This window comes from Pinus tabuliformis, chromosome 8, assembly GCF_031772625.1.
Source record: "Pinus tabuliformis cultivar Carrire ecotype Pingquan chromosome 8, CPIR1, whole genome shotgun sequence".
In the NCBI taxonomy this organism is placed as follows: Eukaryota; Viridiplantae; Streptophyta; class Pinopsida; order Pinales; family Pinaceae; genus Pinus; species Pinus tabuliformis.
The window spans coordinates 493,678,030-493,750,118 of NC_142294.1; the positions used below are offsets into that span (position 1 = coordinate 493,678,030).

General features: G+C 38.9%; 2 protein-coding genes across 6 annotated transcripts; one reads left to right on the plus strand and one right to left on the minus strand.

The window, feature by feature from the left end:
- Positions 1-6,217: 6,217 nt before the first annotated feature.
- Positions 6,218-50,445, plus strand: LOC149236234 (uncharacterized). 5 transcript variants are annotated; one of them, XM_089372340.1, is made up of 5 exons: positions 6,218-8,591; positions 44,042-44,220; positions 48,502-49,157; positions 49,674-49,735; positions 49,883-50,445. In XM_089372340.1, the coding sequence occupies exon 1, from the start codon at positions 6,405-6,407 to the stop codon at positions 8,307-8,309; it is 1,905 nt and encodes a 634-aa protein (XP_089228466.1). In that variant the 5' UTR covers positions 6,218-6,404; the 3' UTR covers positions 8,310-8,591; positions 44,042-44,220; positions 48,502-49,157; positions 49,674-49,735; positions 49,883-50,445. The 5 variants fall into 5 exon arrangements, with proteins under 5 accessions (XP_089228466.1, XP_089228467.1, XP_089228465.1 ...); XM_089372341.1 differs by lacking the exon at positions 44,042-44,220 and having other exon boundaries at positions 49,671-49,735; XM_089372339.1 differs by lacking the exon at positions 44,042-44,220.
- Positions 50,446-71,218: 20,773 nt separating this feature from the next.
- On the minus strand, positions 71,219-72,052 carry LOC149236235 (potassium transporter 9-like). Its single transcript, XM_089368817.1, has one exon. It carries the CDS (start codon positions 72,050-72,052, stop codon positions 71,219-71,221), a length of 834 nt encoding a protein of 277 aa, XP_089224943.1.
- Between the last annotated feature and the right edge of the window lie 37 nt (positions 72,053-72,089).

Here is a 72,089-nt window from a genome sequence, read left to right on the forward strand (position 1 = left end):
GTATGCCAATGTTACCACCGGGAAGTTGATGTGCCAATTGACCTCGACATGGCCCATAATTTTAGCGCTTCATCTCTTAAGGTTAAGTTTTTGGATGTTCAGGGTTTTCCATTGTTTCTCAATAATAAATAGGCATTTGAGCCTCATTGTAAGATAGTTCAGAGGCATGTAGCGGCTACATCTCTTCTCAAAGATAAGCTACCATCACCCGAGCTAGTTTATTTCCATTCTATATGTAAGCATATTTCAATTCTTTGATATTAATGAAATGAGGTTTTATTTCTGTTGCATCAACGTGTTTATGTTTATAATTGTATTCTGTTGCATTCCTGCATAAGTCTGAATCATAAAGAGCTTTACAACGATGCAAGAATTACCTCAGTCAAAGTTCATATTCAAAAGTTATGCCACTCGAAAGTTGACCTTCCTATTTTCACCACCATAATTTGAGAGGATGTCACGTTAGCCCCCACTACTTGTGGAAAAGGGGCTAGCCATGTGATCATGATGGAGAAGACTCGATAAGAGTCCATATTGTAACTCTGGTTAAGACTTGAGGGAGTCAAACCTAACCACTAGTAGGCTATCAGGTTGTGTTATAACCAAGCCACTATGGGGAAAGAGGGTTCCATTCTAGTTTAGTACATTTTGTTCCATAGATGAATAGAGTAAACAAGATGGATAGAGAGAGAGCACACATAGAGGATTTGTGCATTGTAGTAGCCCCCATGCCTTACTTCTTTGTACTCATAACCATTTTTTGTTCAGAGAAAGAGAGTAGAGCGACCTCACGTTCAAACCAAGTTTTCTCCCAAAAAGGTTTCCTAGGATATATCTTGTGTCACATGTGGTTTTTGAGTTTTTATTTCGATACTCTCTATTTTCTACATAAATTTTAATTTTCATGCATATGTAATAAACAATAATATACAAATCCACAAATCCATAAATCTAAAGAGAAATAAATCTTCATAGAGTAGATTTTGGATTTTTAAGCATAATTTATCAAACTTGTTGTGTCCAATGGAACATAAATATAAAAGAAATAAACCCTCATAGTGTAGATTTTGGATTTTTAAGCATAATTTATCAAATCTATTGTGACAAAATGTCCAATGGAATATTCATGACAATTTACGAATCAAACACAAGAATCATTTGAATAAGAGGTTGCGTACTAGCAAGCTTGAATCTTATTAGCATCTTTCCTCCAGTGATAGATGTGAATTTTTAAAGTCCCCATAGTTAGAAGTTATGGGTAATGAGGCCCAAGTTGATTAGTCAATCCGAGATCAAGTGTCTCCAAAGATTATTACTTCATCCATTGAGGAAAAGTCTTCATCGAAAGATATTGCCAAAATCCCTCTTATAAAAAAGAAAGAAGAAGAAGCTAGAATGGAGGATGAGGAGGAGATTAAACCCCCCTTTTCTTCTCCTTCTTATTTATATGTGCTAAACAATAATTCACGTCCTTCCCCTACTTTAACAAGAAGTAGGAAAGATCAAAGTAAGAAAAACTCGAAATCTGGTGCCAAGAAATCTCTTGCCTCCCTTGGGTCTAGTGGTGGGTCAATTTATCTCAAATCTTAGAAATGTTTTGTTTTTGCATCATCTTGTGCAAGCAATTTGTAAGAATATACTCATATTCTCAAGATGTAGTAGGTGCAAGCTTTAGAAGGTATAGTATTGGATCCCTACCCCCCTTCCTTTTTTGGACGGAGGATGGTTTTTAGCTCCTTTCCTTTTAGATTCATGGAATATTTTTTATTTGTAATAGTCACTTGTTGTGTGTTTCGGGCACTAATTTTTATTAATATAAATTCTCATTATCATTGAAAAAATAACCCAAAAAAATCATAGAAGACAACAATAGAAATTAACCCTACAACTTCTCATCATTTAATTTCACAAAGAAATTATGGGCTCCCTAACCATGGAAAATGGCCCTCAAAATTTACAAGGAAATTACAACAAAAACTGAAATAAATTCTTCTAGCAAAATCAACAACTCACTCGGCCTCCTCAAGCCCTTGCACATTAAAAAAAAATCGCTAGATATCTCACTCATGTGAGTCCATGCTAATGTATTTAGCTACATAAAATTCTCCTGTTGTCTTTTTCCTTCTTCCTTAGCCCCTGTGAATCTCTCAAAAAAAATATGCAATATAACTCTTGCATATTATTCAAAAAATTTGTTTTTGAATTTCTCTCGTGCTTGTGTTGTCTTTCCATTCTCTCCCTTAGGCTGATTTTATAATTCTCCATAGGCGAAATCCCTAATCTCCAAAGTGATTGAGGGCTAGGATTAAATTCTAGCTTCCTTTGATCAACAATGGAGATTAGATCTAAGTCACTTAAATAATTAATTATTTAAAAAAAACATTAGCTCAAAGTCTACATTAATCAAATAACCAATCAATGCACTTTTCCTAAGCTAACACTTAAGAAGGAGAACATATTAGTTGCTTCTCTAGAACAACCACTCAAATTGGACTTCTTCTCCTACATGCAAGACACTAGCCTATGCATAAGAGCTTCTGATGCTACAAGGTTCAATAGATTTTGAGGTAGAGCAAGGCTTTTTGTTATCCCTTTGATTCCAAATTTTGATCCTTCCACGTTGTCTACAATAAAGGTGTCAATTTGGGTTTCACTCCCAAATTTACCCCTTCCTTTTTGGCATATAAAAGTTCTTCAAGATATGGAAAAATATTTTGACACTTATATTAAAACATATCTAAATAAGATTTAACTAGATCTTTTAACATATACCAAAATCTATGTTTAGATTGACATCAGTGAGGGACAATCATATAAGATTATATTACAACAAGGTGATTTTCATTGGGTTGTAACTCTCCATTATGAGAATACAACATTTGGATTTCAATTTTGTCAACCACTAAAACATCTCTAGGTTGTGCCATTACACATGTTCCTCTTTAGCACAGATTAAAATACATAAACCTATACTGAAAAGGTGGCAAGAATGTGAACCGCCAAATCTAGAGAATGTGGAAGATTAAAATGACATAACTTCAAACTCTACGATTCCAAAGATGAAGAATGTTATTGGTTGAAATGTGATGTACAAGGGCAAAGAACATGAGACAAATCCCTGACAAGTACTAGTTACAAATGAAGGCCGTTATGGGGGATGAAGATAATATATGAATTTGGAAATTCTGATTTTTATAAAGTTTTAGCACAACTTTCGAATGCCGGACATTCAATCTTTAAATCCAAACATTCAAATTTCTAATTTATCTTTAGTCATTGTATAACCTTCTTCAATAAAAGAATGAAAAAAAGTTAAAAAATGAAAAAGCAAAATAAATAGGATCACAAAATCACAATAACAATAAAATGTTCATTAATTTGTAATATTATCATATCTATATTTGAAATATAAAAAGGTTTTTTTTTTTTTTAATAATAATTTTATTTGGAAAAAAAATATTTGATATCATTTAAAATATTATTATATTTAATTTTTAAAGAAATAAAAAATAAAAAATAATTAAAATATATTATATATATTATTAATTTACATTAAATTTCAATTTCAAAATATTTATAATTATAATAATATAAGTTTTTTTTAATATATTAATTTATTAAAATTTAAAATTGATATTTTTTATTATTTTTCATTTTACTTTAAAAAAATATTATTATATTTACTAAAAAATATTAAATAATTTAATAAAAAATATATGATTGATTTCACTTAATAAAAAATTAAATAATTTAATTAAAATTATATAATTTTTGGAAATATATAACATCATATTTAAAATTTTAAAATTGATAATACTAATATTTAAAAAAAATTAATATAAATTTATTTTGAATACATAATCTAACTATTAATTTTTTTTTATAAATTTATAATTTTAATGATTTAAAATATGTTTATATATGGAGTGATGAGAATATTGTATTAATAAGGTTTTCTGGAAAATCACATGAAGAATTATTGGTCGACGTGTTTCGCCACATTGATCTTGCTCCTTAGCCTGGTCCTGATGATGAACTTAAATTGAGGTTCGAAACGCGTCAACCTATAATTCTTCATGTGATTTTCTGTAAGATCTTAATCATTATATCATGAATCACAGAAGCATCCAATCTGAAATATTGTATTAAATCAAAATCCATACCTAGATTGCGGCCTTTAGAGTTGGTGAGTACAATGAAAATCCTTCGAATTATATCTGTAACCCCACTAAGGTCTTTATTCACAACATTTATTAGTTGTTTTACTATCTTAAATGACTAGGGTCTTTGGAGGTGTAGATTCTCCGAAAGACATGTAGATACATACACAATTTACATTGCATATCAAACCCACTATTAATGAATAATTGTGAGGGAATGAATACCATTTCTCATTAGGACTCCTACATCCAAGTTTACACCTTTATTGGTGAAATCATCTGCAACAAAACTGTTCATTCTCAACATATAAAAGAAGCTAACATTAGAAAACGCTAGTTTTAGATACCTGATTTGATCAATAATGCTTCACAACTTGTAATCCTTAGGCAAAGACCCATGAACAAGGTGATAGGTAACGACTTGCAAATCTCCCAATGCCACCAAAACCTCTATATTTACTTCTTTGACAAAAGAAAAACCCTTGCAATAACCCTTATGCCTCTACAACAATATTTGTACCATTACATAATTCCCAACCATACTTAATTTCAAATTTTCTATCCAAATTGAAAATAACCAAAATATACTTTTAATACTTAAATAAATTTAATGGTCTAAATAAATTTTAAATATTTAAACTACACATAATCCAAAAAAATAAATAAATCTAACAATTAAACTATGAATTTTTTTTTAATGGTCAAAGTAAATTTTAAATATTTAAACTACACATAATCCAACAATAAATAAATCTAATAGTTAAAGTAGGATTATTGGGTGTCAAGTATGCCTTAAAATTAAAATGACCTAAAATTGCTTATATTTGGCTAAAAGCTTCTTAAGAAAACAAGTTAACAATCAGAGTGAAAGCCTACTCTTAGAGACTACCAATAAGTAATTCTAAATGACTAGTTTTCCAAGCATACTCTTAGAGACCACCAACAAGTAATTCCACATGACTAGTTTTCCTTATGATGAGCGACCCTGCATTTAGCGACCATAATTGATGTACTTACCACTGGTACACTACATTTAGCGGCCAGAATTGATATACTTACCACTGGTTTGACACATAAGTTATCCCACCATAAAACATTATGGCTTATGGTTTTATGTTAGACTATGCTAAGATTATGTGGAAATGGCAGTGTGAGCAAACATTTGTCCCAAGCTTCAATGTAATTATACGTAAATATAATATCAACTTGAAAAAAAGGGTTACATGAAAATGACTTATGGTATGGATATGATAAATTGACGGAGGCATGCAAAAAATGAAATGAAATGAAATTTTAATGTCCACGAGACTAGTTATGGTCTATGGGACCACTAGCTTCCCTACTTTTTGCCTTTTGCAATTCAATCTTCTTATTATTCAAATTAATGATGAGGTGACCCAACCTTCTAACAATTCCCTCACTCAAAAGACAATGCCAAGGAACCAATGTTAACATATTGTTGTCAATGTCTTTGATGTCTGAAAGCATCACATTCCAAAACGAAATGTTTTTCTGATTCCACTGCCCCAAAAGTGCAAAACGTACACACCCGCTCTTCCCAAGCTTCTTTAGGTCTTTTTCACTGACTTGTGTCACATGAGCTTCTTTAGGTCTTTTTCACTGACTTGTGTCACATCGTAATTGACATGAGTTGCTTCTTAATTGAGCAATAAGAATCTTTGCTCTCCAATTGAATGTTATCTCCAATGTACTCTTTTTGTCAGAGATCACACACGATGTTAAATTCTTGAACATAATACTTCTTCTTTAGACCCAACACTTTTCCCCATATATACTTACAAAACTTCTCCATAACATAACTCTTCAAATCTTTACTACTTATGAAACATGCATTGATGTAAATAATCCATTTTTGTATCCATTTATTGTTTTATTTCATCCACTATTTCTTTCTTTCCCTCCTCCTTATTAAATATAACTTTGACTATCTACCTTTTCTCATTTACTCATACTCAATTCTCAAAAATACGATAACAATTGCTCCCTAATAAACCGAACTTTCGATTTTAAACTTGCTCGTGCTCACGAGCTTTTTAAATTTCCTCAATTTACTTCCATTTTACGGGATGCTGCTATAGCCAAACCTAAAACCCTAGGAAAGCCCATGCATTCCAATGGGTTTTCTCATGCAAGGCACTCGTGTTTGTTCTCCCACGTTGGCGCAGGCAGTCTCGGCAGTACTCAGAAACAGGGGGTGGGATTCATATTCCATCGGGTTTTCTCATGCAAGGCACTGGTGTTTGTTCTCCCACGTTGGCGCAGGCAGTCTCAGCGGTACTCAGAAACAGGGGGTGGGATTCATCTTCCATCCAGGGATACGCCCAAGAGCTGACGCCCCCAGTCGTCGTTACAATTCTCAACCACATTTTTGACGACACCTCCGACGCCAAGCTTGCCCTTCATTTCTTTGAATGGGCGAGCAGGCGCCGCAGTTCCCATGGCTTCTGCCACAGTATTCACTCGATGTGCACGATGATCCACATCCTTGTTCAGTCCCGGAGATTCGGAACTGCCCACACGTTCATTCGTCGTCTCATTCTTGATTACCCCAGGCCGTCAAGCAAAGTAATTTTTGACGCTTTCACGCAAACCCGCCGGGGTGATAGGAGCACTTCTGTCGAAGTGTGTAACATGCTTGTTGACGCCTACGCCAAGGCCAGAATAGTAAACGACGCCCTCGATGTCTTCTTGCGCATGAAGTTGCAGGGCTTCGAGCCCTCCACACGTGTATGTAATATACTGCTTGACACACTCTTCAAGTTGGGCTCCAGGGACTTGGCATGGAGGGTTTATGGGCAAATGCTTGGGAGTAAAATAAGGCCTGATGTATACACGTTTAGTATGTTGATTCATGCTTGTTGTAAAAAAGGGAAAATAGACAAGGCCCATAGATTGTTGTCTGATATGCAAGGGTTTGGATGTGAACCCAATGTTGCCACGTATACTATTATTATTGATGCTCTGTTGAAGAGGGGGAGATTAGAGGAAGCGAATTCGCTTCTGCTTAAGATGATGCAAATTGGTTTGATGCCTGATGATGTTTCTTATACTGCTTTGATCGATGGGTATTGCAAGGGAGGCAATTTGAGGGAAGCAATCAGACTCTGTGATGAGATGGTAGGCAGGGGCTATAGTCCGACTATCGAGACTTACAGCGCTTTTATGAGTAGGCTATGCAGAGAATGTAGGTTGGATGAGGCGAAGAGATTGTTTGCGCAGATATGTGAGTTGGGCTTGTTGCCTGATTGTGTCATGTATACGATGCTGATGGATGGGTACTGTAAGGCGGGGTCTATGGTTGAGGCCCTCCGGCTTTTTGATGAAATGTTGGAAAAAGGGATAGTGCCGACGGTAGTCACATACAGTGTGCTTATTAATGGATTCTGCAAGGCTCGAGATATGATGGAGGCTGATAAGGTTTTTAATCAGATGCTGGAAAGAGGCCTGGTGCCTGATGTTGTTACTTGCAATACACTGATTGATGGGTACTGCAGGAATGGAGACTGTGAAAAGGCGTTCAAGTATTTTAGTGCGATGAAGGATAGGAATATTAGGCCTGATATTGTTACCTACAACACACTTATTCATGCTTTCTGTAGGAGGGGCCTTATGCGGGTGTCTATACAACTGTGGAATGAATTGTTGAGTTCTGGGTGCTCACCTGATGATTTTACTTTTGGTTCGATGAAGGATTGGAATATTAGGCCGGATATTGTTACCTACAATACACTTATTCATGCTTTCTGTAGGAGGGGCCATATGCGGGAGTCTTTAAAGCTGTGGAATGAATTGTTGAGTTGTGGGTGCTTGCCTAATGATTTTACATTTGCAACGATGGTTGATGGCTATTGCAGGCAAGGAAGGTTGGAACAGGCCCTTGAGTTGTGCAGTAAAATGTGGAAAGAAGGGTTGAGGCCTGATGTTGTGACCTGCAGTGCACTTCTAAATGGTCTTTGCAAATCAGGCAGGATACAGGAGACAAAAGATCTTTTGAGCAAAATGTCAGGAAGTGGATTGACAAATGATGCAATCACCTATATACTTATTAAAGTCTATTGCAGGGAAGTAAATAGTCAGGAGGTATCTCAGTTACTGGATTTAATGGTAGGGGAAAGGTTTTCTGCCTAATGCAAATACTTACAATGCCGTTATTATCGGACTTCGCACAGGAGGAAACTATCAGGCCGGGGACATGATACAATCTGAATTGCTGGAAACGGGCTTCCGATTATCCAGCGGACTGCATCTAGATTGATTAAAACCCTGGAGAGAGAGGAATAATGAAAGCTTCAAAACAAAGACCCTGTTTTATTGTTCGGTCGGACTGCTGGCAATGAAAGGAGTTTAAGATGCAGAAAGCAAAAGGATTTTATAAAGGGCAACTTTTAAAGCATTTACCAGATGCAAGAGGTAAATACTCGTGTCATAAAAGCTGTCGGTTGGAGTCTGATATTGGCAAAATCTTCTTTGACATTTTCTGATTCCAATGCAAGACATTTCCTTTCCAGATTAGCTTTATCCATTAGTAATTCAATGCTAAAATTGATATGTGTCAGGAAAACTATATTGAGCACCATTATGATAATTTTTGGTTTATTTGCATGTTGGGGGCGGTTATGCATTGCAACCCTTTTTTATTTTTATTTTTAAATTAATTTTATTATTTTAATATGTCCGAAAATGGCACTCCAACTCCCACTCCGCATCGTGCTCTGGCAACACTGGTTAAAAGTTAAAACCGAGTTTTGTTTGGGCTTCTTTTATCTCCCATTTTTGTTGATTTAAAGTTTCTATTAATACATCACAAAGTAAGGAAAACAGAAAGGTGCTTTCATGCTTTGATCTGCTGTTTACATCCTGACAGGTGGCATTTGCAGCTTTGGTAGAGATTGTGGATCTCCTTTATTTCATTGCTCGACAAGATGTAGATGTTGCCAAATGAACTTTTTAATAAAAATTGGAGGTTCTATTTATACTGATTATAATGTTGATACACAACTTGCATGGATACAAATATTTATATTGAATTGTGTGTGCAATATCTGATAACATGATGGCGAGGAATGTATTAGTAGCGGAGAACAATGTGGGTGTACTAGATTGAACAGTTTATTAGACTTCTAACAAGTTATGTTGTGACACTAAGACTTAAATTTGCTTCAATATAAAGCATGCATAGCAGGTTGTACTTTCATGAATGCCAGGTGAAAAGCAAAACTAGTTGTTAGAGACTAAGTAGGATCTACCTTATGCAATAAGGTAATGACAATAGAATCCTTTAGTGCTTTTGACTGACATGCCCTTGGGCCTTAACCATCTACGATAACTAAGAAAAGACTCTTTGGGCTGAGTGTATAATTTTCTATATTAGACTTGAGAAAAAAATTCAAGTGTAGGGAACAATTTAATTGTGAAAATCAGAAATGGTGAGGAATTTACATTAAATCCTTTTATCTTAAATATATGGGCATTTGCAATGGTGTATTAGGACCGCAGTGAACCTAATATAGCTTAGAAAATCCCAGACAAAGTATTCCTCTCTGATCTGGGCTGATTTTGTGAGATTAAACTTTAGACACAGTCGACTGACAGTATAGGTTTAGCAACATTGAAAATCTGGTGTGGGATGGATCTGGGGAGAGATGGCATGTCACACACTGTGGGGATCTCATATGTGCTGGTCTTACTGCAATTTATGACACGAGGACACCATTTGTATTGGCATCTGTAGTGCAGGTCTTAACTGTGAGTTTTTTGTTTTCCATGCTTTCTTACATGATATCTATTAGATCAATTTGCTTTTATTTTAGAAACCTCTTTGTTCTAAACATGTCAAAGGAGGTTTGGAATTTTCCATGTTTTCCTGTTGACATTTTGCATCTTATTTTTAAGATACAAAGGATATATCCATGGACCAGGTGAACAAGTTAAGCCTCTTGCATTTGCATTCCATGAGAAGCTCAAGCAAGGAACCCTATTATATGTAGCAATTATTAAAATGTTATTTTTCTGATAGAGTATTATAGTTTTATTCTTTCAATGGCTTTTTTTCTATTCCTTTTAATGATTCAAGATGGTTGTTTAGTGGGACCTGATGTGTTTTTACTGCTCTATTTTTTAGAGCGCTGAAGTGGTGGTCTGTGCTGTACATAACCTTTTATATTTTGAGCACATTTGTTGCCTATTGAAACCCTTCTAAAGTGGACCAGTAATGTATCAATTGTTATGGAATAACTAGCTAGCTTTTTGGGTGTTTGTGCACATTCTAGAATTCCTTTTTGTTTTTTTTTCTCGAGAAGAAAATGTGAGTTGCTCATACAAACAGTCTTTTTTCAAAAAGAGTAGCCCACCTAGGATTATGAATTCTATTGCTTTTATGAAGTAAAACACAATGCCATTATAGAGTGTTCGGCTGTTTCCTATCCATATAGAGTGTATGTTGGCCCCTCGCATTTGTAGCATTGGTGAATATCTTATCAGTGCCTGCCTGTGACAGGGCAACTATAGTCCCCATCTTGCTGGATTATTTTGCTTTGATCTCTGTGCCAACAAAAGTCTTTCTCATGTTTTGAGAAAAAGCTTTATGAAATCAAATATTGCATTTGGGGATTGGCTGGAGGAGATTGGAAGAAAAAATTCCTGTGAGCTCTTGCACTTAGTCGTTAGAAAAAATACTAATTAAAAAACAAAATAAAATAAAAAATTGAGAAGTTGCCAGCTCATGAGAGGCTAGAGCCATAATTGCACAGGCAAATACTGGCGCAGACACAGTAGTCATTTTGCTCTCTTAGCTACACTCTCCATCTGATGTGCGGGATCTCTTCACATTCAGATTGGACATGTCTTTGAGCACAGTGGAATGGGCAATGACAGAGCTGAAATGCTACCTGGAGATGACTAGTAGATGCAAGGAAACAGTTTTGATAGTGAGAAGGGATTGGCAGAGGCTGAAGGAGTCGAGCCTTCAAAACGTCCAGAGCAATGGCCATGAAGAGCTCAAGGTAGCAGTAGAAAGGGCACTCAAGCAATAAGGATTTAGAATTTAGATTCTTCTTTGTTAGTCCCTGCTGTTTGGCAGGAGACTATTGCATTCGTTTTTTATGATAATTTTGTTCGTAAAAAAATGAAAATGAAAATGTTGAACTCTGCTATTTCAAAACTCTGAAATGAATGTATATTTATTTATTTAATTTATAATTTTTTTTGTTAAATAGATTTTTATGAAAACTCGTTGACAAAGAATAAAAATAAAAATTAAATAATACCTCAGTTTATGTCAGCATTGAGGTCTGTGAAAATTTGGAGACCCATATTTCTATTACAACAACTGATTAAGTTTCTTCTATTTGTTGAATGCCTGAACAAATTATTTACTGCACCCTACAACAAATACCGAAACTAATACACTGCTGTCTTCACCAATTAAAATTAAATGTGGAAACAAGAAACTGAGCAAGAAAGAAATACACAATATATTACACTGTTGTTTCTGGACAAATGTCCCCGGAAAAACCCAGTGTGGGAAAACCGGTACAGCTGCTGAGGGTTTTATTATTAAGCAGTGGTAATTCTGAGTACAATTCGGTGGATGCCCAACTAACTATCCGATACAGAGAGAAATTGGGCAAACAAATAGTGAGATGATCTCACCCTGTCACTGGAAGAACTGGTTCTGATCTCGCTGGAAATGAGCCTCTGTGTCCCTTCTGCGTCAGCCTCTATGCAAAACTGGGTCAAACCCACGCAGTCTCGTCACCTCTACTGGGACTGTGCTGCCCCTCCTTCTGATCCTCTACTGGCTGAAAACTTCAACTCTCAGCTTCCCGATCTCACACCCTGCCTCCTGGCGTCTGAAACTCAATTTCTTAAGCAAGAATTCGATCTCCCTCTCAGGGTCTGCGCTGCCACAACGTAGCTCTGCGTGGCCCAGTGTTAGCCTATCTGGACATCGTTCTGCCCTCTCTCCCTTGTACTCTCCGGCCCAGGAAAACTTCCCTTCAGATACTATCCATGCCCCTCACTGCAAAAGATCACTTTGAATTCCTCTTCTGGCAATTGTTGTGCTTCAGAAATTATCTTCTGATCTACACTTTATGTGTCTTCCAAATGCCCATCAAACCTCTTATAATCATTTTGTTGAAATCCAACGACTCAGATTAGATCCTAATCAATGGCTCAGATCATTTTGGCTTGATCCTCGTCTTCTTCTAGAGTTTCACCCATAGTTATATTAATACCCTTTAATTATTTTAATTTTCTAAGTTTAGACTTAGGCATCCATTAAAAATAATTAGTTTTTTTAATAAAATTGTCTCTCGGTGGAATTTCCCAAAACGATTTCTGGGTATTGTGGGATACATGTGTCCTAGTCTCCTTGCAAATTTTGAGGCTAAGAGCACATGTGATGCTACCAGAAATCAACACTCCCTCTTAGCGAGGAATGTGCTCTTAGTAATGCATCCTGTTGAAGCATCACCTGGACTCTGTAAGATCTCCCTCTGCACTATTGATGTCTGACATCTCTACCCATCAACTGTTGCGCAAATGTTGCATCTATACTGCTGTTGACACTGCCATTGCCACTGCATCTGTATTGCAATCCTCATAATTTATGCGTTTGTGCTGCTGCTGGTACTGCCATTGCCAACATTGCATCTGCATTGCAATCTTCTCCAACTATTGCTGCTACTGCATCAACAACGGAAAAGCATCCAAAATTATTGAATAGGTGTTCAACATGATGTATCTGTTGCCGGAGTTCTGACTGCTGCTAGTCTCTGCGCTGACCCTTTGAAGCCTTTGTGCTGCTGCTGACTTTGCTCTGTGCCAACTAAATTGCTGCCAACTCTAGCTCTGCGCTGCTTAGTCTCTGGGGCTCTTAGCTATTGCAACTGTCACTCCGACACTCCTCTATATCAACTGACACTGGTCCATCTTGCTACTTCTGATCTGGGCTCCCGTAGCAAGGTATTGATCCAAGAGGTGGATTCCTCAAGGATCCTGCCCATCTGCAGTTCTTTCGAACTATAGTTCTATATCACCCCACCTCTGGGCGATCATGGCAAACTCCTCCTCCTTGATCTGTGCGGATGCAGCCTTCGGATCATGCTTCTCGTCCTTGTCCTTCTTCTTGAGAGGACACTGTGTAGTGTAGTGACAAAGTTTGCTACACCGGAGCACTTGATCTTCGAAACATCTTTCTTCTTCTTCCACTGCTCCTACTGCCCCTTAGATGCGAGGGCTGCATTTTCATCCTCCTCCTTCGGCTTCGTCCCACTGCTGTTGTTGCTACTGTCAAGTTTGCACTTGATTCAGTCTGTCCTTATCTTTTCCTGCTGAAGAGCGGCCCACATCCCTTCCCAATTTGACAATCTTTCTTTGCCCAGGATGCTCTAGAAAAGCACTTGCCATTCTTCTGAGACTGAATTTAAAGCCAGCCTCACCATCTCGGTAGGCTGAGGTGTTGACCCCACAACTGCCAACTTGTCTCGGGTTTCCTGAAGCTTTGCAAGGAACAGATCAATGCGCTCCCCCTTTTGCATTTGCGTGGATCTCATCTTTTGCTCCAAGTACATCTTCCGCTATTCGGAAGATCCTTGATATAACATGGGCAAGGCATCCCACATCTCCTTGGCAGTCCCTTTGCCTAAGATGTGACATACTACATGATCCTTCACTCTTTCGAGGATCATTCGCTTGGCCTTCACCATCTCTGCTTTGTACTTTTTGAGCGGATCTGGATCCGCGGGTACAACTACCACACTGTCGACGTAGGTCTTGAGAAAATGTTCATCCAGAAGGCATGACATCCTTGCCTTCCAGATCACATAGTTGGATGCACCATCGAACCGATCCTGATCTCGTAACCCACTAGTTGCCAGCTTTGCCAACGACAGTGTCGAACTGCTTCCTCTCTCCTCTGCGCAGCACTGGGCTGGCCTACGCTCTCCTTGTTGGAGCTAGTAGATCTACTCCGTTCTGCTGTTGCTCAGCAATAGAGAAATCAAATTCCCTGGCTAGGAATTCTCTGAGGGAGAAATTCCCTCAACCATGTCTCCCTTCTTCCTTTTGACAATTTTCTGCCCCAATAGCTGCTACAGAAAACTCGTCACACCAAAAAAATGCCTCTTTTCTGAAGTTGTTGTGTTGCTCCCATTGACATTGGCAAACTTCGGTCTGGAAGTCTTACCTCTCTGTCGACTCACTCAGAGAGAGACTTTCTTCGAAAATCTTTGCCTTCTTGGCCTGGACTGCGCAATCCCTTTGGGGATTCAATTTGCTACCTACGCAACACTTCGACCCTCTTTAGCGCTGTGCTTTCCAGCTCTGCTCTCTTGTTTCACCTGCAGCTCTGATTCCATGTGAAAATTTGGAGACCCAAATTTCTACTACAACAACTGATTAAGTTTCTTTTATTTGTTGAATTACTGAACAAATTATTTACTGCATCCTACAACAAATACCGAAACTAATACACTGCAACCTTCACCAATTAAAATTAAATGCGGAAACAAGAAACTGAGCAAGAAAGAAATACACAACACATTACAACATTGTTTTTGGACAAATGTCCCCTGGAAACTGGTGCATCAACTAAGGGTTTTATTATTAAGCATTAGTAATTCTAAGTATAATTCGGTGGATTTCCAACTGGCTATTCGATATAGAGAGAAACTGGGCAAAACAAATAGTGAGATGATCTCACCCTGTCATTGGAAGAACCGGTTTTGATCTCGCTGGAAATGAGCCTCTGCGTCCCTTTTGCGTCAGCCTCTGTGCAGAAATGCGTCAACTCCATGTAGTCTCTGTGTCACCTTTGCTGGGACTGCGCTGCCCCTCCTTTTGATCCTCTGCTGGCTGAAAACTTCAGCTCTTAGCCTCCCGGTCTCACACCTCGACTCCGAGCTTCTGAAACTCGATTTCCTCAGCAGGAATTCGATCTCCCTCTTAGGATCTGCGCTGCCACAACATAGCTCTGCGTGACCCAACATCAGTCCCTTTGGACGTCGTTCTGCCCTCTCTGCCTTGTACTCTCCAACCTAGGAAGACTTCCCTCCGAATATTATCCCTGCTTCTCACTGCAAAAGATCACTTCGAATTCCTCTTTCGGCAACTGCTGTGCTTCAGAAATTAGATTTTCCAAATGCCCATCAAGCCTCCTCTTATAATCCTTTTGTTGAGAACCAACGGCCCAGATTAGATCCTAGTCAATGGCTCAAATCATTTTGTCTTGATCCTCGTTTTCTTCTAGAAGTTTCACCCGCAGTTAGATTAATACCCTTTATTATTCTAATTTCATAAGTTTAGACTTAGGCACCCATTAAAAATAATTAATTGTTTTAATAAAACTCTCTCCCGTTGGAATTTCCCAAAACGGTCTCTGGGTATTGTGGGATATATGTGTCCTAGCTTCCTTGCAATTTTTGAGGCTAAGAGCACATTCGATGCTACCAAAAATCAATAAGGTCAATGTATGTCAACATTAGGGTCTTGTGGGGTCTTGCATGAGTAGGGTTTGGAAATGGGAGGTCATTTCATTTTTGCTGTTTCAGGTGAGGGAGAGTGCATTGTTTCAACCTTTGGCTCATACTTTATTCTCTGTGCCTTGACCCATGTCAACCAAAACGACTAGCTTGCTTCTGCCGCTGAGAAAATGTATTGCAGACAAACTTGGTGGATAGTTCTAGGGTTTGTGTAATACACTAGGGCAATTTTGCCCTAGGGTTTTCCTATAACAACAAATTTTTCTTTCCTATTACAGTAGTAATATTTATGACAATATTAATGGATCCTTTCTTTCCTTGCAAGGGACAACACCATATTTTGGCAGCACAGAATATTGTTCAATAGTATATCAATCAACAACACAATCCAATAACAATCAACCAATAATGTAAAAACAATAAACCAAGAACGTAATCTATTACACAACTATAACAATCCACAATGATAGAACTACAGTTTCACACAAATAGTGTATAGATCTCGAGTCTCGAATTTGCTATCCTAGGTGCTAGACTTAAGTAAACAAAGAGTTTATGGATCTATTCAGAAATATGGTACCCTGACTCGAGCTCGGTCTCTATTTCAGGCAAACTCTTAATCTTCGTCCTCTGATCAAACTTGCATCTACCAGTATAAAAGCCGAACTGTGAAGTAAACATAAAAATTACAGAGAAAAGTCTTAGCTTGTTCAAATCCATCCATGCTACAGATCGTTTGGATAGTCTCAAAATCTTCCTTGAGCCACGGTCCCACACCACTGAATAGTGACTATTGTCAAGCAAAAGACCATAATATTTAACACCAAAACCCTTGGAACAAACTCCAACCCACTGCAGACTTGATCCTTCCTTTGTTGGTCACCTTGGATAGATTTTGTTGTAGGGAGCTAGGGTTCAGATTGCTTAAACATCCTCCAGACTTCCACTATGATATGCCTTCAAGACCTAGGTACTGCGAGAGGAACCTTGCTTTGCCCTAGTTCTTTCGCAACCCTGTTCAGGTAAGCACCAAAACCCTCGCTAATCACAAATGACGTCCTTGTGCGGCGTGCCTAACCCAAAAGATATTGCCTTCCTTGCTACAAACAATAATCGAATCCCACGGACTTGATGCTATACAAGTATAGGGAACTTGCTACCCAAACATAGATTATCACCACATTACTTGTTACCAAAACAAAGATTATTGCCCTTATTGAATTTAGGCTTTTGTGATATCGACAAATGAATTTTGATGTGATTAGGCTTCTATAATTATTGCCCTTCTAGAGAGTTTTTCTTTCTTGTGACAGGACAAAAGAGAGAAATAGAAAATGAGTCAACTAGGGTGGAATCTATCATCACCGAAATTGACAAGGAGAAAGGGGTCTTAAAACCCCTAGAGCTAATGCTCAAGAAACAAATGAAATAATCCACACTTGATGAATAAAAATGAATTCATCCCTTTCATATGTATAGATTTCCTAAAGGGGTCTCTTCTTCTAAAATGATTGAGTAAACTTTACTCCAAGCCCCAACTTTGGGTTTCTTCGCCTAATTGCCCCAAAACTTGCCCAGTAGTGGCAATTTTGGGGTTTTTCCCCTTATAGAGGACTATAGCCTTCGGGGATGAATAAGCTATTTCGTCCCATTTGTCCCTAATTCGTAGAGCACATTATAGACCCCCATGCCCAAAATTGCTTGTCCTCAAGCAATTGCAAATTTGGGTGCTGCAGAATATTTTCTCCTTCCTATGTCACATTCTCCTTTGGCAAATTCTTCCACCTGATAAGGTATTCTGGAATTACTCTCCCTCTTAACTTCTTTCTCTGCACGACCTTGGTCGTCTCTGGAATTAATTCCAGTTGTCCTTCCTCATCTAATGGTGGAAATTCAATAGAGGTGGTGACTTCTTGTCCCACAACCATCTTGAGGCACGACACATGGAATACATTATTTGTGTGAAAAATTGGAAACCCGATACCTATTGCAACCACTCAAAATAATCCTCCTAATTGTTAAATTAATTTTTAACAATTTATTTATTATTTGCTACAACAGATAATGAATCAATCACACTGCAACCTACACAAAAAAACTGCAGAAGAAATAAACATTGGAAGAAATACTAGTACACACATAAAATAACATAGTTATTTTTGGACCAATGTCCTCGGAAAAACCCAACTTGGGAAAATCGGTGCAGCAGTTGAGGGTTTTATTATTATGCAGTAGTGAAATAAACTGAGTAGAACTGGATGCTGAAATTGGCAATCCTATAGAGAAATACTGGCAAGAAAATCTAGTGAGGAGAAATTCCTCACCCCACAGGGAAATCTCGACACTGACCTCAACTCAACTTGAGCCATCCAAACTGCCTCTACGCAGTCATTGTGTCACCCTAGCGCAGTTGCTGGCATGCTGCTGCTCTTAGCTTGGAACAACTTCTCCTCAAGCCGTTTGACCAGTAGTTGTCTGGAAAAACGTCTCTTCTGGCCTCTAAAACTTTTGCCCAGCTTTTGGCACTGGGATTCTACTTCTCCCCAGCAATTCGACTTGCCTTTAGAGGCTAATGCGCTCCACAAAGTTTCAAGGCTAGAACACATTCGATGCTACAAAAACTAACACTCCCTCTTAGCAAGGAATGTGTTCTAGTGCTGCTACCTGTTGGCATTATGACACAGGTTTGGCGCTGTGACACAAGTGTTGTCCTTGATGGCAACTCACTCAGTTCAGGATCACAGAATGAAAGAAAAAGAGGTATACGCAGGTTCTCCTTTGACCAAACCGCATATACACGCGGGTTCGCAGACCAAAAGGCGCGTATACGTATACACGCACTTTCACGCAAGGAAAAGCGCGTACATGCTGGAAAACTTGGTTTTGGTTCGTGGTATTTGGTCCTTGGTATTTTGACACATGGTATTGGTAAAAGGTATCTTGTTCGAAGTGTTGACCCCTGGTATTTGGTCCAAGGTATTGATTCTAAGTGGTTTTGGACCATGGTATTGAGTAAGGCCTAAGACTATAAAAGTAGGAGGAGATCATTAGGCAAAGGCACTCAAGTATTGAATATTTATTGAAGAGCAAGATTTGGAATACTGGTCATTGGGCTATGGTGCATAGTTGGATTTGAATCAAGGAAGAACCTGAGCGCTTGAAGAAGGATAAGTTCTATTGATGGGTCAAGATTTTAAGGCTTGAAGAGAAGTACCTTTATGTGTTTTTGATCTTTTATCTGAATAATTGGCGCATGTCGTAATCTGTAAATCTGATGATTTGGGTAGAACTGATGTCTGAATAGTTGTTAAGGTCAAATCATCTTTTACAGATCTATACGCAGGTTCATTACAGCAAGGGCGTGTATACACGCAGGTTCGGCATTTTCAGAACAACGTATATGCAAGTTTGTCTTGAGGAAAGTGCGTATGCACGCAGGTTCGACACATTGAAGTAGTGTACACCTCATAAAATATGTTTTAGCTACTTTTGTTTGTTGTTGCAGCGTTCTGGGTTCTGGCTTGGGTTCTGGTTACTGTTATTGTGTTCTGGTTACAACATTCAGAAAAGTGATTGTTTGATTCAATTTTGCAAAGGAGATTGGTTGATGCAGATATATTTGATGTTTGATTGATGTTATTGATGGATCCAGTCTGAAAATTTATGAAACGTGGTCCCTGGAAGAAAAGAGAAGGTTGTAGCTTTCTGTAGGTCAGCACCTATGTACTGGTAAACACATCAGCTAGTACAAGAGCTAGGGGGTTGTAGCTCCTTTCCAGGAGAAGCTAGAGAACGAGAGAAGGTTGTAGCCTTCTGCAGGTTGAAGCCTGCATACTGGTATAAGACTGCACTAGTACAAAATTTGTAAAAAGAAGTTTTTGATTAAAGAAAGATAAAGACGATTGCAGCAGGTGGTTTTCACCCACATTGGGTTTCCACCTTATATCTTGTGTTCATGTGTGTGATTTCTTGTTCTTTTTACTACACCTGGTTACTGTTTATATGGTTCTGATACACAGATTAAGGATCAACTAACTAAATTATATGTTTGCAAGATATACGCTGGTTGCTCTAAACACAGTTGCGTATACACGCAAGTTGCATTAACAAAAGTAGCGTATATAAATTTGTTTATGGAAATGAAATATTGTTAAGTTGCTAACACTGATTCACCCCCCCTCTTAGTATTATTTCCAACAATTGGTATCAGAGCAGGTCCTTCAGAAGAAGCTTGATTGCTTGAAGGAAGATCTATCATCATGAGTACCTACGAAAGAGAGGGATCCATTAGACCACCAATCTTTGATGGAAGCAACTTCATCTATTGGAAGGTAAGAACTACAACCTATCTTCAATCTCTTGGAACAGATGTTTGGGAAATCGTGGAAGGAGGATACACATTTCCATCAGCAATTCCTACAGATACGACAGGTAAAAAGCAGTGTGAAACAAATGCCAAAGCTGTCAATACATTATTGGGGAGTTTGTCACTATCAGAATTTGTTAAGGTTATGCAGCTCAAAACCGCCAAAGAAATATGGGACAAGATCGTTCTAAGCTATCAAGGAGACGATCAGGTAAAACGTGCAAAAGTACAATCTCTCATAATTCAATATGAAACTCTCAAAATGCACAATGATGAAAGTATAGCTAATTACTTCTTACGTATAGATGAGATTGTTAATCGCATGAAAAACTTGGGTGAAGAGATAAAATAAGCTACTGTAGTTGAAAAGGTTTTGAGATCCCTGTCTTTTAAGTTTGAATCGAAAGTTTCTGCCATAGAAGAAAAGCAGAATCTTCAGAGTATTACTATGACACAGCGGCACGAAATCCTAATAGCTTTCGAAATGAGAAAAGGGGGTCCATAAGATATGAGAGAAGCCGCATTCAAGGCTTCAGGAAGAGAAGAGCTCAATGAATCGGGACACATTTCAGAAGGAGAGGAAGAAGCAAACTTTGTCAAGAACCTTCAACGGGGTTCTGGAAGATTCAGAGGTAAACTACCTTTCAAATGCTTTGCTTGTGGAAGAGTCGGTCATTATGCAGCCAAATGTCCTCACAAAGATAAGCTGGATAAAGGTAAGGAACCGACAAAATGGAATAGAAAACAGAATGTAAGAAGAGCTCCTATACGTATGAAGATAGCGATGGTTTATCAAATAGTGATGAAGATGAACATGGTAATGATTATAGACTTTTGATGGCTTTTGAAGATGATGATTTCTTGGATGCTTTAGATGAAGATGGCGTTTATGAAGAAATTTCTAAACTTAAAATCTGTTTAGAAGAAAAGAGTATGATTATAGATACTCTGACATTCCAACTTTTTGAAAGGGAAAAACACAATGAAAAGTTAGAATGTGAAATTGTGGGTCTAAGAAAAGATATTGAGAAAACAAAAGCTCTCAATCTTAGATTTGCTAAAGGATCAGAAACTTTAGATGAAATTATCAAAGTGCAACGTTCTCCTCTGATAAAGACAGGTCTTGGATATACAGAAGAAGCATCTCAAGCACAAAAGCCATCAACCTCCAAAAGCTATCTTGATGCAACAAGGAGAAGTGAACAGGTTGACAATCGTCAGCAAAGGCATAAAGCAGATCACCAGGTAAATCGGGTCCAATCTACTTCAAGGATGAACAAAAGCTACAACCTACCTCATGTAAATCGTTCTCAATTTGCTACAAGAATGAATGTCAATGGAAACTATAATCATCAGGTCAGTAGATTCGATAATCGCAGAAATTTCTTTAATGGCCAATGTTTTTCTTGTCATAACTTTGGACACAAAGCTGCTCAATGTGTTGCCTACAAGACCATCATGACTAGAGAAGCACGAAATCAAAGGAATGTGACTGGGATCATGAAAAGGACCTACAATAATTTTTCTGCTTTTGAAAATGAAATAGAATGCTCTATTTGTAACAACTTCGGTCATGAAGATTCTGAATGCAAGAGTAAATTTCGGCAAACATCTCAGAAGGAGCAAGCTTCATTGGGTCCTAAAACATAGAGAAAGAAAGAATCGCAAATAGAAAGACGTGGTATAGCCTTGTATGCAGAAGGACAAGAAAATCAGTGGTACATCGACAGTGGATGCTCGAAACACATGACAAGTGATAAAGAAAAACTTCAGTCATATAATGCCTTAGAAAAAGAAAAGAAGGTCTCATTTAGTAATGACATTCCTGCAGTCATAAAAGGTAAAGGCTCCGTTCTCTTAAAAGAAAAAGTTAAAGCTGGAAATGTTATGTATGTAGATGGTCTAAAGCATAATCTATTGAGTGTCAGTGAAATGTGTGATCAAGGAAATAAGGTAGTATTTTGATCAAATGGATGTGTGGTTCGTGAGCTTGATACAGGAGAAACAGTGATCAAAGGTGTAAGAACTCCAAACAACTTGTACATACTCAAGGGGGGACAACAACAGTGCTACCTAAGCAAAAATGATGAACACTGGCTGTGGCACAGAAGATTGGGGCATCTAAGCTTCCCTCAAATAAGAAAAGCATGCAGATACAACGCTGTTCGTGATCTTCCAAATATCAGCATTCCAGAAAATACAATATGCAAATCATGTCAATTTGGTAAGCAAACCAGAGCGCATTTCCCTCAGAAGGAAGGATCAACTAGTAAGCCTCTTGAACTTGTTCACACTGATTTATGTGGTCCATCTAGGAAAAAGTCACCTCGTGGAGAAGGACACTTTATATTGTTTATTGACGACTTTTCCATAATGTGTTGGATAGGACTTCTAAAGCATAAAGAAGAAGCTTTTGAAAAGTTCAAAGCCTTCAAAGCTTTGATTGAAAATGAATCTGTTAAGTTATGGTATGTTCTATGCTTATAACAGTTTACTTCTTTTCTTATTATATTCCACCGATTAGCAATCACATGTACATAAAGTAAAGTGCAGATAGAACATTAAATGATCAACAGAAAACAAGCCAAGACAAGAGACACAAGATGTGGCGGCTAGCCAGGGACAAACCCCACAATGTGTGGGGAAACCCTTTGATCAAATCTTCTTTTATCTTCAATAATTCAGCAGAGAGAAATAATACAATAAATCTGATTCATATCAGCAGTAGCAAACCCTAGATCAGTAGCATCGACATTGCGACTTCATTATCAAACTAGGGCAGACCATATCTCACAAACCGACTGTCGGATTGACTTCATTCCACCACCAAAAGTTTCAGCTTCCAGAGGAGGTTCAGATGAACCTACAACGCAGTTTAGATGAGGAGATCTTCTAGGCCACGCAAGTCAATTTTTACTTCTGCAGTTGCAGCTTCAGTTTCAGCAGTTTCCGGCTTCAAACTAGGGCAGTCGATATCTTGCAAACCGTTCGTTGGATTGACTTCATTCCACCACCAAAAGTTGCGGCTTTCAAAGGAGGTTCAGATGAACCTACAACGCAGTTCCAAAGAGGAGATCTTCTAGGCCACGCAAGTCAATCTTTACTTCTGCAGTTGCAGCTTCAAACTCAACAGCGTCCGGCTTCACATGTGTGAGAGAGAGAGACCCATTTCAACGCAGTAGAGAAGAGACTCATATCTGCGCAGTAGAGAGAGAGAGATGTGATGAGATGAGTGAGTCCAAATGAGGAAAAGTCCTCTTATATTTATGCACAATGTTGGTGGGTGAATAGATGCGACTATTGGGCTTCTGAGCCTACATGAGTTGTAGGTCGGCTTGATAATAATTCCATAATCAAAATAAATTCATATCTCCATGAATACTTATCAGAATCGGATGATCTTTATATCAATCCTACACCTCTCAACGAGAGGAATCTAATAAAAATATTATCAGCCATGAATAAGATGACCCACATGAAGTTTTGCCCTGGTTGCCAATTTTAACAGAATCAGATTGTAAAATCAAATGCCTCAAGTCTGATCGAGGAGGGGAATTTACCTCGGATGAATTCTTCGACTTCTGTGAAGAACATGGAATAAGAAGGGAATTCTCTACCGCAAGAACTCCTCAGCAAAATGGAGTGGTAGAAAGGATGAACAGAATTGTTCAACAAATGGCTCGTGCTATGCTAGATGAGTCTGGAACTCCTGCAACGTTCTGGGGTGAAGCTGCATTTGCTGCAATGACTATTCTCAATGAAACAAACGTCCGGGTAAACAACACTCAAACTCCTCATGAACTGTGGTATGGTAAGACTCCTACTGTAAAATACTTCAAAGTTTTTGGAAGCAAATGTTATATCAAAAGGACGGATGAAAAACTTGGCAAGTTTGAACCTAGAGCAGATGAAGGCATTCTCCTCGGTTACTCTTCCCGAAGTAAAGGATGTAAGTGTTATAATAAAAGATTTGGCAAAATTGTTGAAAGTATTGATGTTGTGGTTGATGAAGCAGGCAAAAATCCAAAGTAGGTAAAAACCGAAGATTATGAAGAAGATGAGGACTATCCTTCCACATCAAATCAGACTAATTCTGAAGAAGAAACCAATGAGGCACCAGAAGAATAGATAAGGGTAGAAGAAAAGACGTCATCTAGGTATGTTCAGAAGAATCATCCAGAGACTCAAATGTTGGGGCAGAAAGAGGTAGGTGTGCAGACAAGAAGAACTATTACAAAAGCTTCTAGCTATTTAGCATTGCTTTCCTTTGTCGAACCGCAAAATATAAATGAAGCATGCAAAGATGAATGTTGGGTCAAGGCCATGAATGAAGAACTTGAGCAGATTGAAAAGAATAATACTTGGGAATTGGTTCCCAGACCTAATGATAAGAATGTCATAGGAACCAAACGGATTTTCAAAAACAAGCTGAATGAAAATGGAGAAGTTATTAGAAACAAGGCTAGACTTGTTTGTAAAGTGTATGTTCAACAAGAAGGTATAGATTTTGAAGAAACTTTTGCACCTGTTGCTAGACTTGAAGCCATAAGAATGTTCCTTGCTCTTTCTAACTTTCAGAAGTTCAAAGTATATCAAATGGATGTAAAATCTGCCTTTCTTAATGGAGACCTAGAAGAAGAAGTATATATTGAGCAACCAGACAGATTCATCCTTGGAAATGATCCAAAACTTGTATGTAGACCAGTGTTGCAGGAAGCGCCCCCCCCGGATCCTAGGCCGGAATTGCGTCCCGTACGAAAGCGCCCTAGGAAGCGCGATTCCATTTTTTCCGAAGCGCGATTCCAAAATTTTAATGCGCTTCCTGGGATTCGGGTAAGGATTTTAGAGAGCAGTTTCGGTGATATGACTGAGATTACTATCTCGGATCTCATAGAAGATTGCGTTGAAGATTGGGTTCAATTTTGTTATGTATCACAATGAATGCGGATTGCAATGGAGACAGTTCTGTTATGTATTACAGTGACTCAATGTTATTCCTATCACAGTTTCGATGCTACCTTGATTTCGATGCTATTACAGTGATCACACTTCGGTGATATTACAGTGATCACACTTCAGTGCAGTGATGCAGTCACAGAAACTCGAATTATCTCTGAAATAAAATTTGGGTACCACAGTAAGGTAATGCAGATTAAAGGTTTTGTGCTACCACAGTCTTGGTGCCTCAACAGTAAGAACAGTCATCAATAGATTTTGGTATAACTACAGTGATACAAATTTGGTATCACAACAGTGAGAAAGTTTTCATCACAATAAGAAGATCTTGGTACCTAACACAGTCTCAATGATAAGGGTTCGGTGAGAAGGTTTCACTGTCAAAATCTTGACGCATAACAATGATATTACAAGGATAAGGACTTTGCATCACATACATAGAAATTCGATCAAGGCACTTCAGAGTTTCGATGATATTATGTAATGCTTAAATCAAAATTTTCCCATTTAATTTTACAATTGAATTGCTAAATTCATGTAATGCTTAAAAATTTGATGTATGTTTGTAATAGCTAGAATATAGATGATTGTTGTACATACTAGTAACTACAATGGAATCATGGATGCCATATCTATCTTGATTTATGCAAAAATATGCATGTTTTCATGTCTTCTACAATTAATTTGGTATTTGGGATGTTTGTTTTGAGTATAAATGCAAAAAAATATAAAAAATATATATATATATATATAGCAGACGCTTCCGCAGACGCTTCGCTTCCTAGATTTTTGGAAAATGACGCTTTCGCGCTCCGCGCTTCCGCTTCGCGCTTCCGCTTCGCTCCCGCTTCGCTCCCGCTTCGTGCAACATTGATGTAGACTCAGAAAGGCTCTCTATGGTCTAAAACAAGCTCCAAGGGCCTGGTATTATCGTCTTGAAAAATATCTTCATCAACAAGGTTTTTCAAAAGGATCGGGTGATAGCAATATGTATATAAAAATTGACGATGATAAATTGCTAATACTTGTTGTGTATGTTGATGATATCATTTTTGGTAGCAATGAAGAATCCATGAGTCAAAACTTTGCACTAGTAATGCAGAAAGAGTTTGAAATGTCCCTGCTTGGTGAGCTCACATACTTTCTTGGTTTACAAGTTCAACAAAATAAAGATGGTATTTTTCTATCACAAACCAAGTACCTCAAGCAGATCTTGAAGAAATATGGCATGGAAGACTCTAAACCAGTATGTACCCCTATGGTAACAGGATGCAGCCTCAACACAAATGATGAATCAACAACAGTACATCAACCAACCTACAGATCCATTATTGGTAGTCTGCTCTATCTAACTTGTACTCGACCAGACATCATGCGTGCAGTGGGAATAGTTGGAAGATTCCAAGCAAATCCAAAGGAAGTCAAAAGGATTTTCAAATATCTTCAAGGAACACAAAACTTTGGTTTATGGTATCCTAGAGATACAGATTTTACACTTTATGCATATACAGATGCAAATTGGGCCGGAAGCGTGGATGACAGAAAAAGCATTAGTGGTGGTGCATTCTTTATGGGTTCCAGATTAGTGTCTTGGTTCAGCAAGAAACAAAGTTCAATTGCATTATCTACAGCTGAAGCAGAATATCTCGATGCTGCATCTTGCTGCACACAACTCCTTTGGATGATGCAAACATTGCAAGACATTCAGATCACATGTACACCCATCTCCATTTTATGTGATAATACAAGTGCAATCAGTATGTAAAAGAATCCAGTCATGCATTCCAAGACCAAGCACATACCTATCAAATATCATTTTTTTCGTGAACAAGTGCTTGAACAAAAGGTCAAATTGGAGTATGTTCCCTCCAAAGAACAGGTTGCTGATATATTCACCAAACCGCTGCCCAGAGAGACATTTGAATATCTCATACAGAAGCTGGGACTAGTTGATGCATCATCTTACTGTTGAAACCTATTTGGTTCAGAGGAAAATGGTTGTACGAGAGTTTCATGAAGCATATCTGCGTACATACGCAGGTTGCTGTGGATACAGTCGTGTATATATTGGTTTGAATAAAAACAGTGGGCCAGACTCAGGATGAAAAGAGTTTGATATGGGTCTGACAGGGATCATCTGGCACAGGTTCAGGGGGAGCATATACTTCTAATAATGCATTGTTGGCATTATCTTAGAAGATCTTGGTACAATTTCACAGTTGTTATTGTTTCAGGTGGAACAGGTGCAGAGGGAGATCATGGTTGCTGGTCTGGATGGTGATTCACAGATGTTGCTGATGACTATCATAGTCTTGTTTTAGATATTTTGTCTCTATGTCATGTATATCTTTTATTATCAAGGTCATGTAACGACCTATTTTGTTTCCCCACTATGCCTGGGATGGATGATGTAATGTTCTTGTTTTATCATGTATAAACTTTTGGTATATCCCCACTTGGTTGGGAGATGGATGTATGTATGAATCTTTGGTGATAGGAAGGTCATTTATGATGTATAGAGTCATGTTCTTCTTGTAGAACATCTTTTTGCAGACCTTGCTTACAGTTAGGGGGAGCATGAACAACACACTTCAGCATATCAGAGAATTCAGCATGTACTCAGGGGGAGCATAACCCTTTGCCCTTGATGACAAAGGGGGAAAATGACTTGGGGTTGCCATCAAGTCCAAAGGGAGAGATTGTTGGCACTATGACACAGGCTTGGCACTATGACACAGGTGTTGTCCTTGATGGCAACTCACTCAGATGACACATCACAGTTCAGAATCACAGAATGAAAGAAAAAGAGGTATATGTAGGTTCTCCTTTGACCAAACCGCGTATACATGCGGGTTTGCAGACCCAAAGGCGCGTATACGTATACATGCACTTTCACGCAAGGAAAAGCGCGTACATGTTGGAAAAATTGGTTTTGGTTCGTGGTATTTGGTCCTTGATATTTTGACCCATGGTATTGGTCCAAGGTATCTTGTCCGAAGTGTTGACCCCAGGTATTTGGTCCAAGGTATTGATTCTAAGTGGTTTTTGACCATGGTATTGAGTAAGGCCTAAGACTATAAAATGAGGAGGAGATCATTAGGCAAAGGCACTCAAGTATTGAATATCTAATGAAGAGAAAGATCTGGAATATTGGTCATTGGGTTATGGTGCATAGCTAGATCTGAATCAAGGAAGAACCTGAGCGCTTGAAGAAGGATAAGTTCTATTGATGGGTCAAGATCTTAAGGCTTGAAGAGAAGTATCTTTATGTGGTTTTGATCTTTTATTTGAATAATTGGCGCATGTCGTAATCTGTAAATTTGATGATTTGGGTAGAACTGATGTCTGAATAGTTGTAAAGGTCAAATCATCTTTTACAGATTTGTACGCAAGTTCATTACAGCAAGGGCACGTATACACGTAGGTTCATCATTTTCAGAACAACGTATAAGTAGGTTTGTCTTGAGAAAAGTGTGTATGCACGCAGGTTCGACACATTGAAGTACTGTACACCTCATAAAATATGTTTTAGCTACTTTTGTTTGTTGTTGCAATGTTCTGTGTTCTGGCTTGGGTTTTGGTTACTGTTATTGTGTTCTGGTTACAACATTCAGAAAAGTGATTGTTTGATTCAATTTTGCAAAGGAGATTGGTTGATGCAGATATATTTGATGTTTGATTGATGTTATTGATGGATCCAGTCTGAAAATTTATGAAACATGGTCCTTGGAAGAAAAGAAAAGGTTGTAGCCTTCTGTAGGTCAGCACCTACGTACTAGTAAACACATCAGCTAGTACAAGAGCTAGGGGGTTGTAGCTCCCTTCCAGGAGAAGATAGAGAACGAGAGGAGGTTGTAGCCTTTTGCAAGTTGAAGCCTGCGTACTGGTATAAGACTGCACTAGTACAAAATTTGTAAAAAGAAGTTTCTTATTAAAGAAAGATAGAGACGATTGCAGCAGGTTGTTTTCACCCACATTGGGTTTCCACCTTATATCTTGTGTTCATGTGTGTGATTGCTTGTTCTTTTTACTACACCTGGTTACTTTTTATATGGTTCTGATACATAGATTAAGGGTCAACTATGTAATAACCATAATAAAACTGAAATGTGGAAACAGTAAATATTAAAAGCAGGTACCTACCTGGACTGCTATCTGATCTGGTGTAGTTGATGATGCTGCCACTGCTTTGCTCCAATTATTGGGAGACCAATTCCACCTAGCCAGACTGAGCAGAGCCTGGCTGCTCAATCTAGTAAGCTTCTCACAGGAGCTCACTGTCCCCCGTGCCCAGAACCTCAGAATGCCTAAAGCTCTTCCAATGTCAATTGTCTTCCTCTGGTTTGCCCTCCGTTCTCTCCTGATTTTCTCCTCCTTTTCCTGCGTTCTTTTTCCTCCTCGTTTCCGGCTTAGATCAGCGGTTTTATAATTGCGGGCTTGGCGGTGGCCGCCCTCCCGCCTGTGGCCACCGCTCTTCCTCCTCCCGACACGGCTTCGCATGCATTTCAGACCCGCAAATATTATCAATCTGATCCTTTTTGATTATACATGAATTTTGTTATATAGCCAAGTTGGTTTATGCGTCCCCTTTTATATAAGATCTTAGTTTTATTTTTATTATAAAGTTTAATTCTATTTTTATTATAAAGTTTAATTCTATATCTATTATAATGTTTAATTTATATTTATTATAAAGTTTAATTTATATTTAATTTAATATGAAGTTTATCATATCTGTTTTAATATAAAGTTTAGAACTTTAGTTAAATATTTATAGATGGGTTGTTACATACATTCCCCCTTCAGAAACTTCGTCCCGAAGTTAGAGTTTTTATCTTATCTGATTACTTATGATAGTAATTAGTACCCTTAGATTTTAAAATTTTTATTTTAATATCAAGAGACTATAAAATTTAGAGTTTTAGGTTTACGATTTTAATGGATAAGTCTTACCCTACCCAGGTTCCCAAGCGATTCTAAAATCATCCCATCCTTCCTAATCTATTCCGATCCCATCCTATCCGTCCTCTACTGGAGTATGCCATGGCGTCAGTTTTACTAACCTAACCATTCATAAACTCTAAGGTGACAACGTCGGTTATACCGACTTGATTCCCAGTAGGCATCCGACAGTCATCATCACACGTCTAGGGGAGCGTGATTCACACAGTCCTCCCATGACTCCAGGGTTCGGAGGATAAACGGTGGGCAACACCTCCACCCCTCCCAGTAGAACTTAGGGCTAACACACTATCATAGAATCACTTGGAGCTTTAATTGTTTTAAGGTTCTGCCATCACATGGTCATCCCGATAACTGTTTATTATCTGCAATCATACACTTATCCATGCATTCGTAAAATGTGCATCAGGATATTCAAAATAACTCATGTATTATTCACCTAGGAGACTATAGTACAACATATTTTGCGATATTCCATGCATGTCTTTTGACTTTTATCTAGAATGTATTCACTCCCTGATTTCTATCCCATTGATCATATTGACATGTATAAATAAATCAGATTTACAATATCTTAATTTCTATCAGAAGTAAATCATTCAACTGTCTTAACTTTACTTTGACAACTATAATTTAGTAAAACGAACCACATATATCGTTTTGGTATCCACGTACCAGCAAAAGTTAAACATATATTGTGTCACAAAATTTCACGTTTATTTATAATCATTCAAAATGTTTCTGAGTCTCTGATTGCAACGAAGTAAATATATACTAAACATAGTTTAAAGTTCTTCAAAATTGACATAGATTAGGGTATCTTTGACATATGTCCTCTATATTTTCACAAGTTGCTAATCCAGGCGGTTCCTCGGCTGTCGAACCCTACGTTCCAGTATACGTAACGGTTCGACCGTTACGACTCCCTCGTCCGATACCTGCAATTCCTTCCATTGAAGGTTATGAGATAGATCAACTATATAATGCCTTAATACAGAAACATGAAATACATTATGAATTCTATGCAAGTGAGGTGGCAGGGCAAGACGATAGGCAATAGGTCTAACTCTTTCCACGACTTTAAATGGTCCAATAAATCAGGGTGACAACTTTGTCCCTTTTCCGAATCGAATAGTACTTTTATTCGATTTGATGCGGATGAAAACCTGATCCCCTACTTCATACCTCCTATTAGTTCTGTGGGCATCAGCATAACTCTTTTGCCTATCTTGTGCTTCCTTTAATCGTTGTCTAATTTGTCTTACCTGCACTTCCATTTCATGGATTAATTCTGATCCTATCATCACTCGATCTTCTAACCTGTCCCAACTTAACGGTGTTCTGCAAGGTCTGCCATATAAAACTTCAAACAGAGGCATCCCAATCAAACTGTGGTAGCTGTTGTTGTATGCGAATTCGACTAAGGGTAAATACTTTTCCCAGTGTGATTGTTGATCCATAACATACATTCGCAACATGTCTTCAAGTACTTGATTTACTCTTTCAGTTTGCCCATCAGTCTCAGGATGGTAAGCAATGCTTAAATTTAGCTGAGTACCTAAGGCTGTCTGCATGCAAGTCCAGAATCTGGAAGTGAATCGCGAATCTCTATCGGATATAATTTTCTTAGGTACTCCATGAAATCTGATAAGTTCATTGATGAATACTTGAGCGACATCAACAACATCGTAAGTATCTCTTACGGGAATGAAATGGGCGCTTTTTGTTAATTTATCCACCACTACCAAAATGGCATTGTGTCTTTGAGAAGTAAGAGGTAGTTCAGTGATAAAATCCATAGAAATGGTCTCTCATTTAGACATAGGAATGTCGTGGGGTTGTAAGAGGCCCGCTGGGTGACAATGATCTGCTTTTACTTGCTGACATTCCAAACATTTTGCAACAATGAGTGATATCACGCCTCATGCCTGACCAAAAGAAGAATTTCTTGGTATCCGCATACATTTTCCCTACTCCAGGATGAGCACAATATACTGCTCTGTGGGCTTCCCCAAGGATGGTATCTCGAAGATCTTTATCATGAGGGATATACATCCTTCCATGGAATCGTAAGATCCCATCGTTTTCTAATTCATATCCCTCAAATTTAGATTCTTTTGCCCTATTACCTTCAAGATTTGCTCTTACCTTTAAATACCAACGATCTTTTGTAAGATGATCCAGTACTCGTTGTCTTAAGTCTACTTTAATGGGTATGAAAGAAAATATCCGAGGTCTTCTGCTTAAAGCATCTGCTACTACATTTTCTTTTCCCTTAATGTATGATATTTCGAAGTCATATTCACTTAGGAATTCACTCCATCGCCTTTGCCTGGCATTTAAGTCTCTTTGGGTGAACAAATATTGTAGACTTTGATGGTCGCTTTTAAGTGTAAAACTTCATCCCACTAGATAGTGTCTCCAAATCTTTAAAGCTAGCACTACAACGGCTAATTCTAAATCGTGAGTAGCATAGAGTTCTTTATGAGGTTTTAACTTTCTGGAAGCATATGCTATCACTCCTCTATCCTGCATCAACACTGCACCCAGCCCTTGTTTGGATGCATCAATACATACCGTAAAATCTTTGTCCATATCAGGGACTCTTAGGATTGGTGCACTGGTGAGTAGTCTTTTGAGTTCAAAGAATGCTTTATTACATTCCTCGGTCCATTCATACTTAACACCTTTACGCTGAAGGGTTGTAATTGGCTTTGCAATTTTGGAGAATCCCTCCACAAATCTTCGGTAATAACCGGCTAAACCCATAAAGCTTCGTATCTCATGTGCATTTTTCGGTATTGGCCAATCCATGATCGCTTTTACCTTCTCAGGATCTACTGAAATCCCTTCACCTGATATGATGTGACCCAAATAATGAATCCTTTCCTGAAAGAATGAACACTTGGATAGTTTTCCATACAACTGACGTTCTCTAAGGCAGGACAATACTATCCGCAAATGATCTTCATGCTCTTTCTCATTCTTGGAATAGATGAGAATATCATCTAAAAAGACTTGCACAAATTGATCAAGATATTTACGGAAAACACTGTTCATAAGATTCATGAATACGACTGGCGCATTTGTTAATCCAAATGGTACCACAGTAAATTCATAATGTCCAAAACGTGTCCGGAATGCAGTCTTAGAAATATCGTTTTCAGAAATCCTTAGCTGATGATATCCTGATCGAAGATCAATTTTTTGAATAGACAACAGCTCCTTTCATTTGATCGAAAAGATCATCGATTTGAGGCATAGGGTATTGATTCTTTATTGTAGCTCGATTCAAGTCTCGATAATCTATGCATAATCTTAAAGATCCATCTTTCTTCTTCACAAAGATTACAGGAGCGCCCCAAGGTGATGTACTGGGCCGAATATGCCCTATATTCAGTAGTTCCTTTAATTGAATTTGCAATTCCTGAAGTTCTGGAGTTGTCATTCTATAAGGCGTTTTAGAGATCGGTTGGGTACTTGGTTTTAATTCAATAGTGAGATCTAGCTCTCTTACCGGGGGTAATCCATGGAGTTCTTTTGGAAATACATCCGGGAATTCGGCTAACACCGGATATTGTCCTAAGGATGGTCCTTTTCCTTCGCTTACTTCTTGAATTACATAAGCCTGACAACCTTTCCTTAAACAACGCTTCATCTGCATTGCTGAAATGTAGCGTAAAGATACTTCCCTCTTGATTCCTTGAATTTGGATTACTTCTCCTTCATCATTCATGCCTAGAATTCTTTTCCCATAACAGTCTACCCAAGCTTGGTGAGCTTCCAGCCAATCCATACCTATGATAAGATCATACGTTCCTAAGGCTGTGACATAAACTTTCAATTTAGTTGTACAGACCCCTAGATCGATTTTACATTGATCCACACTCAAGCCCACGGTTTGGAGTTCTCCTGAGGCCATTTCCATTTGATGGAAATCATTTTGTCTACGCGCTGCCAACCCACATTTGTTTAATGCATATGACGAAATGAAACTATCTGTGGCACCAGTGTCAAATAAGATTTTGAGTTTTATACCATTGATAATACCTGAAGATTCCACTTAAAGTGGATTGATGTGCTGCTTGGTCGTTGCTGACTACTACATGAATTCTATGATTACCTCGATTGTTTGATATCGGTTCCTTTCCAGTCCTATGCAATATATTCGACGAAGCTTCTGGGCATTCATGTTGAAAATGCGGTCCCCCACATCCCCAACAATTAAGCTGCGTTGATCCTCTTGAATCAGGACGTGAATTTCTAGAGAACGAGCTTCGTCCTCTCATGTTGATTCCTCTCGAATTTCTTCCTTGTTAAGTTATGGTATGTTCTATGCTTATAACAGTTTACTTCTTTTCCTTATTATATTCCAAAGATTAGCAATCACACGTACATAAAGTAAAGTGCAGATAGAACATTAAACGATCGACAGAAAACAAGCCAAGACAAGAGACACAAGATGTGGCGGCTAGCCAGGGACAAACCCCACAATGTGTGGGGAAACCCTTTGATCAAATCTTCTTTTATCTTCAATAATTCAGCAGAGAGAAATAGTACAATAAATTTGATTCATATCAGCAGTAGCAAACCCTAGATCAATAGCATCAACATTAGCGGCTTCATTATCAAACTAGGGCAGACGATATCTTGCAAACCGTTCGTCGGATTGACTTCATTCCACCACCAAAAGTTGCGGCTTTCAGAGGAGGTTTAGATGAACCTACAATGCAGTTCCAAAGAGGAGATCTTCTAGGCCACGCAAGTCAATCTTTACTTCTGCAGTTGCAGCTTCAGTTTCAGCAGTTTCCGGCTTCAAACTAGGGCAGTCGATATCTTGCAAACCGTTCATCGGATTGACTTCATTCCACCACCAAAAGTTGCAGCTTTCAGAGGAGGTTCAGATGAACCTACAACGCAGTTCCAAAGAGGAGATCTTTTAGGCCACGCAAGTCAATCTTTATTTCTGCAGTTGCAACTTCAAATTCAACAGCTTCCGGCTTCACATGTGTGAGAGAGAGATCCATTTCAGCGCAGTAGAGAAGAGACTCATTTCTGCGTAGTAGAGAGAGAGAGATGTGATGAGATGAGTGAGTCCAAATGAGGAAAAGTCCTCTTATATTTATACACAATGTTGGTGGGTGAATAGATTCCACTGTTGGGCTTCTGAGCCTACATGAGTTGTAGGTCGGCTTGATAATAATTCCATAATCAAAATAAATTCATATCCCCATGAATACTTATCGGAATCAGATGATCTTTATATCAATCCTACACCTCTCGACGAGAGGAATCTAATAAAAATATTATCAGCCATGAATAAGATGACCCACATGAAGTTTTGCCCTGGTTGCCAATTTTAACACTCCCTCTCAACCATGGAGAACTTCATCTGCAATCTGTCTATCGGTCGTTACTATTCATCCATCAAATGCACTGCCTTGTACAGCCTGACCCTTGCCCTGCTCTGCTCTATTCTGCCTGTTCTGCTTTGTCTTGTTCTGCCCTGCACTGATCTGTGCTGTTTTGTTCTGTTCTGCTATGCTCTTGCATTTTTCTGTTCTGCTCTGCTTTTGTCCGAATTATGAAGAAGAAGAAGAAATGATTGAGGATGTATCATACTGACTCAAAGTCAGTCTCAGAGTATGTACCACTGGTCCCAGACCAATCTCAACCAACCCGAAGTCAGCGTCATAGTGAGTACAACTCCACTGGTCCTAGACCAGTATCATCCTCCACTGACTCAAAGTCAGTCTCAGAGTGCGTACCACTGGTCCCAGACCAGTCTCAGCCGACCCGAAGTCAGCTTCATAGTAAGTACCACTCCTACCACTGGTCCCAGACCAGTATCGCAATCTCAGAGAGTGTACCACTGGTCCCAGACTAGTCTCAACCGACCCGAAGTCAGCGTCATAGTATGTACCACTCTCACTGGTCCTAGACCAGTACTGCACTGACACGAAGTCAGTCTCGGAGTATGTACCTCAGGTCCTAGACTAGTGTCAACCGATTCGAAGTCAGCGTCATAGTATGGTACAACTCCTACCACTGGTCCCAGACCAGTATCGCAGTCTCAGAGAGTGTACCACTGGTCCCAGACCAATCTCAACCGACCCGAAGTCAACGTCATAGTATGTACCACTCTCACTGGTCCCAGACCAGTACTACACTGACACGAAGTCAGTCTTAGAGTATGTACCACTGGTCCCAGACCAGTCTCAACCGACCCGAAGTCAGCGTCATAGTATGGTACAACTCCTACCACTGGTCCCAGACCAGTCTCAACCGACCCGAAGTCAGCATCATAGTATGGTACAACTCCTACCACTGGTCCCAGACCAGTATCATTGATCCCAGATCAATGGAGGTCATACTAGCGGAGGGAGTACGGTAGATACAACGATGCGTCCATCGGTACTACTATGGTCCCTAACTTCATTTCCTTGCTTATTGATCAGATGAGAGGTACTTCCCATGAGTCCCAGACTGCATGGGTAGGATGCCTCGACAGGAGAACTAATCAATCCTGTCCTCACAGGAGAACACATCAATCCTGCTACAATCGCCGTGGAGAACACATCAATCCAGGCTGCCATGGAGAACACATCAATCCAGGCCTCACAGGAGAACTAATCATCCTGCTACACAGGAGAGCGAATCATCTTGTCCCACAAGAGAGCGAATCATCTTGTTCCAGTGTGCACCACCAGGGGAGGGTGAGTCACCCTGTGGTCATATGTTGCTCCAGTAGGAACTGCAAGCCCTCAGAGCTCCCAGAGCTCAATGTATGCAACATGCAGGACCCTTGTACAAGGGTTTCTTGCCGACTCCAAGTTGTTTGGGAAAATCACAGATTAGATCTTTCCTCGGGGCTTTGACAAGGTGTGTCAACCTGTACATCATCTTAATGTGATGGAGCTTCCTTGCTCATCGACTTACCATATCCCAGATGATGTCTATCTGCTGGAGCAATTGACGAATATGGGATTCCTCAATAATCGAATCCCACCTCTGGTTGTTACAGAGAATCACAGTGGTATCCAATGTAAATCCAAACAACTCACTGAAGAGCTTTCGCAACCAGACTGCCTCACACGAGGTTATGCTAGCAACAATACATCCTGCTTCGGCGGTGCTCAAAGACACCGACTTTTGCTTCCTACTCATCCGGGATTTCGAAGCAGATCCCAAGGTGAAACAATACCCGGAAATGCTCTTACGGTCCACCACACTGCCTGCCCAATCAACATCAGTATATCCAAGTAGTCTCACATCTCCGGCAGTGTATCTTAATCCATGAGAGATTGTGTCCAGAAGACATCTCAGAAGATTCCTGGCATCAATCCAGTGAGGCTCAACCAAATATGAGCTCACAATGCTAACTGCAAAACATATGTTCGGACGGAGGTTCACCAAGAACATCAATGCAAATGAGTTTTTGAAACTCAAAGGCATTTCCCAAGTATGGTCCGACATCACTACCATATAACTTCTAAAAGTTGAGATCCTCGAGGTAGTCACAGGCTTGCAGTCCATCATACCGAATCTTTCTAATATATTTACCACATATTTTCCTTGAGATAGGAAAATTTCCCTTGGCTTCTGCCACACTTCAAGTCCTTGGTCCTTCATTTCAAATTCAGAAGCCATCTCCCTCTTACATTTGTGAATGAGAGGGTTTGCACTTGTTAGAAAGAGGTCATCCACATACAACACCAGTATGAGAGGCTTGTCATCTTCAACCTTAAAGTAAATGTTAGGATCAACTTCACTCCTAGTGAAACCCAGCTTCATCAAGTAGCTATCGATCCTCTCATACCATGCTCGGGGTGCTTGCTTCAGCCCATAGAGAGCCTTCTTCAACCTGCATACATTAGATTTTCAATCATAAATCTCAAATCCTTCAGGTTGCTCCACATAGACCTCTTCTTTGATAGAACCATGCAAGAATGCGGTTTTAACATCCATCTGATGTAGGTTCCATCCTTATGAAGCCACAAGGGCTATGATCAAGCGGATGGTCGTATATCTGGCAACAGGTGCAAATATCATAGTCTATACCTCCCTTCTGGGATAAACCACGAGCAACAAAATGAACCTTATACTTTTCCATACTTCCATTTGCTGCATGCTTTATCTTGTAAAGCCATATTGAAGTAACAATTGTCTTGTCCAGGGTCTGGGAACTACTTCCCAGACATCATTCTCCATAATAGACTCATATTCTATGGTCATAGCATCCTTCCATAGTTAATGCTTGATGACATCTGAGAATGATGAAGGTTCATTTTGTATGATCGTGCTCATGATGGTCAGGTATCCCTGATACCTGTTAAGTTTCTTACTTTGATGGAAGGTTCCTCAAGGTGCAGCATGTCCTTCAGCATCATCAAGTATCCCCCTAAGCCATGAAGGCCTCTTCCTAGAAGAGGAAGGCTCATGTGGATGAGGATCAATCGGATCCATGGGTTCTTCTACATCAGGCATTGATTCATCATCCTTTTCTTTCGGTTCCCTGGTGTCGGCTTCTTGAGAGCTACTCAAAGTCAGCAGATTGTCCACCTTGCTGAGAGCCATATTTTTGTCAAAGGTGACATCATGACTAATCACGACTTCCCCTGCTCAGTTCTTTTTTATTCCCCAGGAACGTATACGTTCCCTTCACACCAAGCTTGCCCTTTCCGTTCCGTTTACGGAAGATTAGAATCAATTTATAAAAGACCGAGATCTCCGAAGGGCTCTTCCAGCAAAAGGGATTTGCAATTATGAAGTTCCCTTTGATTGGTGGTGAACATTTCTTCAGGAGTTTAGGAACCCAATGCTTGATGAGGGCATCGATTTTGTACATATATGGCGGTGATTGTAGTTTCATCCCATAGAAACTTTGTAAGTCTTTGATTATGTAGCATGGCCCGGACAGCTTCCAGCATCGTGTGGTTCTTCCTTCCCACCACACCATTCTGCTCAGGAGTATGTGGTGTAGTAGTCTCCCTCTTAATGCCAACCTCAGGTATGCCTGAGTAAACCAATTGTAATATATCAGAGGTCTTGCTTTGGCTTGAGGGGAATGGTCCCCTTTTGAGCCTTCCTTTGGCACATCCCGGACATACACCTTCTTTCTCTACTTGGAATTCGGGCATCCCTGTTACAATCTTACATCGGGTAGAGCTTTGTAATGAAGGTGGGCAAACCTCCGATGCCAAAGTTCGGACTAAAGAGTTGTGTCACAAGACATGACACCTAGCGGACTTCCATCGACCTGATATAATGAATCAACACTAAACCCAAGAGCAAAGGCATCTTTAACATTATTTTTCCATATGCATACCTTGCCATTGCTGAAGGTTACCTTGTAGCCTCTGTCTTCCATTGCCAAGATGGACACTAGGTTCCTTTTGAGGTCAGGTGCATTTAATACATCCTAGAATTTCTAGCCTTCTTGAATGCTTGTCCTCTTCCTTGATTCCCGACTCTCCTCTTACCTTTGCTGTTGAATTTGTCATTCCTTTGATTGCCATCAGAGGGATTTCGAGTTGCAGCATTGCATACTGTACCATGCTTCTCTAATCATGATTATCATCATGCTGCCCATGTCCATGATTTTATCCATCATAATGCTGCTCAAACTAGTGTGCATCATCATCATGCTATCCTATATGTCCATGATCTCATGTTGCCCTTTATGTCCATGATCTCATTCATCATGATGCTCATGATCTCATACATAGTGACTTGCTTTATCGCAAATGTAACATCGTCATTTTCTTCTAGCCTTAGGTCCAGCCTTTCCTTTTGATTTAGTTCCGGAATTATTTCTTTTCTTTGCATGAGAAGAAAAGGCAGCAGGAGGACCTTTAGGCATGGGCATTTCTTGCACTTCTTCCCTTGTTTCTTCTTGAATGCATCTAGCCATTAATTCCTCGAAACCAGGAATTACATTATAGTTCAAAATAGTAGTCCTGAACACATACCATTCAAATGGCAATCCTCCAAGAGTTGTGAGTACCATTTCTATGTCAGTAATAGTTTCCGCAATAGATAGGAGATCGTTCTTGATCTCGGTGATTCTTAAGAAGTATGCTTGCATACTTTCATATTTACCCTTCTTGATTTCCCTCAGCTTATTTATAAGAAACAAAACTTGATTTGCATCATTAACTTTAAATAAACTCACCAGTCTATCGTAGATTTGCCCGGATGATCTTCTATTGTTTTGACTTCTCCATTCTTTCATTTGTTCCAGGCAGTAGCAGATGCATTTGATGGAGGCTCAACAATATTGCCTCTCACATGATCCAACACTCCTTGATTTTCAAGGGTTAGATCGATAGACATCTTCCATCCGTGATAGTCAGCTTTCTCACGGAGTTTGTCTTCAGCAGGAAAGAGTGTTGAGGACCCCATAGTTCTTTTAGGATAGCCTTGCCAATATTCTCTTCGATGATTGCTCTTGCTCTTGCTCGGGCTTTGTCTTCACCTCAACTCTGATACCATGTTAAGTTATGGTATGTTCTATGCTTATAACAGTTTACTTCTTTTCCTTCAGCAGGAAAGAGTGTTGAGGACCACATAGTTCTTTTAGGATAGCCTTGCCAATATTCTCTTCGATGATTGCTCTTGCTCTTGCTCGGGCTTTGTCTTCACCTCAGCTCTGATACCATGTTAAGTTATGGTATGTTCTATGCTTATAACAGTTTACTTCTTTTCCTTATTATATTCCAAAGATTAGCAATCACACGTACATAAAGTAAAGTGCAGATAGAACATTAAACGATCGACAGAAAACAAGCCAAGACAAGAGACACAAGATGTGGCGGCTAGCCAGGGACAAACCCCACAATGTGTGGGGAAACCCTTTGATCAAATCTTCTTTTATCTTCAATAATTCAGCAGAGAGAAATAGTACAATAAATCTGATTCATATCAGCAGTAGCAAACCCTAGATCAATAGCATCAGCATTAACGCTTCATTATCAAACTAGGGCATACGATATCTTGCAAACCGTTTGTCGGATTGACTTCATTCCACCACCGAAAGTTGCGGCTTTTAGAGGAGGTTCAGATGAACCTACAACGCAGTTCCAAAGAGGAGATATTCTAGGCCACGCAAGTCAATCTTTACTTCTGCAGTTGCAGCTTCAGTTTCAGCAGTTTCCGGCTTCAAACTAGGGCAGTCGATATCTTGCAAACCATTCATCGGATTGACTTCATTCCACCACCAAAAGTTGCAGCTTTCAGAGGAGGTTCAGATGAACCTACAACGCAGTTCCAAAGAGGAGATTTTCTAGGCCACGCAAGTCAATCTTTACTTCTGCAGTTGCAACTTCAAATTCAACAACTTCCGGCTTCACATGTGTGAGAGAGAGACCCATTTCAGCGCAGTAGAGAAGAGACTCATTTCTTCATAGTAGAGAGAGAGAGATGTGATGAGATGAGTCCAAATGAGGAAAAGTCCTCTTATATTTATACACAACATTGGTGGGTGAATAGATGTGACTGTTGGGCTTCTGAGCCTACATGAGTTGTAGTTTGGCTTGATAATAATTCCATAATCAAAATAAATTCATATCTCCACGAATACTTATCGGAATCGGATGATCTTTATATCAATCCTACACCTCTCGACGGAGGAATCTATTAAAAATATTATCAGCCATGAATAAGATGACCCACATGAAGTTTTGCCCTGGTTGCCAATTTTAACATTCCTCTACTGGCAGTCCCTCGAGATGTCCATGGACTGGTGTTTGATGATTCCGCGGCTATAATGTTTACTGCCATGGGAGCTCTTGTCCCTACATTTCCTGGGGTAAACCTGTTATCATAAGGTGGCCTTGAGCTACCTCCTCTGAAGAAGTTTCGGGGAGTCTTTCCTGGAAATCCTGATTGGAAAGGCCTTGCTGGCCCCATATCTTTTTTGATTCCAAGGTGCTCTTCTGCATAACGACCACATTCGACTGCCTCGGCTACTGATGATGGTTTCCACATGCTTACTAAGGCTCTGATGCAAGGATTTAACCCAAATATGAAGCGTTCAGTTTGACATTCATCAGAATCTAAGTAGTGAATGTATTTTACAAGCTCCATAAACTTTATCTCATACTTTTCCACAGTTTTATTTCCCTGAATTAATGTATGAAAGGCTCTGGCTTGCTGTTGTTGAAAGTATGGAGGTAGATACTTTGCGCGGAACCTTTCCTCAAATAGTTCCCAAGGGACATTATCCGATGTAAGGTGCAACTGCTTCTCCAGATTTCCCCACCAAATCAAGGCACTTTCCTTTAATTGAAACACGACAATTTTTGTTTTTGCTGAAGAAGAATATTCTCTTAACCTAAAGCCTCTGTTCATTCCTTCTAACCATGCTTCAGCGTGTTCACTTGCTCGACTCTTGAGAATTCTGGGAGTCTAATTTTCTGAAGCTCCCTAGAAATGTCTTCTTTAGATCTTCTGGGCTCAAAATTATTTGGTTCCGCTGAACTGGTGGCTACATGTTGAAATTCCTCTTTGGTTTTAGCCTTAGTTGATTCTTTTAATGTCTCCAATAAGGCTTCCAAAGAGTTCATTATCACAGTCAGCTCCGGCGCTGGGGCGATTGATGCTGATGATGGTCTTGGTGGTGACGATGGTGATGGGGATGATGATGGCGATGGTGGCGACATTAATGGTGGTGATGCTGCCCAATCACGTCGTCGTCGCTCATACGTCCTTACCATTGTAATGATTCCTGGACATATAATAAAATTCTATAAAAATTTGAGGTAGACAACCGAATTTAACACATAATTTTCTTTTGCAACTTCACATTCATAAACGGGTATAGTTTTGCTATTTTTATCCGCTAGGCGGATCTTACTGGTACCGAGGTCAAGGAGGGTGGTCTCGCGACCTCCTTGTCCTAATGCAGGGTATTCTATCCTAATATGAATAATGCAGAAGTGTATGGTTATTAGTTCCTAAGGTAAAACATCTAAAGTTTATTTACCAAATAACATCCACAATTGAAAAATGTTAAATGTCTTGTTACAATGTACATCGGTAACATACCCGTCATACCTCAATCTAGCTATTACATTTAAAGAAGGTCATACATATTTATATTTTTGAATATATTACTTAGATATGGATTAAATCTATAATAAAATGAAGGGTCGTTCTGGTTCCATATCAGTTCGACCTTTAGCCTAAAAATTTACCATAGACATGTCATGATTAAAATCTAGAAGAGATACAAATGCTTTGAAAAGTAGTTTTTATAAATTGCACATAACACTTTAATGGTTGATGCAAATTGCCTGCAATTGGATTCATAGAAAACTTTGTGCTATCATAAGTTCAGATTTCACAATATTTGGCAGAAAACTTACATAGATATCATCTGAGAAAGTTTAGTGTGTAGACTGGGCCCCTAAGGAGGATAAGTAAACATAAGTCAACTTAAATCTGGCATAAAATTCGACTGGTATCCAAATAAGGTGATTAAAGATTTTTAGAAGAGAGCATAAACAAGAAAGATCTATGAGAAATTTGGACCACTTCAAATACTCTTTTCATGGATGAATTATCAACAGGGCTAGACAGTTCTACTACCTATCAGATAGTAAAAACCCTGCATCAGATTATCAATCTCATGGATGCCATAATTCTCATGTCTCTGTTGCAGAATTGAAATATCTTCAATTGTCCTCACAACTGGGTATACCAACACCTTCTACAAGATGATAGATAGGGCAACGATACGGTTTTGTCTTTTTAGGCAGTAATCCATGAGCTCACACAAATACTATAGTAGTACAGTTAGGATGCCAAGACTATAATTTAAAATACGCTGACCACTGTCCATAATTTTGCCATCGTTGTTAATATACTTAGGGTTATTTAATAATATAAATTTGTCCTTTCTATACTCATGGACAAATGAAGGATTGCATATCAAGTACTGATAGGTTGCTGCAGTTATTAGTTACCACCATTAGGCTATATTAACAATGCTGTAGGAGAGATATACAGAGTTACCTAAACTTTTAGTCTTGATGTGAAACTCAGAATCTGATTTGAATTACAATTTTGAATTTGTAATATAATTGATGCAGGCTTATTGAAGACAGAGACATTCGTTCATTCCTTAAGACACAACAGAGGTTTATGATGGCCCTTCAGTCATATGGATAAATTTACAACTATAAGACGACTCGGCTCCATCTCGACTTATTTGGTTCCAACAGAACTCGAGATTTTGGGCAGAACTGTACCCAACTGATTCTGAGTGAAGGTATATGATTCAGAAATGCTCAAAGACATACATTGCCATAAGGCCTCTGTTCCTTACTATGCGATGATTATGTCAGTACATGGCTAAAGAAACTTGATGTTACACATGCTGAGATGACAATTAGTACAATCAAAACTGTGAGCAATCGTGCTATATTGCTGTTATAATAATGCCGAGACATGTGAATACTGATTTCATACATGGCATAGTGATGTGATCAATATAAGAGAGTTGAATGTCAATGCTAAACCAAGGTCCTGCATTTGTGCAAGTGTGATATAGTCACAAGGATGATTAATTAGTGATTAGTATAAAAGAGGCATATCTCTAAGGACATGACCGTTCATGAAGGGGCACTTGCCTAGGTATATAAGCGGGCCCTCATTTGTAATAATTCCATCATCTCATATCTTTTGTCCTTTTTTATATAAATATACTACTTGTCCTATAATGGATATTTACATATTTCAGATCTTCTGGGTATTTTGTTGCGTATATGAACTTTGTTCATAACATTTGGTATCAGAGCTATTTGGTCCTTTGGTTGCTTAACTGTTGCATAGATCCAGTTTGATTTAGCCTTTAGCCATCAATGGTTTGTTGTTGTTCAAGCGAGGCTTTTAGCCATACAAGTTTGGAGGTTCTCCATTTTGCTGTTTTGCCATCAAGCCTTTCGCCATTATAAATTATATATATAAAAAAATTATAAAAAAAGAGTAAAAAAAGGGTTATATGAGAAATATTATATTAAAAAAAATTACAATAAAAAACAGTCTTTTGGTTGTAGCTCGCGCTTCCAGCCGTGATTTGCAACCATCAAGTGGTCGCCGCAACCTCGGTCTACAATGACACGTGGCTATACGATGTCGCCACAACCGCAGCCTCGTCCGACTTGTCGACCATCTTGTGGCACTGCAACTGCTGTCTCATCGCCAGTGTGTTCGCTGACTGATTTTGCTATCGCTGTGCTGTCTCCACACGTTGTCACCCAACCAAAATGTCGCCACAGTGGTTCTAGTGCAGCCACTTACTGCCACCCTTGTGTAAACACCATCCGTTGTTGTCCTGATTCAACAACCATTGCCGCTAATCCCTGTTTCGTTATAGCCACAAATCGGTTCTGTTTCGAACCATTGTCCGTCGTTGCTAATCCCTGTTTAGTTATAGTTGCAAGTCAGCTTTGTTTCAAACAACCATCTACCACCTTCATCTGCAATTGCCATTGTGTTCTCCAACCTCCACTGCGTTGTGTAAAGCACTGCGTTAGTTTGTGATAGCCTCCTGTGCTTTTTCCTACACCGCTTCCTTACCCATCGCCAATGAATAATGTCACGCGAACCTATAGCCACAACCAATTTGACCGATTGTACATCTTCCCAAACACAGGTCTGTTTGCCACCACCAACAAATCTGCCATCGTCTTCATCACAAATCCACTAATTAAATCTTGGGACGTAAGATACTACTTGAGGAATATCCTTACATGGAAATTATTGAACCATCCCTGAACTTTGAAGAGGCATAGGGGCTCCAATTAAAAATCGTGACATTTTTTAATCGTGATTTAGCCTTTTACGGAGGAATTAAAAGTAAATTAAAATACAAGTCAATTAAAAGTAAGTTATATATATATATATATTGTGCAAAAGGGGGAGATTGTTATATATTGAAAAAATATTATAAAAAGGGGTTAATAAAAAATGAAAGGGGTTACCTTTAAAACCCTAAGCTCATCCTAAAAAACAAAATGGAGACCAATAATGGAAGATTTCCTAAACCCTTTAGTAAATGTGTAATGAATTATTTAAAATCAAAGGATCACTTGCCATAAGAGGTATTATAATCTCTAGCGATCCTAATCAAGATAATAACTATGTTAGTACTGAATGTGCTAACCAATTAGTGATTCATGAATTGAATATAATTGAAGCGATCGATTCAATGAATAAAAAAAATATGACATAAACAATCTACAACTAAGTATTGAAGATTATACTTTTGTCTCACAATTCATTGTTAAAACCTTATATTGTGACAATAGTGATAATTTTGGGTTTGCCTTGTTGAGAAATCTATGGGATAGCAAGTGTTGGTGATTTCTCTTCTTTGATAACTGTTTGTGATGTATTTCTACTTCAATTAATTGTCCTCTTCTTTCTCTTGATTATTATTAGTGTTTTCTTCATCAAATAGTTACCAATCCATAAAGAACAATAAGACAAAGGACACAAAATATAGGTGATCAACGAGGGCCAAAACCTCTCCAACTCTGAGAGGAAAACCCACAAGAATTCCTCTTCTTATAGAATCTTCAATTGACGAATTCCAAGAGCTAGACCCTTGACCAAGAACTCCTCCAAGTCTAAGTCAACCTTGCTTTTTTCCCAAGTCAAAATAGCTGTTCCTTGCTTGTCTTCACCTTTGACTTCAAACAACTTGACTACAACTTTGACTCGACTTTTTGCAATTTTTGCTTATATGAAACTTCCCGGCCTTAGCTTCAGAAACCCTAGGCCATCCGTGAGAGAGGAAATGGAGAGATCTGTCCTCTTTTCTCTTCGCTAGACCTCCTTCTCCTTCCTAGGGAACTCGGCCCTCAAAACCGTCCTTATTAACATCAAACTGTAATACTTTGATGGCACTTCAACTTGGCTTCTCTGCAACAGATTGAAGCCCTAATTTTCTTCGCATGTGTGGGGAGAAGTGACCTAAAATTACTCCAAAAATCTCGACCTTATTTTCTTCCTTCGTCCTTTTCTTCTTCGCACTTTTCTTCTTCTTCTTGTGATCAAACTCTTGGTGGTTAAGTGTGTCTCCAAGAATGAAGCCAAGTGCTCTATATATAGGCTTCCAGGCCGACGTGTTGCTTGTGTAGGCTGACTTGATTGATGGCACTTGACTTGGTCTTGGAGGTTTACTTTGACTCAAATAATTTCTTTTACAATATGTAACATGCCACAAATGGGTCTTTCATACATGACAATGACTTGTAGACTCAATGACAAGCCCTAAGAGCTCACAATGGGAGCTTGATCTAAAAATAAATTACCTTGAGCACGAAACCCATGCCTCAAGATCAACAATAACTTATTTTTCTCATTACATCAGATAAAATTATGATTACATATGTCATTATGAAGACCAAACCTAGTTACATATTTCAACATGCCCTTGATGGAATCAATAGGATCCTCCATCTTAAATACAAAGACGTTTTTAACATTTTCCTACAAGGAAGAAAAAATTAACACGACAGGACATTACATTGAAATCATATTCAGTGACATCAAAAGCCATACAAGATATCTCAAAAGTATTTTTTCAAGAAAGTAAAAAAACAATACAAAATATGCAAAGGGAAGTTGGCAAAATCACCACTGACAAAAACGGAGAAGTTTCTCGGCCTAAGGACCATAGTGAAAAATTACTGACGCAAATTAAGAAGCTTAAGAAGGACAAGAAGTCATTGGAAAACAAGGTACAATAGCTTATTGAAAAAAAACGAATACTGATCCAGTGAATATCATAACTCAAGAAAATGACAAACTAGTTGAATTAAAAACATATTTTGATGTTGTAGTTCAAACGATGAAAAATCCAAATGAAGATTCTATAACCAAGTCAACAACATCGAAAATCAAACCACAAGACTTCCTTATTGACATCCACATCGCAAGAGCAGTTAGCCTCCATATCTGTATCACTCAGAACAGAAACATTGAATTTATGTTCTGAAGACTACTAATGTCAGTGCAATTTAGTGTTGTGATAAAAATTCACATGAAGTATCTAGTCGTTGCAAGATTCCACATAAGATTAATTTAGGATGGGTCAGATCCCTTCTCAGTTTGACAATTTTATATCACTCCAAGGATCCTATCATTTGTATTAACAAAGATGACAACTCCAAGAATTCGTAAAAGATGCGAATAGATTACAAGATAGAAAACAGATGATATGTCTTGTCAGCAATAAGCTTTGAGGACAAATCTTTCTGAAGAGGAAGACAATATATATATATATATATATCATAATAATGATTAATTAGTGATTAGTATAAAAAAGGCATGTCTCTAAGGACACGACCTTTCACAAAGGGGCACCTACCTAGGTATATAAGCGGACCCTCATTTAAGTTTGTAACAATTCCACTCATATCTTTTGTACATTTCTATATAAATATACTACTTGTCCTATAATGGATATTTACATATTTTAGATCTTATGAGTATTTTGCTGCATATATGAAGTTTGCTCATAACAGGTTGATGGCTATTTCAGGGAAGAAAGGTTGGAACAAACTCTTGAGTTGTGCAATAAAATGTGGCAAGAAGGGTTGAGCCCTGATGTTGTGACCCGCACTGCACTTCTAAACAGTCCTTTGCAAATCGGGCGAGATACAGGAGACAAAAGGTCTGTTGAGCAAAATGTCAGGAAGTGGGTTGACAAATGATGCAATCACTTATTTACTTATTAAAGTCTATTGCAGTGAAGTAAATAGTCAGGAGGTATCTCAGTTACTGGATTTAATGGCAGGGGAAAGCTATTCTGCCTGATGCAGGTACTTACAATGCCATTATTAATGTACTTATCAAAGGAGAAAATTATCAGGCCGCGACATGATACCATCTGAATTGCTGAAACGGGGCTTCTGATTTCCCAGCTGACTGCATCTAGATTGATTAAGACCCTGGAGAGAGAGGAATAATGAAAGCTTCAAAACAAAGACCCTGTTTTGTTGGTTGGTCTGACTGCTGACATTTAAAGGACTTTAAGATGCAGAAGGCAAGAGGACTTTATTAAGGACAAATTTTGAAGTATTCACCAGATGCAAGAGACAAGTACTCGTGCCATAAAAGCAGTCGGTTGGAATCTGATATCGGCAAAATTTTCTTTGACCTATTTTCTGATTCCAATGCAGGACTTTTCCTTTCCAGGTTAGCTTTATCCTTTAGTAATTCAATGCTAAATTGATGTGTGTCTAGACAGGAAAATTATATTGAGTACCCATTGTGATACTTTTTTGGTTTTAATGCATGCTGGGGGTTTTAATTACCAGTTACGCCCCTTGGAGACTACCAGTAGGTTCAGAATGTACAAGATATAGAGACAATGTACATTGACACTCATACTTGAACAGGAACCGGATCAAGCCCAATTCCCTTCATCTCCAAAATGGAACCTCAAAGTAGGATTTGAAAGCTAAATTGAAGATAAATATGTGGATATTCCATACTTTCGCCAAAATATCCCTTGCTTTTTGGATCTTATGTGGGTGGTAATTTTTGTTTGTTTTGAAAACTGAAAAACACTAATGATCTACAATGTATCTTTTCTTAATGTAAGGAGCCAAAATATTTGTGTAGCTGCTAGCTATGTTGGATGGATATTGTAACTGGAAAATATACCAAGCAACAAGTTTTTAAACTTGAGTTTGCCTATTTGTATAGCAGAAATCAAGTCTCCAGATGAGCATCTGTTTAAGTGAAGCTTAAGCAACAAAAGAATGTTTCAGGTAGGATATTGACAAGTTAAAAATAGTTTGTATTCTAAGTTGGATGGTATCATTTTGTTTTAAATTGTTGCTGCAATATTATTAAATTATGAAGTGGTTGTTAGCCCAAGAACTTGATAACTGATGGAGTAGTGATGATTTTTACAGCCAAGAAGAAGCAGCGTACAGTTCAATGGATTTGCAACACCTAGTTAAACAGGTCTCAAAACCATTTCATGGTATGCCAGGGTCACAACATTATTGTCATTGGATAAATAACTGAAGACAGTGACACCATATTGTAAGGTCAACAAGTCAAGAGGCAGCCCCAGGAGTGCAGAAAGCTCTGATGATGAGAAGTAACTGGCCTGTATGCTGGCTTGATTTCCACTGCATAGTTTCTGGGTGGTCTAGATTATTGCAAAAATAATTTTAGAATGACTAGAACTCTCACATTTAAGAAGCACATAGATTGATAGGTTAAAACTAAGTTTTGTTTGGGCTTCTTTTATCTCCCATTTTTGTTGATTTAAAGCTTCTATTGGCACATCATAAAATAAGAATCAGAATGGTTATTTCGTGCTTTGATATGCTGTTTGTATCCAGACAAGTGGGCATTTGCAGCTTTTGTAGAGATCATGATCTCCTTAGTGATCTCCTTAGTTTCATTGCTTGACAAGATGTAGATATTGCCAAATTGACTTTTTAATAAAAATTGGAGTTTGTATTTATACTGATTATAATGTTGACAGGCAACTTGCATGTATACAACTATTTATAATGAATTTTGTCTGTGCATTTCTGATAAGATGATGTTGAGGAATGTATTTTTAGTGGAAAACATTGTGGGTGCACTAGATGAAACAGTTTATTAGACTTCTAACAAGTTACATTGAGTTACCAAATTTCCTTCAATATAGATCATGTATAGCAGGGGTTACTTTCATTAATGCCAGTTGAAAAGAAAAACTAATTGTTAGAGACTAAGTAGGATCTACCTCATGCAAGAAGATAATGACATTAGAATCCTTTAGTGCCTTGGACTGACATGCCCTTAACCTTCTATGGTAACTAAGAAAATGGACTCTTTGGGCTGAGCGTATAATTTTCTATATTAGACTCGAGAAAAAATTTCAAGTCTAGGGAACAACTGTATTGTGAAAATTGGAATTGGTGAACACTGAAGAATTTACCATTAAATCCATTTATATTGAATATTTGGGCATTTGGAATGGTGTATTAGGACCCTGGTGAGGCTAATATAGCTTCGAAAATTCCAAACGAAGTATCCCTGTCAAATTGGGCTAATTTTGTGAGATTAAATTTCAGACACAATCCACTAACAGTAGAGGTTTGGCAACATTGAAAATATGGTATGGGATGGATCTGCAGAGTGATGGCATGTGGATCTAATATGTGCTGGTCTTATTGCATTTTATGACAGAAGGAGGTCACCAACTCACCATTTGTATTGGCATCATTAGCATAGGTCTTAACTATGCGTGTTTTGTTTGCCATCCTTTCTTCAAGGATATTTCTTGAATCTGTTGGAAATACTGAGGGGGGGTGAATTAGTATTTCACTTTCAATTAGTTATTTATTAAATTTCAGAGCGTTAACATTAGATCAAAACATAAATCATTGACACATCCAAAGAGCAGTGCACAAGAAATTTTTAGGTAGAAACTCTTCTGGGAGAAAAACCACCATATGTTTTTTTTTTTTTTTTTGATATAAATTGATTACAATATTTTTCAGCTCCAACTCTTAGTAGTCTAGAAAAAAAATCAGTTTATCAAGAAGCTCCAACTTGTGAAATAATGCTCCAACGCCCTGATTTACAAACTCCAACCGAAAGGATGCTCCAACACCTTGCAAGCTCCAACTTGTGAAATGATACTTCAACACCCTGATTTACGAGCTCCAACTGAAAGGATGCACCAACACCTTGCAAGTTCCAACTTGCCCTAGCACCACTCTGCCACCTTGGAAATGTAACATTAGAAAAATAATTGTTGGTTCCCATACCGAGGATAATGACCCACTTACAATGATATTTAGTAAAACTCCTTACTGGTGATATATGCTTCAGATGTACAATGGTGTGCCAAAACTATATCAACTTCCAAACTTCAGAACAACTCCTCGTATACTGTCAACTCTTAACTCAATCAGAAACTAAGCAATTTACAAATCGTGTTTCATACCTTAGTTAATCTTGTTGATGAAAGATGTGCCACTTGATTTGCTTTAGATGTTGCCAAGTGTTCTGCCCTGAAGATGCCCTTATTCTGTCTCTGATTTGGCCCTCTATCTGCCACTGATTGTGTCTTTTGTTCAAAGATTTTCTTAAGCCCCGATCTCTGTTTTTATCCTTAATCTCTACTTGCAGGAAGACTGAAAAACAACACCAAGGTAAATTCTTCCACTGCTATAGTCAATGCTTCCTTTCAAACAACCCTTAAAACTGTGATTCAATATTTCAAACTACTTCAAGAAATGAGGTATGAATTCGCCCTCTTCTACTGCCCCAAAAGAAGGTTCTTATACCTTTAATGCAGTCCTGAAATTGATCAACATCCACAGGGCTACAGTGGCCCTAGAAACCTCTCCTTACAGGACCTAAATCAAACTTCAAAAAACTCAGACAAATGCAGAAACTGACCTTTGAAACCCTAGTACAGACCTTCAGTAAAGCTACGAAGTTACCCAAAAATATTCTCTGAACTAGGCCTTCAATTTAGGTCTGTTCAGACTTTAGATAATGACTTCAAGGGTGGTCAACATACCTCCAAACTTGACCTTGTAATGAAAATAGTCCTTGAATCAGCCCCTAAAACAGCCGAATTTAGGCCTCAGGATGTCTACATTAGAGGGTCAAAACTCTGCCAAGAATAGGGCTGAAACAAACCTCTGATCAGACTTTGCAACCTGTGAATCTAAGCTTCCTGAACATTTCGGATTATAAATGATCTCAGATCAGACCTCAGTGGGCTCTTGAATTAGATTTTGGTTCAGCCTGAGAGGGACCTAAAACAGAGCAGAGATCATCTCAGATGGTTTGTCTTGGAGGGCTGAGCCATGCTACAGGACTTCCTTTGATTGGCCTTTGTTTTGTGAAAATTTCAATTCTGAAATCCTATTGCAGCAACTGAAATTAAGTCTTCTAATTGTTAATTAATTTAACAATTTATTTGCTATGAAAAATATTGAATAAATCACACTGCAACCTTCACAAATAAAATTGCGCTGGAAACTGAGAAATATTCTAGCACACACACACAAAATTTGACACAGTTATTTTTGGACAAATGTCCTCGGAAAAGCCCAACTCGGGAAAACCAGTGCAACAACTGAGGATTTTTATTATAAAACAACATTGAAATTTTGAGTAATCTATGAATGTCCAAATGGAAATCTAAACAAGAAGAAAATCTGGCCAAAATTATCTAAGGGAATTTCCCTTCCTCCACAAGCAACACCAGCGCAACTTCGCTTCAGAAACTCGTCCTCCCGGACCCCTCATGCTGGCTTCTATGCAGTGCTTGCGTAGGCCCTTGGATGTCTAGACTCTAGCTCGAAACTGCCTTTGATCAAGTCGTTCTACCTGTCTCTGTTGAGGAAAATGATTCTCCGGCCTTCTGGAAGACTTTCCAAGCCTCTAGAAGCTGAATCGATTTTTCCCATAGCTAAATCGAATTGCCCTCTGAAGCTGACTGCACAATCCTTTGCACTGCCTCACTGTGAATAGCTCGGCCTCTTGTTGCGGCCTCTTCGGATCTAGAAAACTTCCTCTGGATCATTGTCCCTTCCCCTTTCTATCTCTGCTTCCTTCTTTTGCTCGAACTCTTCCGGCTACTGCCTCTGGAAAATCTAACTCTCCAAGGAAATCGATTTCTATGTGTCTCATGAGTGTGTTCTCCATCTACCCATTGACTTATTCTTATAATCTTCTATTGGATTTCCAACGACCAAGATTAAAACTTAATCAAGGGCCCAAATTATATCCCAGTCGATCTGTGTGAGTTCCTAGATGATTCACACCTTATCTCAATTAACTCTGATTAATTAACACCTTTTCCTAAGTTTAGACTTAGGAAATATTTAAAAATAGGCTAATAATCTAATTGAGACACTTCTAGGTGGAATTTCTAGAAACTATTTCTAGTTTATGGAGAATTCATGTGTTTTAGTCTCTCCACAAAGTTTCTAGACTAGAACACCTCTGATGCTACAAAAAATAACATTCCCTCTTAGCGAGGAAGGTGCTCTAGTGCTGCACCACTACTGCTACAACAGCCTGTCTCTGTATCACCCCTCTGTTACGTTGCTGATGTTTGTGCACTATGACTTCCTGACACTACCCACCAACCACTGCGCAACTTTGATTCTGCATTTGTGCTGCCCCTGACACTGCTATACTGCTGCCAACTCTGCATATGCATTGCAACTCCCTCTCATTTGTTGCTGCTGCAACTGCAATGACTGCAACTGTGAATCATCCTAAACACTGACTCCATTGTGTTCAGTATGATGCATTTGTCTCTCGAGTCGTGATTGCTACTAGCTACTGCACTGTCCACTTAAGAATCTGCGTTGTTGTTGACTCTGCACTATGCCACTTTGCACCACTGCCAACACTACACTGCACTCCTCAGGTCTCACTGCTACTAGTTTGCAACTGTCACTTCGGAATTTGACTGCATCAACTGACACTGATCCATCTTGCTACTGAACACTGTGGGTCCCCGTAGCAAGGCAATGATCCATGAGGAGGACACTTCAATGGACCCTACCCATGTCTATGTTGCACTGGGACTAAAGCTTTAGATTGCCCCACCTCTCTCTGGAGGTATAATTGAAAACATTGTGAAATCTTCCTCCAGTCTAGAGGACAACTTATTGATCTCAGCAGATGCTGCTGCCTGGTCTCGCTTCTCTTGCTTGTCCTTCTTCTTGAGAGGACACTAAGTACTGTAGTGACCAAACTCACCACATCTGAAGCACTTGACCTTTGACAGGTCCTTCTTCTTCTTCTTTTCCCCCTGCCCCTGACTGGGACCCTTAGATGCTAGGGCCACATTTTCCTCTTCCTTCTCACCCTTCACGCCCTTGCTGCTACTGCTGCTGATGGTACTCTTTACTAGAGCCTGCCTCAACTCCTCTTGCTGTAGATCGGACCACATCCTGTCCCATTTAGGCAATGTGTCTTTGCCCAAGATACTTTGGACAAACACCTGCCAATCATTTGAGACACTATTTAGTGCCAACTGTACAAGCTCTGTGGGTTGGGGTGCCTCCCCAACGATTGCAAGCTGATCTCAGACTTCCTGAATCTTGGTGAGGAAGCCATCTATGCTTTCGCCCTTCTGCATCCTTATGCTCCTCAACTTCTCTTGGAGAAACATCTTTCACTGCTTGGAAGAACTTTGAAATAGCTCAGAGAGAGCATCCCACATCTCCTTGGCCGTACCTTTGTCTGCCACATGTGAGACTAGATGATCTCAGACTCCATCCAAAATCATCCGCTTCGCCTTTGCCATTTCTTTTTTGTACTCCTTGAGTTGATCAACATCCTGGGGTACCGCCACTACATTCTCCACATAGGCTTTCAGGCTATGTTCATCTAGCAGGAAGAGCATCCTAGCTTTCTAGATGACATAGTTGGAGGCTACCTCCAACCTATCATGATCTCTAAGCCCAACTGTTGTCATCTCTAGATCTGGTCGAAAATCTCCCTCTTTCCCTTTGCTCAGCGGTTGGATCTGCTACTTGCACTCCCTTTTGGAGTGAGAAAATCTGCTCACAGCTACTGCCAATCTGCAACTGGAAAAATTAAATCTCTAAAACTCGAGATCCTTTGAGAGAAATTTTCCCTTTTGTGTGCTCTTTCTCTTCCACCCGACGCTGATTCTGCCACTGTTGCAAAACCCTCTGTGCCCAAACAAGGAATCCACCCAACGAAAATGCCTGAGTTGCTGCTCCCTCTACTTGCTGGAATCACTGAATTCGACAAACCAAATTTTTCTACTAACTTGCACTAGAAAATTGATCTACCTAGCAATTTCGAACTGCTTGGCTAGGCACTGTGCAAACTATAGAAATTCGTCCAGCTGCTCCTTTTGAACAACGAATTTCTGCTTTTGCTTCTGAGCTTCTCCGTCTGATCAATCATAGTTTGATACCATGTGAAAATTTCAAGTCTGAAATCCTATTACAACCACTATAATTAATTCTTCTAATTGTTATTAATTTAACAATTTATTTGCTACGACAAATATGGAATAAATCACACTGCAACCTTCACAAATAAAACTGTGGAAAATAATAGCACTGGAAACTGAGAAATATTCTAGCGCATACAAAATTTGACAGGTTTTTTTTGGACAAATGTCCCCGAAAAACCCAACTTGGGAAAATCGGTGCAACAACTGAGGGTTTTTATTATTAAGCAATAATGAAATTCTAAGTACAATCTATGGATGCCCAACTGGCAATCCAAACAAGAATAAAATTTGGTCAAAATTATCTAAGGGAATTTCCATTCCTCCACAAGCAACCCTGACACAACTTTGCTTCAGAAACTCGTCCTTCTGGACCCCTCACGCTAGCTTCTATTGGAAATGTAACTAAGTTCGGCCTTCATTAATATATTTGAGTCATCATGTAATGTACTTGTCAAAAGAATAAATAAAAGAATTTTTATTATTGTATCAATGACTTATTGAAGCATGGGTTTCATGCTTGGGTCATCATTATATTAGTCAAAGTCCCCATTGTGGACTCCTAGGATTAATATTGAGTCTATAGAGTTATTCTACATTTAAAGAGACGCTTTTTGGGCTTTTGAATCATGTAAAAAGGTTTAGTATTGAGTCAAAATTAATTTATGTAACCTCCACACTAAGTCAACCTAGAAGAGATCAAGTCGGCCTAAAGACACCAATTCGACCTCACTTGGAGCTTATAAATAGAAGGAAGTCTAATTCATTTGGAGTATTTCATCTCAAGCTAGTTCGATATCTCTAAGGAAGCTGGAGAAGTGCGAAGTGGGAAGAAGAAGTCTAAAAGAAGTGCGAGTTGGGTCAAGTCTAAGGAGAATAAGAAAATCGAAGTTTTGGAGCTACTCTCTCTTTGTTTCGTGCCCTTGTTTGTAGATCGAAGTCTTCTAAGTATTGTTGCTGCCAGTTGCTGCCTGACGCTGTAAGTTGTTGGGAAGGAAGTGTTGTTGCAAAGGGGCCGAAGTTTTGGAAGGCATTTTTGACTGGGTTTTCCCCTCGAGGGGGGTTTTGCCCTGGCATAGTGCCTACATATTGTGTCTCTTGTTTTGTGATCTTCTTACACACTTAATATGGTAATTGCTTGATGAAAGATAAGATAATAAAGAAGTAATCGAAGCCAACATAACTCACAAGTAATTATCAAGAAAGAGGAATCAAACTCTAATCTAATTGCATTGACTTCTCAACATGGTATTAGAGCTAAGGTCAGGAAGAGTTGAAGATCACTTTGTTGTCATAGATTCTCCCTCTTTGATGAACTACATAAGAATGGGTATCAACCAATGTTATCGGAACCGAACCGGTCATTGAATTGAAAAAATTTGTAGACCGGGAACTGGTCGGAACCAAAAAAGGGGAAAAAAACCGGTTTACCAAAAACACATAAAATATTCATATTTTAAAGAAAAACCAGATATATTCAGGGGCATCCATATGAATCCAAACCATCTATACACAAATATGCAAAAGTTCTCATTTATATAGCGAGTAATAATGCTTATAACCAAAATAACATTTAGTGCAAAACATCGCTGAACCAAAACTGTTACAAACGCCAAGAAGCAAGCTCTAAAAGGCCTTTATAGTCTAATACAACATGAACCTATTATACTACAAGCTACAACTACAACAAATCAATGATCAAATCATCAATCATCATCTGATTCCTGATCATCCTCCTCATCCTCATTTGAAGAATGAGTAGCATCCAAATCTGCAATGGGATTATGGCTTGATCCCCTGGCCCTGAAGCTGCTACTGGTGCTTTTGATATATTTGCCTCTGCATCATGTGGAGGTGGGTCCAAGTCCAACCAAGAAAGGTCTTCATTGTCTAATGATGGTGCTTGACTCTCCACAACCCATTCTGATGTTGGATCAAAGTCAACCAAGACAATGCTCATTGATTTAGGGGTTTTATTCAACAATTGGTTGCGCCTCAACCTAAGGTTGTACTGAACAAAAGCCATGTCATTCGACCACTTTTGCTCCAAATGGTTCCTCTTCTTAGTGTGTATATGCTCAAAGCCCCAAACACACTCCGGTTCTGCTAACACCTCGAAGCACTACATGCCTGGCTCAAAATTCGAATTGCAGATTTTTGCAATTGAGGGCATTCACTACCAAATTGTTGCCGCCAATAGGCTGCAAAAAAGGTGGAAGGAAAAAAAGTATTAGCAAATAAATTTGAAAGTAAATTATTAATATAAGAATTTGCAAATTTTGACAGTTCTTACCTGGGGGACTCTTTGTTCTATTTCTTGTAGCCATAGAAATTCCCAAGGTACCAATACTCTCTCTGGAATTCAAGAGCTTGTTATGAATTTGATCTTGAGTCATCTGGGACCATGTGCTCAATGCATTTATACAATCCCCCTAAAACCTCCCCATCAGCCTCAAAATTTGACAAAATTCAGAAAACAAAAACATATTCATCAAGTCAACAAAACTAAAAGTTAAAAGTTATAAATTATAAGCAATGAGCATTAAAATCCAAAATTAGATACCTTGGATTTAAGTAGTAGCCGACTGCATGTAAAGGTCTATGGAGTTGTTTGTTCCATCTTTCATCAATGATTCTCCATAGAGGAATATACTTTAGTCTTTTATTCCCATATGTTGCCTTTATTTGTTCATTGGCCTAATCCATGGCCTCATAAACAAACCCCATGGCAAGTTTATCACTATCCACCATCTGGAAAACTCTGACAAGAGGCTCACTAAATAGCACAATCTCCTTCGCCTTTGACCAAAATCTTTTGTCAAATACTTGGTCAACCATTTGTTTCCCTTCAACCTTTTTGCTCCACTGAGATGAATTCCATTCATCACATGGAAACATCTTCCTCGAGTTCGATTTTTGTTGAACAAGGGATTGCAACAAGAGGAAGTTGGTTGCAAATCATGTGATGTTTGATCGAACAAGCTCTTTACCCCCTGTGTGTTTTTTCAGAAGGTTCAAAACCCATGAGTGGTTGTCGATGTACCTGGTTATGGATTTTGCATCCTCCACACACTTCTTCACCCACTCAGTTTTGCCAATATCTTCAAGCATGAGGTCTAAACAATGGGTTGCATGTGGAGACCACCAAATGGTGGGGTGTTTTTCCTCCAACATCTTTCCCGTTGCAACATAGTTAGAGACATTATCTGTGATAACTTGTACAACATTTTCAACCCCTATTTCATAACTACTTCTTCTAAAAGACGAAATAACAATTGCGCATCCTTCCTTTGATCAAATGCGTCAATAGAAATAAGAAATTTAGTATGGTGCAAGATCTACCATCAGTCCATCCATCAGACATAATTGTGTATCCTGTTTTGGTCCATGATTGCTTGGACTTTGTAAGGTATTCTTGTATTCTTTAGACCTCATTTTGTAAAAGTGCTCCCTTGATATCATGAAAGCTAGAGGCTTTCAAGTTTGCTCCACATGAAGCTATAACATCAATCATGGGTTGATAATATGCATAATTAGTAGCATTAAAAGGTATGTCTGCATCATACCACCATCTAGCAATGCATTCATATGCAACCTCCTTCTCTATCTTCTTCCATTTAGCATCAAGGGTTGGTTGAGAACCAGGGGTGGTGTGGGGCACAAAGAAGGATTCAATCCCTCTATGGGCTGCTGTCCTCTTCAAGTTAAAAACACTTGAACTACCCTCCCCAACTCTAGCAGGAAACTAGAGGAATCTTCAAAACTGAGCACATATTCTTCAAAATCAGGGTCACTAAGCATAACATGATCCTTTTGACTTTTGCCTGTATCTTTTTATATTCTTTTGTTTTTCCCTTTTTCTTCGTTGTAGGCATCAATTAAACTTTGCATCTCTGCTTTAAGATTATCAGAAATATTTTCACAAGGTTTTATTTGCCCTCTCCAATGTGCTAGGTGTTCTTTAATTCTATGGATCCCCCCACCCTTGACATTTTTCCCACAATAGTTGTAGACTTTTACCCCTTGTTCATTTAAATGGCAATGAATCCAAGCTGTATCATTCTTGTTTTTGGGGGCCATGAGGAAGAAATGAAAAATTTGCATAGAAAATCCTAGGGTTTTAAAATTCTATGACATTTTTTTTAGAGAAAAATAAAATAGGAGTAGAGGCAATGAAATACCTGGAGAAGATCTGTAAATTTTGAGAAGAGAAGAAGCTCCAACCAATCTGAAAATAAACTCTTCAATCAACTCCAAAATCTTCCTCAGGAATTTGCCAACGAAATCCCTCAAAATAACCCTGCAAATTTCAATAATTGTTGAGAAAAAAATAGAAGAAAATAATGGGCACAATTTTTTTTCCCAACAAAAAATTACAAATCTGAATTCTGCATAAAAACACTAGGGTTTTAAAATTTTTAGGGAAAAAAAAGATTTTTGAAGAAAAATAGAACATTAATGGTTGAAAAAAATACCTTGAATTTCTCTCTTAATTTTCTAAAGAAAATCAGCTCCAAAATCAGCTCTGGAGCAACCCCTACAAATCTGCATTAAAACACTGGGGTTTTTAATTTTTTTGAGAAAAAAAACTGATTTTTGGAGAAAATTGGAACAAAAAAAATGGCAAATTTTTTGTTGATTTACCCTCTAAATTTATTCGAGAAAATTAGCTCCAAAATCCTCTAAAATCAGCAATGTAGCAACCCCAACAAAATTAAAAAAATTCTTCCATTAGCAATGTAGTAGCCCCAATAAAATAAAATAAAAATCTTCCACCAGCTCCAAAAACCACTGAAGAAAACCTAAAGATCTCTGGAAAAAAATCTTTGAAGTAGATCGAAAATCTTCCAACCCAATAGCTCTCCAAGACTCCAATAAGCTTTAAATCTGCAAAAAATTTCCCTCAGAACAACCCTACAAAAAACTCTTTGAATTCTCCTCACCGAACTCAGCTCAAGAATTGCAAGAGACTTGAATGAATAGTGTGAGTGAAATAGAGGGGTTGGGGATGTTTAAATAGTTTGGGGGGGGAGGGGGGACGGGGTTAGATTAGGTTAGAAATTAGGATTAGCAATTAGAAAATAAATAACTAAATAAAAAACGAATTTTTTAAAGCCCAGGCCGCGCGGTCGTGGGTCCCGTGGACCGGTCCAAACCAATTCGTTACCGAATCGGTTTTTTTCGGTTCGGTTTTGCCTCCAAACCAGTCGGACTGGCTGGTTTTGCTGGAACCGATTCGGTTTCGATAACATTGGTATCAACACTACTAGAAGCTGGATCAAGAAGGTCATCCACTACTTATTCAACAAGGTCAAAATTCAAGGATTCTTGGCTGCTCTTACAGGTTCCCTTAGTGATGACAATGCATGGATCATTGATAGTGGAGCATCAAGACACATGATAGGAGAAAGTAAACAACTTCATACACTATCAAAGGAGCCATCTTCTCATGCAGTGGAATTGGGTGACAACAAAAGCTATGTTGTTAGAGGCCTGGGATCAACATCGTTGAAGCTGGAAAATGGATCGAAGTTGCACCTCAACAACATTCTATATGTTCCAAGTTTGAAAAAGAATTTGCTTTCTATTTCTTGTTTAGAAGATAAAGGGGAAAGAGTTGCTTTTGTTGATGGAAAAGTATTGGTTTGGGGAAAAGATTCTAGCATTAATAAAGCTAACGTTATTGGAGTTCGTGAAGGAAGTCTTTATAGAGTTATTACACCACATCCTCAAGCTTTGGTTCACATGGAAACCAATCCCATTGAGCTATGGCATAAGAGGTATGGCCATCTACATTATAAGGTCATCCCTTCTCTTAGTCAATAGGTTAATGACATCCCCAATATGAAGTTAGATCATGAAGGTGTGCTCTTTGGGAAAGCATACAAGAAAACCATTTCCGAATAGTGAAACTAGGTCTAAGTAGATACTAGACCTCATTCATCCTGATGTGTGTGGGCCCATGCCTGACAAATCACTTGAAGGTCATCTCTACTATGTAACATTCTTTGATGACCATTCTAAAAAGACATGGCTCTACCTTCACAAAACAAAAGATGAAGTCTTTGACAAGTTCAAGGAGTTTAGGTTCGAAGTGGAAACCCTAACCGAAAGAAAGATAAAAACTCTAAGGTCCAACAATGGTGGGGAATACACTTCTAAGGAATTGATTGCATATTGTAAGGAAGCAAGAATTAAGAGGGAGCTCATTGTTCCCTATTATCCTGAACAAAATGGAGTGGCTGAAAGAAAGAATAGGTCAATTGAAGAAGGCATTCGAACAATGCTCCTTGATCAAGACCTACCAAAATTCTTACGGGGAGAAGCAGCAATGATAGCCGTGTACATTCAAAATAGAAGTGGTCATAGAAGTCTGAACAATACAATGCCTGAAGAAGTATTCACAAGGAAGAAGCCGAGTGTGGATCACCTCCGAATCTTTGGAAGTCCAGCATACATCCATGTTCCAAAGACAAGCGAAAGAAGTTGGATTCTACAAGTATCAAGGGAATATTCGTTGGATATGGTCTGTCTTCAAAAGCATATAGAATCTACATTAAGGAAGGAAGACATATCGAAGTAAGCAAATATGTTATATTCGATTAAAATCAAACCTACAAGAAATCAAAGGATATTGCTATTGATTCCAATGACAAAGAAGTTGCAATATTTGAAGAAGAAGAAGATCATCACGAAAACCCTACTACAAATCAAGATGAAGAAGAAGGACCAAGTGAGCCTATTCAATCTATGGTCATCCCAACCACTAGGAAAAGGCCAAATTGGTTAGGGGCAACATTAGAAGATGTTGACAGACATGAAGCTGCGAAAGGAACCTTCAGAGAAAGTAAGAGACCAAAAAGATACTTTGGTTATGCTGCATATATGACGGAGTTGATTGAAATCGAACCATCTACATTCAAGTATGATGCTCATCAAGAAGTTTGGAAGAAAGCGATGCATGAATAATATCAATCCATTATGAAGAATGGGGTTTGGGAAATTGTTCGTAGACCTAATGACAAATTAGTTCACCTCCAAATGGATCTATCAGATCAAACATGCTATCGATGGAAGTATATACAAATATAAAGCTAGATTTGTTGCAAGGGGTTCTCTCAAAAGGAAGGCATTAACTATGAAGAAACCAATGTTTTTAAAACCGGAACCGGTGACTGGACTGGTCCACCTAATGAACCGGTTTACTGGCCGGAACCGGTCTAACCGGGACTAGTTTGGTCTAAACGAACTGGTTTTAAAAAAATACATTAAATAATTAATTTTTAATGAAACAAAACTATTTTTAAGATGTAAAACCATGATTCCAAGCCAATAGAGACAAAATATGCATAGTTTGCTCATTTATATACCATGTAAAGTTGAATATATCAAAATGGCACCGAGTACAATACATATCATCGAAAAAATAGCAAAATACATAAGAAATGAGGCTCTAAATGGCCTATAAAGTCCAAAAACAATGCTGCAAGCTATGAGGCCATTGGCCTACTACAAGTCTACAGTGTACACATGATCAATCATCAAGTTCATCGCCACTACTAGACACAGGATCATCATCAGGAGCTACATAGACATCATCTGGTTCAGAGTATGAGGATGCCTCAGCCTGATCTGCAACCTCAGTATCAATGCCACCAATGACAATAGAAGTGGACCTAATGGAAGCACGAGTTTGTCGACCTGCACGACTAGTGCCTTCCATTGGTTCTTTGCCTTTCCTTGATGCCGCTACTGATCCTGGTTCTGATGCTGCCACATAATCTGCTTCATCCCCTGCTAAAGCCATGTCGATATCAAAATCAGCCTCAAACACAGGATCTTCAGTGTCCACCCATTCTGATGTTGGATCAATATCGTCCAACACAATGGGATCTAGATCAGGTGATTTGCTCATCATTTGGTTCCTCCTCAGTCGAAGGTTGTATTGCACAAAAACAAGATCACTTAACCGTTTTTGTTCCAAACGGTTTCTCTTTTTCGTGTGTATGTGCTCAAAACCAGACCAATTGCGCTCACAACCTGAAGCACTGCAAGTTTGACTGAGGACTCTAATTGCAAACCTTTGCAATTGAGGACACTGGCCACCAAATGACTCCCACCAATGTGCTGCAAAGAAAAAGACATTAATTAGTAACTTAGTTTATAATTTGAATTGTAAAGAACGTAAACAATTTTAACTTGAAAAGAAAAAAAAAATGGAAATTGGAATTGCTTACCTGGTTGGTCCACATCTCTTGCCATCTTTGCCAAGTTTTTGCCAAAAGTACCACTTGCCATATTGAAAACAGTAAGCTGTCTATGTATTTCCAACTGGTCTACATGGCTAGGGACCATGCGCTCCAAGCAATCAATCAATCCAGCTCTGACCTCCCCATCATGCAGATCTCCTAGCCGATTTTTATAGTGATACTTTGGGTTCAAAAAATACCCAGCTGCATGTATAGGACGATGGAGTTGATTGTTCCATCTGTTATCAATGATCTCCCATATACGGCCATATTTAGCTAACCTGTCCTTGTAAGCTGCCCGTATCTGCTCCTTTGCCTGATCCATAGCTTCATAAATGTAGCCCATGGCCAATCTTTCCCCATCCACCAACCTTAGCACCTTAACAAGGGGCTCGGTAATTTTCACAAGCTCTAGAGACCTTTTCCAAAAATAAGTGTCTAACACTTTCTTTTTGGTGTCTTTTCCATCTGGTCTATGAGCCCACCGAGATTCAGACCATTCTTAAGAGGAAAACATTTTCTGCAAGTTTTTATGTTGACCATTGAGACATTGCAACGTGAGGAAGTGAGTTGCAAATCTCGTAATTACAGGCCTAACAAGCTCTTTGCCCCCAGTGTGTTTCCTCATTGGGTTCAATACCCATGAGTGGTTGTAAATGTATTTTGTAATGCACTTGGCATGCTCTACAATGTTTTTTACCCACTACACTTTGCCTATATCCTCAAGCATGAGGTCTATGCAATGTGCAGCACATGGAGTCCAAAATATGGTGTTATATTTGGTCTCAACCATCTTTTCAGCAAGAACATAGTTTGAGGCATTATCAGTGATGACCTGCACAACATGCTGCTCACCGGTTAGGGCTAAAAAATGGAGAAATGGCCTTTCCAATCGGGGATTTTGGCCGATTTAGACTGGTGGCCTTGCTAACCGGCCGGTTAGACCGGTAACCGGTTTTTAAAAACGGCTTTGAAAACACTGGAAGAAACCTTTGCACCCACAACAAGGCACACTACCATTAGATCTCTGGTTTCATTAGCTACTACAATGGGTTTGAATATCCATCAAATGGACGTGAAGACCACATTTCTAGATGGGACCATTGATGAGGAAGTGTATATTGAAAAACTTGAAGGCTTTGAAGTTAATAGCAATGACTCTCATGTTTGCAGACTTAAGAAGGCCCTATATGGTTTGAAGCAAGCACCTAGGGCATGGTATGTAATGATGGATGCATATCTACTTAGAATTGGGTTCGTAAAGAGTTCCGCTGCTCCAGATCTCTACATCAAGGTCGTGAATAATGAGGTTGTCATTATTCTACTATATGTGGATGATCTATTCATTACAAGTGTGGAGCGAAGAATTCAAGAATGCAAGAAGATGCAGACAACTGAAGTTGAAATGAAGGATCTTGGACTGATGCACTATTACCTAGGTCTATAAGTATGGCAGAAACTTGGGGAGATATATTTGGGGCAAGGAAAGTACATTATCAAGTTGTTGCAAAAATTTGGGATGATTGATTCCAAGCCAATGACTACTATGATCAGTAATCTCAAGAAGTTGAGGGGCTTTGACTTTAGTCTCATGGATCCTACCTCGTATCATCAATTGGTGGGCTCCCTAATGTACCTGGTAAATACGACGCCAAATATATATTTTGCAGTAAACATTCTTTGTCAGTTTTGGTTGGAGCCTCGTCATGATCACTGGATAGCTGCCAAACACATATTGATGTATCTTCGTGGCACTATACACCACTACCTAAAATATGATAGTAAGGAAGTTAAGCTGATCGGTTATACAGATTCTGATTGGGGTGGTAGTGAGACCGATGGAAGGAGCACTACCAGAGGATGTTTTAGTCTAGGAGCTGCTATGATTTCATGGATGAGTAGGAAGCAAGATCTCGTTGCTTTAAGTAGTGCTGAGGCAAAATATGTGGCTGCATGTGAAGTAGGGAAGGAGGTTGTTTGGTTAAGGAAGCTTCTGATAGATTTGTTCGAGAAGTCTCTGGGTCCTACTGTGATTAATTGTGACAATCAAAGTTGTATCAAGATGTCTGGAGATCCTGTGTTTCATGCTAGAACGAAGCATATCAACAATAAGTTCCACTTTATTAGGAACCTAGTGCAGGATGGGATCATGAAGTTGGAGTATGTCTTGACAGATGAATAGGTAGCAGACATACTAACAAAGGCTCTTCCTAACAAGAAGTTTGAGTATTTGAGAAGCATGCTTGGTTTGGTAAATATTGTTGATTGTATTGATGATGAAAGATTGGAAGAGATTTGTTGAGGCTTTGTGAGTGAAGCATTGCCTGGGAGGACATCGGGCCAACACTTTGTGTTGATGTCTAGGTCCCAAAGTAGGGAGGGTGGCATGGGTTGTAGAGCTTTGACCATGGATACACACCTAGGTCCCTGGGTTGGTGGTTAACAAGTAATCTTGATGGTATCTAGAGAGGTTGAAAGCTTGAGTCCACCTTATTCCCACTTGGATAGATTGCCCTCGTCAGGAATCTAGTCTGTGGCATTGCGATGCCTAAACTGTTGAGAGACCAATGCATAGATTGTCTTGGTCAGGAATCTAGTCCATGGCATTGCGGTGCCTAAACTCTTCACTGTTTATATAGTTTGAGATCTTCCATTGTATTTGTATATTATGAATACCTCCCTAGTTAAGAGGGAGTGTTGAAAATGTAACTAGGTTCGGTTTTCATTAATGTATTCGAGTCATCATGTGATGTACTTGTCAAAAGAATAAAGAAAAGAATTTTTATTATTGTATCAATGACTTATTAAAGCATGGGTTTCATGCTTGGGTCATCATTATATTAGCCAAAGTCCCCATTGTGGAATCCTAGGATTAATATTGAGTCTATAGAGTCATTGTACATTTAAAGAGACCCTTCTTTGGCTTTTGAATCATGTAAAACGTTTAATATTGAGTCAAAATAATTTATGTAACCTCCACACCAAGTCGGCCTAAAGACACCAATTTGACCTCACTTGGAGCCTATAAATAGAAGGAAGTTGAATTCATTTGGAGCATCTCATCTCAAGCTAGTTCGATATCTCTAAGGAAGCTGGAAAAGTGCAAAGTGGGAAGAAGAAGCTTAAAAGAAGTGCGAGTTGGGTCAAGTCTAAGGAGAAGAAGAAACTCGAAGTTTTGGAGCTACTCTCTCTGTTTCGTGCCCTAGTTTGGGAGATCAAAGTCTTCCAAGTATTGCTGTTGTCGGTTGCCGTAAGTTGCTGCATAGTCGAAGTTGTTGGGAAGGAAGTGTTGTTGCAAACAGGCAAAAGTTCTGGAACGCTGACTTGGTGTGGAGGGAAGGTTTGGTCTTTGGCTAGGTTGAAGAGTCTCAAAGAATACTATTGAAGGAAGAGAATTTTTGACTGGGTTTTCCCCTCGAGGGGGTTTTTTTCCCTAGGATAGTGCCTACATCTTGTGTCTCTTGTTTTGTGATCTTCATACACACTTAATATGGTAATTGCTTGATGAAAGATAAGATAATAAAGAAGTAATCGAAGCCAACATAACTTACAAGTAATTATCAAGAAAGAGGAATCAAATCCTAATCTAATTGCATTGATTTCTCAACAGCTTTTGCATAGTGTTTGCACAAACCCTAGGACGTCTAGTTTGAAACTGCCTCTAATCAAGTCGTTCTGCGTGTCTTTACTGAGGAAAATGATTCTTCGGCCTTCTCGAAGACTTTCCAGGCCTCTGGAAGTTGAATCGATTTTTCCCACAACTAAATCAAATTGCCCTCTGAAGCTGACTGCACAGTCCTCTGTGCTGCCTCACTGGGAATAACTCAACCTCTTGCTGCTGCCTCTCGGGATCTGGAAAACTTCCTTCGGATCACTATCCTTGCCCCTCTTTGTCTCCGCTTCCTTCTCTTGCTCAATCTCTTCTGGCTACTGCCTCTGGAAAATCGAACTCTCTAAGGAAATGAACCTCTGTGTGTCTCACGTGTGCGTTCTCCATCTACACATTGACTTCTTCTTATAATCTTCTATTGGACCTGTAATAGCTAAGATTAAAAGTTAATCAAGGGCCCAAATTATTTCCTAGTCGATTCGAATGAGTTTCTAGATGATTCACTCCTTATCTCAATTAATTTTGATTAATTAACCCCTTTTCTTAAGTTTAGACATAGGAAATATTTAAAAATAGGCTAATATTCTAATTGAGATACTTCTAGGTGAAATTTCAGAAACGATTCTGGGTTATGGAGAACTCATGTGTTTTAGTCTCTCCACAAAGTTTCGAGACTAGAACAACTCTAATGCGACACAAACTAACATGTTTAGTGTGAATGCTTGCCTCAAAGGACGCCGGAATTCGGCCTCTGAGATAGCAAAAATTGCCATAGATCCAACACAAACTTTGCCTCAGGACAACCAAAGTGCTACAGTAGTTTGTCTCAAGCTTAGCCAAAAAAAAAACCCAAAAATAGTAAGCAATTAAGCCCAAGGATTGGCCATTAAACAGTCCATAAAGCTCAGCCTCAGTGAGTGAAAATCACAAAGAAAATATATCATGAACTTCCTTCAAAACTCAGCCTCACTCCCTCAGATATGTGTGACAACACAAGGCCTTAGGAAATCATGTCAAATGATAGACATATGCGTGATAGATTTGATACACCCCAAGGAGAAGACTGAGCTCATATATATAGTGATCTATTGGAAAATGTAACTAGGTTCGGTCTTCATTTAATGTATTTGAGTCATCTTGTAATGTACTTATCAAAAGAATAAAGAAAATAATAATAATTATTATTATTATTATGACTTATTAAAGCATGGGTTTCATGCTTGGGTCATCATGTTTTAAGTCAAAGTCCCCATTGAGGACTTCTAAGTTCTAGGATTTATTCTGAGTCAATAGAGTCATTGTACTTTTAAAGAGACCCTTCTTGGGCTTTTGAATCATGTAAAAAGGTTAAGTATTGAGTCAAATATGAATTATGTTGTCTCCACACCAAGTCGGCCTTAAGATGATCAAGTCGGCCTCAAGGAGGGCTATTCGACCTCACCAAAGGACTATAAATGAAGCAGTTCGAATTCCATTTGAAGCACTCACTCTCAACAAGCAAGTTCGATATCTCTTGAAGCTGGAAAAAGTGCGAAATAGGAGGAGGAGAAGGAAGTGTGAGTTTGGTCTAGGAGAAGGAAAAAGGGAAAATCAAAATTTTGTTGGAAGATCAAAGTTCTCTTGTTGATGCCGTAGCCAGTTGCCGTATGTCGCTGCTGCCAGATCAAAGTATAGGTCGAAGTCACTGTTGCTGGATGCTGCTGCCTCTAGAAGTTGTATTAGGCGTAGATCAAAGTTTCTAAGAGAAGATCGAAGTATTCCAGTGAAGATTGAAGTCTCCAAGGCGAGATAGAAGTTGTTGGGTCGAAGAAAGTGTTGCGATTGCTGCTGCTATTGCCATGTCAAGTAGGATCATCTACAAGAAAAAAGAAAGGCTGACTTGGTGTGGAGAAAAGTTTGTGTCAGGGTCAAGAGTCTTGGAATATCTCTGGAAAACTATCGAAGGGAGAATTACTGATTGGGTGTTACCCTTGAGATGGGTTTTGCCCTGGTTGTGAGCCTACATCTGGTGTTCATTGCAATGTTGTGAAAATCGCGATCGGGATTAAATCGGTGTGGGGAACAAATCGGAAAAAATCGGAAAAATCGGACAGAATCGAGAAAAAATCGTTTGGCACAAAAATATTCATTTTTTTTTTCAATTTTTTAATATCTAAACTTCATTGTCTTGAGTGCTATTGCTTTGGTAAATGCATGATGAACTAAAAGAAAGAAGATACAAAGAAACCTAATAAGAAGACAAGAACATCACGAGTAATTATCAAGTATAAGAAAATATTTCTGCCTTTTTGATTTTCTAACAGGGGCTTCTAGAGGAGCTGACATGGCCTTAAATCATGGAGGCGACCCTAAAATGTTTTAAAATTTGAATTTTAAAAAATGGAGCCAATACTTAACCACCTACGAAGCCTGACTTGATATCCAATTTTTTACAATTAATATACCCTTGAAAAAATTCTCCTTTGCAAGCTGAATTTGATTAGGATATTCCTTATTAGGAGGGCTGATAAACCCAACGCAATTTAATCAAATTTTCTTGAGAATAAATGCCATTGATTAACCAAACATCATGTTGCCTTCATCATCTCATTTTGGGGACCTTGACCATACTTTTGGGGTACAAACTTTTATCAGGCATATCTCCTCAACCATGAGGAGTTATGAGGCATCCCATCTACCATTGGAATTGGCACGACGAGGACAACCAAATGCTGATGGTTTTGCATACAAAAACACTGGCCTGCCTTGTCATTTTCATTATCAAAAGTGGGGCTTCTTCTTGCTGTTGCTTGGGTTGACATCAATGACAACCAAATTCCAACAAAATCAATTTGCTTTTTTCTTGGAGATCTCTTTGTTGTAAACATGCAAAGGATGTTTGAAACTTTCCATGTTTTCCTGTTGACATTTTGCATCTTATTTTGAAGACGCAAAGGTTATATCTAAGGACCAGGTGAACAAGTTAAACCCTAAGTCACAGGACACGTCCCCTAGGGTCCCGTGTCTCGTATTTCACGTATTGGACACGAAAACGGCCCAAATACGTGTCCAATACGATTTTTGACGTGTCCTAAAAATAGCATACGTATTCTACGTTTTCCCTTCGTGTCATGAATTTAGAATACGCGTATTCGGTACAGAGAATACGTTGCCATAACGTATTTCGATTTTTGAATACGTATTGCAAAAAAATTCGGTTTATAACGTCAGCGTCAGGGTTTTTTTCGTTTGTTTGGAGCTGTTCGTGTGTCGTGTGTAGCTGCGGGAGCTGTGTGTGTCGTGTGGAGCTGCTGTTCGTTCAAGACCAGCGTAACCAGGACCAGCGTTAAAGTTTTAAACCAGTAAGCAATAGCATTCACGTTACATTTGCTCGCTGTATATTTTGAGCCCACCGGCAGGGTTTTTATACTTACATTATTCTTTAAGACTGTAACCAGTAACAGTAACAAGCATTAACGCTGCATGCAGTACTTCTGGAGTTTTTGATTTCTAGTAACTGGAAATGATCCTTAGGTAGCAGCAATGGTGAACTGAGAGTTCGTAATGAACTGGCCGAAATAATTGTAATTTGTATCCGATATACAGTGTTAACCACAATTCTCTTAAGCAACCGAGAACCAGTCTTGGCATTCACCTGGCTATCTCCCACCAAATACACCACACCTGCCTTTCTTGCTTCTTGCAAGAATTCAATGTCCTGCTGCGACTCAAACTCGCCGGCTTCGACGAATCGTCGACTCTGGAAAGAGACCATACCATCGACTTCACCCTCATCTCCAGACCCAACTGCTTTAGCTGTCAACTCAAATGTCTGGCTCTCTCTTATTTCAATTTCATTAACCCTGTACATGTACTCGGATTGTACAAATTCTTTTAAGGATTCCAGCAACTCCCTTTCGAATTCCACATTCCCAATACGCACATCCATGTAACCATACATCGCAACACATCGATACATTTTGTATTCTTTTGGATCAACCCGTCGGAATCGAAAGCGTTCTTCAGCCGGGACTGTGTTCACTGGCAAATACTTTACACAAACAAATACAACAACAGAATGTACAGCAGGGAGATTGGTTATAAAATGTGAAAATATGAGTGGAATTCCCTGTGCCAGTTCCGAGAACAGAAGCCCAATCCCAGGAACTCTGGCCACACTTAAGCTTGAGAATAGGCTGCCAATTTGTTCTTTGGACACCTTGTGCTCCATCTCATAAGCATATCTCCTTATGTACACGTAATGCCAAACGTACATTGTGCATAACAAAACTGCTGCAATCACAAGCAGTTAA

Bases quoted from the DNA above. Each gene is read 5' to 3' on its own strand.
- LOC149236234 (XM_089372340.1), top strand. From the start codon at position 6,405: ATGCAAGGCACTGGTGTTTGTTCTCCCACGTTGGCGCAGGCAGTCTCA.
- LOC149236235 (XM_089368817.1), bottom strand. From the start codon at position 72,052: ATGTACGTTTGGCATTACGTGTACATAAGGAGATATGCTTATGAGATG.